The following is a 64373-nucleotide window of genomic DNA, read 5'->3' on the forward strand; positions in this document are numbered from 1 at the left end:
GTCCTAAGCATGCTTTTGAGTTGGGCTCTAAGGCATACATAGTAACATAATAGCTATCTGAGGGGCTCAAAATGGTAGTTGCTTTGACCCATATCCCAGTGGTGTTAATAGCTATTCAGAAACCTCTATAATAAGCAGCTGCAGTAATTTGTTCTTTTTGATGTATGCTTACTAAGCATAGCCCCTATCATTGACCTTGGCATCAGTGAGAGCACAACAGACCCCAGAGGTTTTTGTGCATGTGTTAGTTTATTTGAAATGATTACTGCTATGACCTCTTTTTTCCAATAATGAAGTATACTTGCTGCATGCCATAATAGCACTGAATATTTTACATTGTTATCAGTCATCCTGACCAGTTACTAGCTGTTTTTAAATCTACCATACATTAGAACTATTACTACACAAAAATTCTGCCCAAATTCAATAAAATACTTCATCAAATATGCAAAAGTTACCAACTGAGGAGGTAAGCTTACTGGAAGAGGAGGATGAGAATGAAACATTACCTTGACCAAGAAACTGTCAGAAAAACAAATAAAGAAGAACAAATGCCAGTCCGGTGTCTTGTTGTCCATAAGAGATAGATGCAATCATGCACCCAAATCAGTTAAAAAAAACAAGCAACTACAAGTAGTATGAATACAAAAACAGCGTTCGTAATGGTTGCTTACAAATTGGTCATAAGGAAGTAGTGCCCTCAATAGTTAATAAAGGCCATCATACTGAAAGATAAAAAATTCAATTGTTCGAATCACAGGAAGTAAGCATTCCCAGTGTGTTCTACACAGCACATGTCCCCAGAAGGACATATCTTTCCATTTGGGAATGTTACATTTCCAAAAGATTAGTCCATTGGACTGATCAGAGATGCAGGAAGTTTGGTCAAAGGGGAAACGTGAAAATGTGACTGGTCAAAAGAAAAGAAAGCTACGAGGAAATATGATGAAAAGCTTAAACATCTGGTGGTTAAAAAAAAACAACAACAAAAAAAAACAAACAAAAAACCAAAACCTTTTTCATCAAAATGAATGAAGAAGTATTGTCCAGAATTGCAGTTGTGTGGGTTTATATAAAGCAGCAAGAAAGCCTTCTAATGGGAAAGACAGGTAAGTACCTGAGTGGAGTGTTTAGAGATTATGAAGAACATCCTCTTCTGCAGGTTTTGAGAACTGCCCAGGGATCTGCCAGGAATGGTTTAGATATGGCTTTAGATAGGGGAGGAAATATGACATTTTCTGTTATTTTGAGCAAAATCCTACTTAAAGAAAAGGAAAAGAGTACACAGGATAATACCAATAGTCTACATTAGATAACAAGAGCCATTGTAGAGAATACTCTTTGTTGACATCACTTTTCCAGTAAGCACACTTTATAAGTTTGCTATTTATAGTTTCATATCCAGCACCCATCCCTGTATCTCCAGCACACATTCCCTGATGCTTGTTTAGTTCTGATTCTTTAGCTGAAACCAGCTTGTGATTCTGAAAGCCTGACAGCATTTTTCATGCAGTAGGGCATAGCAACTGTACAGTGTAACCAAGGAATCAAATTGCCATCCAAAATCTTCTCAAAAAGACTTTTCTGGAATTGAACATACTTGAGGTCTAACACAATGTCGCTCTACTCCTGTCAGTCCCATTTCAGTTCATTCTTGCGCTGAGCTGAGGCTGTTTGTGATTCCCCACCTTTGATAACACATTTTGTTCTATTTACTGGAATTCCATGTAGGCTGGAAGGAACTTTTAAGTTCTGCTTGCCTAATGTATCAAAAAGAAGTATGATCACTCAGCTGGAAACAGTACATTTCTCTGCCTTAATAGCATGCAGACAGCTACTGCTTTTGAACTCCTTTTTTTTTTTTTTTTTTGTTCCTCTAATGTGTTTGTCCTCGTGGCAATTTCATTAAAGAAACAAAGCTTCATGCATTTTTTAAACTAAGAAGAAAAATTTTCCCTATTTGCTCAAAACCTTTAGACTATTATTCACTGACACAATTTGACCTCTGTTTCATTCTGCTGGAAATGGCATAATCCAAGCCAGTGAAGTTTTCCCACTCACATTTTACTCAAAACAATGCAGCTTTAATAGATACAAAAAGAAAACAGTGCTTAGCATGAATGCTTGCTTTTCTCTTAGCCACAGGAAATGCATAATGGAAGATCACTTAACTACTCCATATGCTGGGTTTTTTTTTACATTCTTAATGGACCTAGCAGATTGCCCAGTCTGCCTCTTGTCTCTGGCAGGAATTTGAACTGGTGCTTTGGGAAGAAACATAGGAAACACCACACATAGAATTATCCTTCCCTAGCGTGCATTCTACTGTTATTAATTCTATGAGTTATATTTAGAAATACTTGTTTTGAAAATTAGTTGTCAAATATATCCCTTAAAAGAAAATAGTGTAATTACTACAGTGTAGGAGGGAAAAAAAAAAAAAACCATTGCTCCCATGAAAATATTTATCTTTTACATTACCCATTACTGGAAAAGAGAGGATTATTATCTACCTCAAAGCCAAACTTTTCCTAGTCTCATGCTGAGACTAGGAAGAACAAAGGTTTCTTTTTGTTGCTCTTTCAGTCAAGCAGGGGTGTCCAACCCCCAGACCTCTGCCCAAACATGGATCAGCAAATCCCTGAGGACAGAAGAACTGCCATGCCCTACTCCTGAGGCAGGGAAAAAGGCAAGCAGGGGAAGGGGATGGGCACAAAGAGATTCAACCCACATATGAGTTTTGATGTTAAAGGAAACCAAAACTCCCAAGTGCATGGATAAGGCCTAATGACACTGAATCCCAAAGAGCAAGAGCCTAAACAAGTCAGAGCGGCCACCAGGGATAACTGGCAGTTAAATATGCTTTCCTTCCTACTCAGTCTATCTGTGAACACTGTAGCTGCTTGCATTTAATTTCTGCAGCTATGTCCTTTATGCTGTACTTACTATAAACTGGCTTTCAGGCTACTAATTTTTAATTTTCTCAGAGTGGAAGAATTTTGCATTACACAGCCGTACTCTTCAGAGCAGCAACAGGATGTGTAAATTAGCTTAGGAACAAGATGCTGTGTGAGAGAAGGATCTGCCCGCTTAGAGAGCTCCTTGGCACGCAGCAGGAGAGGGATGCACACTTGGGTATTTTGGATCCCTTGGGAATCTGTAACAAAAGCAACAGCAAAATTCTGACTTCACTGAGGAAGCAGCACAAAACAATGCTAGTTGGTTGTTTTTGTGACACTTACAGACAAAAAAAAAACAAAACAAAACAAAAAAAAAACAAAAACAAAAAAAACCCAAACCAAAAAGAAGCATGTGAACAGTTTATAATGAGCAGCACTTGGTGTTACGTAGCAAGATATTGCTGCACATGATTAATGATTCATGGACTCAGAAAATTGTTTGAATAGGAAGGTACCCTTAAAGGCCCTCTTGTCCAACTCCTCCGCAATGAACAGGGACATCTACAGCTAGATCAGGTTGCTCAGAGCCCTGTCCAAGCTGATCTTGAGTATCCACAGGGACAAAAGGCCTGCCACCTCTCTGGGCAACCTGCTCCAGTGCTTCTGATTGAAACACTGACTTCATTTATCTGGACTTCAGTAAGGCCTTTGACACACTCTCTCATAACATCTTCCTTTCTAAATTGGAAAGATATGGATTTGGTGTCTAATGGATGAGGAACTGGTTGTGAGATCATACCCAGAGAGCAGTAATACTGCTTCGTGAAGTGTAGTCATGACATTTCTGAGAGCACTTGGCAGCTACATGGCAAATTATGAACTAAGGAAAGCTTTTAAAACAAAAAAATACCAAAACAACAACAAATGCACAGTGAATGGAGAAGCCATATGGAAATGGATTGATGTATGTTTCTAAAGGTACATCGCGACTGAAGCTGCAGGTGGCTTGAAAGAACAAATGGTACTCAAGAAAAGTCTACTAAACATACTCTGGCCTAGGTTACTGAAATGGCCCTTGGATTTTTCTGCAGGTGTCTGGCTGGTAGGATGAGAAGTGACTGAAATGGAATAATGAGCAGGAACAAGCCAGCTGATTGGGCTTAACCCAGTAATGGGGGCTCTGAAGGGTGATTTAGCATTTAAATGCAAATGCCAGGTAGCACCAGGGTAAGCTGTGTCTCAGCCACATAGACTTTCTTTAGAAACTAACAAAACTATTTGAGCAGGTAGACTGGGTAGGAATAGAATTAAGAATATTTGATTTTTTTTTTTTTATTTATTCTTTTTTTCTCGAGGGGGTAAGGTGTTATATTCCTTGTTCTTTAGGAATGTGTGAGGAAGGTCCAGCAAACATTCAAAAATCTTGAATCACTTTCAGTAGTTTATGCTCGTTGTGGCTTAATCATTGTGCAGTAAGGGATGCTTTGGAGCTGGCAGGGAGACAAATAAAGTCTGCCTGTACTTGCATCTCTACATTAAGTTCCTACATATTTCATGATATTTCAAATGTCTTTGAGTCTTCTCATAGACATTTGTGAAGAGAGGAACTTGAACATTCATGTGACAGCTCATGCAAATTCCCTAAACTTCACTTCGTTAGGAAGACGTGGTAGAAACAAGATAATAACACTTTGTTGAAATAAAAACTACTTAAGAAAACAAAGTATTAATAACATTAAAGCCCCAAGGTTGATGATAAGACACAAATATTTCTCTCCTAATAGCTATGTCACTTTTGGAGGTTTTCTACTGAAGGCATGCTCTCCTTTATCAAAGCAAAAGAATAATCTATTTCATACTGAAATTCGGTGTGATGGTATATCAGTTACTGCACTTCACTTTTTCCTCAATTTTTAAAATAAATGATGTTTTCATAACTTATGAAGATTAATTCATTAAGAATTTTGAATAACTTCAGGATATTCTGAAGGTTAAATGATTTACATTTGATGATTTGCTATAATTTATTAGTCAGAATGAGGAAAGCCACTAGAGATTATTGAATACTTAGGTAGTCAGTGCTACATCCAAAACATGAGTCAAGAAATTCTCAGAAGTATGTGTCTCTCTAATATAATTACTGCAACATCTTTCTCCTAGACACATAACATTGTTGTTATCAGAGACAAAACCCAAATGACATTCAGACTGATCCAGTCCAGCTGTCCTTTTGTTCTCATGTTTCAAGATTTTCAATTCCTAATCAAGCATTTTGAATGCTGAAGGACAGACATCTCAATGAATCATTTGGTGGCCTTTGGCAAAATCTTATTATATTAATTATGTTTCAAAAGTATGAATTGGCAGAGCTAGGTGTAAGATAAAAATCAAGCTTCAAATGCCTAATATTAAAATGTATATTAAAAGAGTGTTTCTCTTTACTAGATACTGGAGTTTCTGGAGTCTTACATGCCTGGAGACATTCAAGGCCAGGCTGGATGTGGGTCTGGGCAGCATGGTCTTGTGTATGGCAACCCTGAACATAGCAGGGGAGTTGAAACTCGATGATCTTTATGGTCCTTTTCAACTCAAGCCATTCTATAATGTATTATTCTATACATGGGAAACTGAAGCACAGAAAAATGCAGAAACTTCCTCTGTCTGACACATATACTACAGACAGAGAGTAACACACCATTTTTTCAGGTTGAGAACCAGATTATATATTTAGCTTCTAAGCTGAAATTTAACTCAGCTTGCCTTCTGAATCCAGATGTCATGAGATAATTTTATTACAATGAGAATATAACCAAATTCCCAACTGTGATCATTACATCTCTACAGGAAAATATGAACTAGATATGACTGTGGTGATTTAAAAAGATCTTTTCAATTTCAGAAAGAGGTCTTTCACTAACTGCTTACAACGTCTTCTAATAAGCATGTGTCACCACAAATTGATCCTGAGGAAAGGATCAAGAGACGCTACTAAAAAATAAGAGTATACATTTAAAAAAAGACAATATTTCCTAATAAATATGCCAAATTCTCTAACATTCAGAAACATCAAAGAGTAAAAAATACATATTTGTATTAAAAATGCATGCATAATTATTAGATAGCTCCACAACCTTGAAACTAAGCAAGTATTTTATATTCCTGAATTCCAGGGATGGGAGAGTTTCAGAATGTGAATAAATGTGAATAATCTGTGAATAACTTTACCATTTTAAAAAGAGATTGCAAAGATCACACAGTTATAGAAGAATGGCTTGAAATACGAAAAAGACTCTACCTAATTATTTTTTAATTTATGATTTACTTTGATCTCATGATCCCATGAGATATAACTTACAAATACTTAACTGCAGGATTTACCAACACTTCTTTTAAGAATGCAATGTGCTTCTTTTACTTTGAAACATGACATTGATTACTATCTTTATTAAAACTAGATTGAGTGCAAAGTACAGTCAAGATGAATAAAGACCAGCAGAACAATGCCATTACAGATGATGCACATCTAAAGAGCCTAATGAATGAGATGCGTTCATTCTTTCAACTCCATTCATCTCAGAGAAAATTACAGCCAGAATGGAGAAATTGTTAATGAAACTTTCTGCCCTTCTAAAAACAGAAATCCCAGCTTGAAAATGAGCCTGTGCTTCTCTAGAGTATAAAGAGAATGAAAATGTAGCTATAAATAAGATTTGGAACAATTTTGCTGCATTAAAATGTTTGTTGATGTTCTGTAAGCCTGTTTTATCCCTTTTGAAAAACTTTCTATACCTTTCTATGGTAAGGAGCTGAACTTTTTAAAAATGAGAAAGAGGGAGAAAGGGAGAGAAAATGGGGAGAACAAGGAGGGAGGAAAGAGTGTCTCTGCTTGAGCAGAGGTTGGGCCAGATGGACCCACAGGTCTCTTCCAGCACCATCATTCTGTGATGTGAGCCCAAGACACACAGTTACCTGCCATTTTCTATCATGGAACACCTCAGTTATGGTGGATCACAGGAGATCTGAGAGGTGAACTCATTTAACTAGCTGATCTTGAAGCAAACCTGCAAAAGCCTCTGACATCAATACAAGAACCTGTATGTACATTCATACACAACATTTTGTAACTTTAAATCAGGCTCTTAATTGATAAGTCAACTGGAAAACAGATATCAATTTGTTCATATCGAAATACGAAACACAGTGTAAAGTAAAAAGCAAAGTACAGCATGGTACTGCTGGTATATGAAGGATTACATGTCTTTATCAGACAGAATCTCTTATATCTTTATTCCAGGCACTATTTTTTTGTGCATTTTAGAAAGCAAAGACTCTCTTTAAGATAAATGAAATATTGATTTTAGGTTCAAGCTAGACTCCATTAAGACGCTCTTTTAAAGTCACATTGTGTCTGCAAAGAGTGAAGTTTTATGAACATAAATCAGTTTTCTAATACACATAAGTGAGCTTTTCATAAGCATCCAATATAATTCACCGAACTTCTCTGTTCATCAATAGAACTTGACTGGCTGCCTTCCTAACCACTTTCAGAAGACCTTCCCTGCATGTCTACTATTGAATGTACCACTGATGAATACGTTATACTAGAGACAGCCAGTTTCATTCTGAATAGAAAAGCAGTAGAAGTAACAGACAATCAATAACTTACAGAAGCCTTTTGTGTGTGTTGAAAGTAGATGGTTTAAAAGCATATTTGAATAAAAGTAAGAACTTCTGGCCAACGTGCCACATGGTTTGGAATACCTATGGATCTACTAGCTCCATCTACACTGACAGATGCAGCTTTAAACTCCAAAAGGTCTTTTAACAGGATCTTAGATTGTTGCTAGAACCATGAAATGGAGGGCAACACAGCTTACATCTCAAAGGGGCACTCCAGCCAGGGCTGCATTGTCCTTCATCTTGTTCTGTTTGGGTGATCATCAGATCTGGAAATCAATCTAATAGAATCAAAAAGTTGATTGCATGATTATCTTACTCTTCAAATAGTCCAATGTTTTCCTGCATCTCTGACATTTCTCTCCGATAGCCTAATCAAGAGAGGGGTAGAGTAAATTACAGGTAGGCAGGTGTTGTGGCTTAATCTATCAGGTGGCTAAGCACCATACAGTCATTTGCTCACTACCTGTCCCAGCTGAAATTAAGGCAGCTGGTCATACCAAGGGAGGCAAAAAGATACACAGAGCCTGGCAACTAGTTCTGTATGTGTGTATGTGACAGCTATCTTGTTATTAAATGTAGTACAACAGAATCTGAAAAGCTAGGTGGCATCAAAGCTGATGTTATACCCCTTCACATTCTTCTGCAATTGTCACTTGTGAGGTCTGTCTATCGAGAAAATTTGGTGCCCAGGAATTAGGATAATTTTTTTATTCTCCTGCTCTGCTGGAGTAAATTCTAACAGCCTCTCTGAAACTGCATGGAAACTTACAGGAACTCAGTTACAAGCATACACAGATGGCTTACTTTTATCTATACTTCAATATCAAATTTACTGTCAAAAACATGAGCATGTTTATAATAACAAGATTAATACACAAATGAAACACACTGAGAGGCAATACCTGAAGAGGAAGCAGAGAAGCATCAGAACACTGAATAAAAAATCTACTTTAAAAATTGCTAATTATTGAAATGCCATCTGTTCCTCCAAACACTCAGAAGCAGAAAGTTTTCCCGTGTAATGGAACAGTTAATTCTTCGTAGTTCAGACAAATGAGTGATTCGTTGTAATTTTTCTCATTCTATCTGGGACTTTTTCCTGGGTGAATCATTGTGAAATTATTTGCCTTGAGAACACCGCATGGGCAGCCTCCCCCCTGGTGCTGTAGTATTTCTGCGTGTAGCATTGTTGTTTGCATCTTGGCCTGGTCCACCCACTGGATGCCAAACACACATTTTTTTAAATCCTGCTGCTCTGCTTCAGTGTAACTGCATTTATCTCTTGTCAGAACCCATTTTGATTTTGGATACAATCAGCAAGGAAATAAAAGAGAAATGGGAGTGATTTCCAAGCCAAGCTGGGTGGAGTAAAGACATCAAGTTAATTCTTCTTTCACAGTGCTTAGCTCTTCTAAAACTTCTTGTGTTATAGTTCGCTATAGATTTCAAATGATGAAAGTTTTTGTGTCTAAATTCAGTTTATTGTATGACACTAGAGGCCACAGAAGAGATTGTTCTGCAGCAATATGATACAACATTTTTAAAATAGCTCTTTCAGTAGTGAACCACTACAAGTCAAGTCCCTAGTTTAGTTCAAGAAACATTAATTTAGTGGCAAGGACATCTATTGTATATTACCAACATTAACTGCTCTTGAAGGACAAGCTATTACGCACCTATGCTGATGATAATGGAAGTCTAGTTCTTCATTTTCTAGAAATGAAAGACTGAGAAATAGTCTATTAAAGACAGAAAGTCGCACTGAATATTTGTTTACTGTAATTTAACGGCAGGATTTTCTCCCCATCTATATAACTTGCCACCGTTGTTTCTTTTGTAGGTAATTTTATGACTGATGATTCAGGTTGACAAGTGCCCTTTCGAATAATTTAAAAGAGACTAAGAGAGACAGAGATTATTTCATTTCTTCATATGCCAATAGTGGCAATATCTAAACTTTAAAAAATACAGGCCGAAGGGCTCTCAAGCCCATCGAGGTCTGTAGCAATGCTGATGAGAGGGGATGTGTGGCAGTAGTAAGGGAGTGTTAGATCTGGAAAGGCCTTTAATTACTAATTACTTGCTGATACACATCTTGCTGGCCGGCTCCAGGAGCCATGTCTGGGCTACAGAGATGGCAGTGGGAACAAACACCAGAATGTCTTTTCTGACCTTTCCTCCAGGGCAGAAAAAATATCCTTCAGGAATAAGAGAACTGAGAGAATGAGAGAACTGGCATTGGTCTGCTTCTGGGTAAAACAATAAGTGGAACACAAGCAGCTGAGGAATTAAGCTTGTCTAGATCTTAATAGGGAAAAATTATCTCTTTTTTTCAGTTTTTCATTCACTTAAACTATTTAAATTGCACATTTTTAATTGCGGTTATGGGAATGGGAATATGTTGTTTCATTAGAAGCAGTTTTTATATTATGTAAAATACATAAACTTCATGAAACCTACAGTAAAAAATTAGTTTCCTGGAAGAGAAAATGATACACAGATACAATTTACGTAAGCTAGAATTGGAAACAGTTGTTCTGTAACAGGATTAGAATTCTAGTTACATTAATTTGTACTTTTTTTATCTACTACGACCATGAGCAATTCCCTGTGAAGAGCACATCACATTTTTAAGGGGATTTGTGACCACAGTATGTATCATAAAGAGATTAACACTACCAATATAACTCCATTTTTTTCAGGCACTGCTGAATCAGTCACCATTAATATAACAAAACAGTGATGAGATGTAAATAATAGGAGACAGAACTTCCCACTCTGTGAGACACCAAGGTCGTCAGTAGTCTTGGAGACAATTTGCTATTTGTACAGAGGAGTGTTTGTACCGGGTGAGACTGTACCACTCTTAGGATAGCTGCAGTGCGTTCAGTCAGGAAGGCCTAACGAACCACAGCAGAAAGAAATATAACATAAGAGATGATTAATTTTTTATTTGTCTAGGAAGAATCGATGTACAACAGTGGAAGAATAGATACACAAAGCACCATACAGTATAATACTCCAGGTAAAAGGCAGTGGCTATCCCAAAGTAGTTAAAATCAGCTTCTCAATATCACATTCATTTTGTCCACGTAGAATCCTAAAGTAGCCATTTTCTCCCCAATACTTTCCCCATGAATTTGCTGCAATCTAAAGAAAAACAAAGAGGAAAAAAAAAATTTATGGTATTTTAAAATGCAAAATGTGAAGTTTAAAGGTGATATTTTTGTCTAATGAAAAAGTTTCTCAGATTCGATGAGAATAAAAATGCATTTTTTCCTTATGTCTACTTGTTTATTCCTTTTTATTTTGATCAAAATTTTAGTTCCAAAGCCAGAGTTAATTATAATGGACTACTATTGCTATTAGACTGTCTGATTTATTGAGGAAGAAACTATTAGGTAATCTAAATATCACCTGGAGGAAGTGGTAATTTAAGCAATATTGGTAAACAGTATTAGTCAAAATTCAAATTAATGTTAACCTATTCATATTAGTTTCTTAACATTAATACGTTAACATATGTTGAAGAGACACAAGATATGAAAAATTGGCTTTTAATAAATCAGGTTTCATTCAGATTGTTATTGACATTTAGTTTTTAATGAATTCAGAAGGGTTTGTGCCTGAGATGTCAGTAGAACCAACAACCACAAGCCCTGCCATCAGGTATATGAATTCCAAATTACCTTCTGCTAAGCATCAGAGTAATGGTATGAGCTGTTAATCTCAACCAAAACGATAAAATCTGACTGACTTTAAATTGATGAAAGGCTAAGTTTAATTTTTTACTGACAGCTGGAAGACATTTTACAATGCTATTTAAATTAATAGCTTGTCTTTTCAGAATATTTTCCCAAATTATATTGACACATATTGTTGAGTTTCATTCTCAGACCTCAAAAAGAAGGACATGTTTATGGAAAAAAACTGAATAAGAGTTGTAGGAGAAAACACAGATATAAGTGTAAGGAGATCAGATGAAGTAGGATTTGAAATTGAGGAAGATCACGCTGTAGTTCAAGGGTCAACAGGATAAAACCTTGGCAGAAAGGGGGTAGAATTGTGCAGGAGACTTAAAGGTGAATGGAAAACAACAACAAAAGCAGATACTAAAAGAGAGAATGAAAGAAAAGAAGGATTTTTTTTAAAATAATTTGTATTTTAGAAATGTCATCTCCTTCTTTGTAACAGAGTACTAAGGACTCACTTACCCAGAACTTCTGTTTTTGTCCGTTTTTGCCAGGTAATGATCCCCACCTGTTACAAGAGATGGTACAAGTGAGGCTTCTAATGCATTTGATCATATTTTGCAGCTTTAAACAAGCAACCAGAATAGAAAAGCTAATGATAGTTATCCTAGTACCAGGGATGAAACAGCTTGACCAAGTGACGCCTCCACCAATGAAAATGAAGGTATTTGTCCTCCTAGCCACAAGTCAAATTGCCAGCAGGGACTAGAAAAACTTCTGAGCACAAGTGTGCCTATAGTGTCTCATTGCAATGATCTAATGTTTTCACTGACAGAATCTCTCCTCTGGAGAGTTTGCCAGCTGAACTAACCCAACTGTGTAGGAGTATTTAAATTAATGTGAACACATTTCAATTCAGCTTAAGAACCACTGAAAATTTTTTGTTAAAGATCTCATCTAACACCTTTACAAATATAGCTGGTAAACTGGGACCGGCTGCTCTCAGCTCAGATTGAATTGCTGACAAACTAATTTGGTTTTCTGCACAGTGAGGGAAATGACATGTAAACCTGATATTTCTCTAACATCTTTCAGGACACGCTAAATGTTGTGGCAATATCCATGAAACCACACAAAGCCTGTCCCCTCCTCTGAGTGACAGATGTTTTGTAGTTGGAGCTGAATTGCTCAGTGCTCTGAGACGATAAACTTCATTTTGCATGGACATTTGGTAGCAGAAGGTCCAAGGCCATCGTCTGGGTGTAGTTCGATCAGTGAATGCTACATTGCATGCCTTAGGTGCATGCGTATGTTTGCACATCTACTGACTGCCTAAGGAACCCTGCTGGCTTTTCTTTAATTTTAAGGTGAATACTTGTTTAGTTGCTGTTCATAGGCCATGATGCTGGTGCCTGCTAAAGGGGACAAATAAAAAGAAAACCAAAGACATGAACATCTATTACAGTTTTTTTTTTCACAGTATAAATTAGTCATAAAATGTACAAAATTATCGCAGCAGAATCCTTGCTAGTATATGACCAAAGTCAAATAATTTGGTGCATTTATGGTGCTCCAATCATTTCGAAAGGCAATGAGCAAAAATACAACAAGAAATCCTATGATGTGGATGGGGAAATCCGGAGTTTCAAGTCATCTTTGCAAAAAACATCCACAGCAGCATCAATTCCCCTGGGTTAACAGCAATGATCTGTGTGGAACAGCTGTACTTCTACTCAAAGGGGGAAACAAAAAAGCAAAAAAGACAAATTTAAAACCCCAGCTTCCAAATCTTTCAGAGTAACAGTTGATATGAAGAGACACTGAGCAGGATAAGCTCACGGTTTTTCACTGTAGTACCATGACTGTGTCTGAAGTGAGAAACCAGGGATCTTTCCAGCCTCATTTAAGCCCAGGACCTCAATGTCCTTCTCCTTGACAGAGATTTTGCAGGAAAGATATCCTGCAGCGTGTAACTGCCTCCTCATCCAGACACATGCTCTGCCTGTTGATATTTGCTGTTTCAATTTCCTTCAAATTTCACTGGTTGTATGACCGCAGGTTAGAGGTAAAATTCCACTGTGGCAAGTCATATTACTGTTTGTTTTCCAGACACTGCCAATCATGGGCTCAATGCTACTAGAAAAAAGTACAGAAGAATTAGATTAAAATGCTCACTTTGGAAGTAAAAGCTTTGTGGCTAGCATAGAGTTGAAGTCTGGATTGCAGTTGTGATCCCAGCCATAGCTACTACTCACTCAGTGCATGAAGTCATAGAAACAATGTTGGTGATAATGACCACTTATTGTAATTGTTGTGTTTAAAAAAAGGTTTCATTACTGTTTTTTCTTTGTACTACCAGGAGAAAGTTTAGGGATTATTAACAATCTTTGCTATTTATTCGCCTAATGTGCTTTTGATACAATTAGTCATGATCATACATTTATTCATTTATATTCATTTATTCATATCAGATTGAGATTTACTTGTGGCCATTTTACTAAAAAATTACATCAGTTGCAGTTTGAAAGTCCACTATTTGCATCAGTCTTATGGATAGATGAAAATTTCCTTGTATTTTATGTTCTTGTATTCCTAATTCAGTACATTATCACTCTCATTTATCAGAGTGGCATGATGACCAGCTCTTGAGATCTCTCATCTTAAATTTCTGCCACTACATTGCTCTCTAACATGTTATTTTCTAAAAAATCCCAAATTTGTTTTTATGTTTTGATAGAAATATACTGATTCTCCGAAATGTTCTAGAAGAAAACTTAGACAATAAAATAGAAACAGGTCCTTTTTTTTCATCTTTGACAATAATGTAGCAATGAGTTTAATTTCCTGGATTTTATTCTATCTAATTGTATACAAAAAGCAATACTTGATATATGCTATCTTACAGTTTAGAAAGAAGAGCTGTTTATTCAGTAATTCATTCCCACGTTGATTCATTTAAATACTCTAAATAAAAATAAAATATATAATAGTCAAGAAAAGGGACTGTTCTCCCTTATTGGAGCAGTCTGTCTAGTTTTGACTTTCACAGACAGGAAAGACATGAACAGACTGGAGCAAAATCAGTAGCAACACCCTGAGCTGTTTGGATCTGGAGCACAAGATGTACAAGGAGAGGCTGAAAAAGCTGGCTCAGGAGAGGTTGCTTGGAGGAGATCTTTTTGTTTTCTCCAGTTTTATAAAATGGCAGCACAGAGAAGACAGACAGACTCTCCTGAGGTATGCACAGCCAATAGACAGAAGTTGACAGTCATGGTTTTCAGCAAGAGTAGTTGCAATTGGACATAAACAAAAGAAAGTATTTTACAGCATGAGTCACTAGTAGAATGAGAAGTTGTGGAATATCTGTCTTCAGATATACTCCAAAATTTTGGGACTTAGAAGCCCCAGGAGCTTGAATGAACTCTGAAACTGGTTCTTTGAGCTGAGGGATTGAAGTGAATGACCTTCAGACATCCTTTCTAGCCTAAACTACTTAATAATCTTAGCAATTGGACCTATGTTGGACTTGCTAATCCGCCATTCCATTAATTTATTTTGTATTTGGTATATAGCTCTTGTGTAACAGCTGTATAGCACAATAGGCTAATAGACTGTGATGAGGCAGGTGATTTTGTCAGTTTTTTAACAGCTGTGGTTAAAGAACAGATGATAATGTTGGTTCATTGTTTACTGCTCAAAACCAGTCTTGAAGTTAATGCACGAAACAGGAGAAGGACATAGCAGGAAAGGCAGAACAGACTGACAGGTCCACAGATGCTCATCTTTAGTGGCAGCAAACGCAGCATGGAGTTCCAGGCCTTTTTGACAAAGCCTTTCCTAAATCTTGGCATGGTTGGTTCAGGCTCATTGTATAGGCTTGCTCAGATTCACCAGTTCTCATTTCTCCCAGGCTAATGTGCTTCTCTCCATCTGAAAAGCATTGAGCTGTAATGTAAACAGCTGTTGTTTTGTGAAATACACTACATATATACTGTTCAGTGTTGCAGCATTTTGGGTCCCGTGCCAGTTTGATTTGACATCTTGCCTCTGGGAATGCATGTCAGCTCCAGCTAAGAGCATTTCTGGAGACTTTCTGGCCCATTCATATTTGTATAGCCTTTAAAGACGAAGCAATTACTTCCAGAAACACCTAAGTGAAATCTATTTCTGCTGTAGTACCTTTAGAAAAGGAGGAAATATTTTCTAACATAGATTTCTCAACTTTCTAAATGAGTCTTCCCAGCAGAAATATTTCATTTAATCTTTTAAATTTCTCCTTTTCTGTTTTCCTGCCTATATTCACGCTTTGGTAGTTTTCATAATTTCAGTCTTACTAATGAAATAAATTCATTCCGTATTGTATCCCTTGGTTCTACCTATCACACCTTATGGCAAGCAAGCACAACTTCCACTTTAAGTTTAATTTAAGTTTAGCTTCCTCATAGAAAAAGAATCCCTAAGTATCCTTTCTGCTGCAAAGTCAAGTGTCTGAGGGTGAAAGATTCATGATATAAATGAATAATAAATTCAGCTTAATTTTAGCTGCTCTTTTACCTGCTGCTGTAAGTACTGCTTCTTGAAGTATGAACAAAAAATAACAGACACATTTGTTAAAAAGAAACACAAAATATTCAGAAATCTGAAAAAAAGTCAGAGGAAATGTGAAACTTGTAAAACTCATAGCCATCCACTGGAATGAATAGAAATTGGATGGTATGTTATTTCAAAAATTCAGAAATCAATCATTTTTCAATAGAGTTTACATTCTATGTGTTGTCATAATTAGACTGAAGTCTGTGTCTTTTACTGTATCTGGTTCGTCACTGAGATGTGACTTCTTTATTTCCTATGTATTTTTAAACATACACTAATTACAAAGGTTTGTTCATCTGCCTAAATGCAGGTGTCTAGGGCCACTTGAGATGCCCTTGGATGCCTGAAACATTTTGATGGCAGATGTGACATAGGACCAACAAGAGATCTGTGTTCTTTCAGAAATGTAATCAGGCAGCAACTTCTTTCCACAGCTGCTAGCACCAAATACCCCTGAGGGTACTAACATATTCACAAGCAGGTGGAGTTGAGTTACCCTCCAGGCTCCGTTGCCTATGTTGACTATAGCACCATCTCTAAGCTGACAGTTTAGAAATCTAGCACGTCATGTCTACCATCAGAAACATAACTTCAGGTACTCGAATCTCAAGCTGAATCTGGACATATGTGCATAGTGAAGTGTGAGCAAAGCAAAGGAAAAGGAAAATATTAGGAAATATGTAATGAATAAAGTGTTGAATGGATATCAACAATCTAATAATGAGCTGTCATAATATAAATACAATTTACAATAATTTTTCATCCTTGTATGTCTTAAATATCTTTTAAAAGAATAAATTAAAAAAAAAAAAAACAACACTCAAAAACCAAACAGTAGTTATGAGAAAAAAACGCTGCCTGCAGAAATCAGATTTTACCTTGGAATTCCTCAAATCATCAAAACAGATTTATTTTTTAAATAAAGATATTCATCCACTGTTTGGAGAAGCTGACTATCAGCTATCACAGTTGTAGTACAAAATTTCAGATTAAATGAAGAGAAGAATTAAGACACTACAGATGGAAGGACATGGATCCTGTAAATCTTAAAATTAGCAGGTATAAATTGAAAAAAAAAAAAACCATTTAAAGGGAGGTAAAATTATCTTAGTAAACAACACAGCAATTGTAACATATATCAGTTTCTCACAACACAGCAAGAATCATAGATAGTACAGTTTGGTTGAAGAAAATTAAGCCAGGAATATTGTGCTAAAAAAGTTGTTAAAACAATTTAGGCTGCATTTTATGTTCCCTCATTGCTTAGAGTATGAGCTGGTTGAGAGACCAACAACACGCTGGAAAGGAAAATGACACTATCTAACTTTTATTGTGTGAGAGCTGTGCCTTGGAGTTTTAAGCATGGAAGTGAACCCCTTTGTGCTGGGCACTGTACGTGAAAAAATTCAGTACAAGAATAAATCATGTTGCTATTATCTTCTTTCTGAAAGTAATTTTTAAAGAAAGAACACAAATAGGAATCTATTCATGAGTCTGAGAGGTATCCATATTTTGACTAGAAGTCCAAATCAGTGGGAACTAACGAATGCTAGTCATTTATTTATAGAAATTATGAGACTTGTTAGAGTGGTTTGCTGATATAATTTCTCTAGTAGAGTCTATATACAGGTTGCTTTTTTCTGGCAGCTTATTCCTGAAATCCAATGGTTCTTTCAAAAGTCATTTTTCCTAAAGTAGGCTTTTGCAAACTCTATGCTCATTGTTAATGAAATCCTGACCCTCCTGAATGATCAGGTACTTCCCAGTACCTCCTCGGAAGCCTAGACCTTGGATGTTGAAGGGAAAATGATGTCACAGTGAGCAATAAATTAAACATGCAATCTGCTTTAGTTACGTTAACATTAGAAAGGAGATGTAAGAAGCTGGGATTAAATATAGGCAAGGTCATGCATGTTTTCAGTGAAGAGCTATACAGTGTGTGACTGGAGTCCTACATTAAATCTGAGAAGTCACTGCTAGGAATAAGAAAAAGAAGTAAATGATTTTTGTGTGAGGAATGGGAAAAAGAAAAAATAAAAATGCACAGAGACTAACAACCTAGATGTGTGTAGAACTCAAACTCCCTGCAGAAAGAGAAAATTCAGTATCAGATATTAGTGTTTAGATAGAACTGTGGGAGAAAGTCAAGGAAATAAAACACCAAGAAAAAAAAATATATCCTACATAATATATATATACATATATAAAGTAATGTATATACCAGAGGAATAGTTCCCTAGGGGAGATGACAGAGACTTTTAAAAGTAACTTAACAGATTTAGAGAGAAATATTACATTTTCTGGAAGATGATCAAAATAATCTAATAGCACTTTTTTTCCTCTCTTGTTCATGTGATTATTTTAGCTGACATTTACTCTAAATTAACAACATGTTAAATGTGAACAGATGTTGGACCTCATTACCCACAGAGACAAGGAATCTATTAGGCTTATTTTTAACAAAGCTTTAGATCACTGATGTCCAATCCTTCAATATTTTTTTGAAAAGCTTTCAATACAGCCCTTTACAAAATTTCCATTTTTACTGAGAACAAGAAGGGATTTCAAGGAGTCATAAAGGAGAAGGTCTGAATGTTACACAAAATTACACAGTAATGAAGTTCTATGTGACAAAACTATTCTGTAAGAAATAGGCTATTTAGTTTTTCCAAACAAAACCTTCACCATCTTCAATGAAAAGTAACCTTGAATAAAAAGAAATAATTTAACCAAATTGCATTCAGTCTTCTTCGGGAGAAAAAATATTTCAGGTTACTCAGGGGAAACCAATTCCAACTTGTCATGAAAACATAATTTATGCATTCTTTTTAGACAAAAGGATGAGCACATCTAAAAAGAAGGTCTTAAGAGTAAAGGAAAATAATACAAGTCTCTCAAGCTATGAATTCATGCAGTTGATTAGAGTAGAGGTCAATGTTTTGCATTAAGCAAAGAGTTAAACTCTTTACAGAAGACAGATGCTCTAGGAACTGGCATTCTGCATCATCTTTCTAACTTCCCACATCCAACAACGTATATCCAGAACAGACTCTTCTGACATACAGACAGTCTCTACCTCACAGTCAAAAATACACGAACAACAAAATGCTATTTTCAACCACTACTTTCATTCTTTTTCAACCGGCTTTAACTCACACTTGCAGTTCACCAGTTACACAGTTTGTAGACTCAAGTTTGGATTCACTGAAGTCAGTGGCAAAGCCTACTATTTTCTAGAATAAAGTCAAGATTTATCTCTGTTGCTGCTGTTTTGTTTTTTTTTGTTGGTTTGTTGTGTTTTTTTGTTTGTTTTCTGGTTGCTGCTTGTTTTCTTCTTTACAATGTCTCCTCTCTGTCATTATAGAATGCTTGTGCATTGAAAATCAGAACATTCAATAATTCTTTGACTAAAAGGAAGCACAGATAGAAGTCTTTAAAAACAGTATACACAGGAAACTCACATCACAGAGTCCTGAGGGAATTGGCTGACATAGTCACCAAGACACTCTTGATGATATTTGAAAAGTCATGGCAGTCAGACAAAGCCCTGATGACTGGAAAAATGGCAGTATAACATTCATTTTCAAGAAGGATAGAAAGGGTGACCTAGGAAACTACTGACCTGTTAGCCTCACTTCAGTGTCAAGCAATATCATGTAGCAGATCCTCCTGGAAGTTATGCTAAGGCATATGAAAGAGAGGGAGGAGATATGAGATAACCAGCATAGTTTCACCAAGAGTGGGTCCTGCCTGACCAAACTTGTCACTTTTTATGATGGTGTAACTGCATTAACAAACAAGGGAAGAGACACTGGTGTCATCCATCTGGATTTCAATAAGGCCTTTGACATGGTCTCTCATAAAGTCCTTCTCTTCAGATTGGGAAGATATGGATTTAATGGGTGAGATGAGGAACTGGTTGCAAGATTGTACCCAGAGAGTGATGGTCAATGGCACAACGTCTGGATGGAGATTGGTGACAAGTGGTGTTTTCCAGGAGTCAATGCACTGATACTCTTTAATATCTTCATCAGTGACATCAACAGTGGGAGTGCACCCCCAGCAAGTTTGCAGATGACACCAAGCTGTGTGGTGCAGCTGTCACACTTGAGGGACAGCATGTCACACACAGAGACCTAGACAGGCTTGAGCAATAGGCCCAGGAGAACCTCACGAGGTTCAACAGCCTGGGTTGTGGCAACTCCTCCTGTCAGTGCAAAATGAGGGATGTAAGGATGGAACACAGCCCTCCCAAAACTGCCTTGAGGGTACTGGTGGATGGTAAGATGGACATGAGCCAGCAGTGTGCTCTTGCAGCCCAGTAAGCCAACCATACCCTGAACTGGATCCAAAGAAGAGTGGCCAGAAAGCCAGGAGTTGATATTTCCACTCTACTCTGCACTGGTAAGGCCTCACCTGGAGTGCTGTTTCCAGATGTGGAGTCCTCAGCACAGGAGAGACATGGACCTGTTGGAGCACATCCAGAGTAGGGCCACACAAGTTATCCAAAGGATGGAACACCTCTCTTACGAGAGCAGGTTGAGAGAGCTGGGGCTGTTTAGCCTGGAGAAGAGAAGGTGCTGCAGAAAACTGAGTGTGGACTTGAAATATCTAAAAGGGGGCTATAGGAAGGAAGGATAAGAAGACATGTTATCAGGGTCTGTGGTGGTAGGACAAGGGGAAATGGTTTCAAATTCAAAGAGGGTAGATTTAGACTGGACATAAGAAGTAAGTATTTTACAATAGAAGTGATAAGGCCTGGGAACAGGTTGTCCAGAGAGGTGGTGGAAGCACAGACATTGGACACATTCAAGGTCAGGCTGGATGAAGCTCTGAGCAACCTGATGTAGCTGTAGATGCCCCTGGTCATTGCAGAAGAGTTGGACTAGATGACCTTTAAAGGTCCCTTCTAGCTCAAACATTTCTATGATTCTATGAAACACTGTACATATTCTGTTTGTAAGGTTGTAGACTTTACTCATATTTTGTTTTGTTGCTTTTTCCTTTTTTTCTTCCTTTTTTTCCCCAGATATTTTCATTTCTAATAGCTTCTGCATTCACAAAGATCTTCAGGTCAAATGGGGCAACTAGAAAACCTTTTATAACCTCCAGTGCAATATAAATCCTGTGATTTCTGAAGTTATATATGTAAATAAATATCTCTGGCCCTTTCTATCCCTGAAAAAATTATTCGTGATCAAACATGACTTCATGTAGTCCAAATTCATCACATCCAATTTATGGGAAATGTGGTATTTAGATTAGGAAAAAAGACTCTGCAATCAAGACAGAGGTAAAACTTTTGAAGATATATCCTACCCAAATGCTGAACCCAGACAATGTTAATAAAATAGACTAATTTTTCTCCTTAATCCTAAGTCTTCAATCTAGGCTTTGCTATTTTAGTGTCATCATTTTGATCAAAAAGTAACCTATGAAATTTCTTTAACAAAAAAGACTGCCTTCCCATAGACTAGACCTACAGAGCAGAAGGATACAAAGGTTACTCAGTCCCTCTAATCTATTTTAATACAAAAGCTTTTATTTCATAAGATTCTCACAGTACCTCCTTCTACAGATAAAAAGACAGTGGGCCACAAATACATGCAGTCTGAAACTTTTCATCTAACTCTCCTCCTTGGCCTTGGTCATATAACTGCCATGATACAGTTATATGCAGCAGGCACAATAAAAAGATTCACTGACTAGCGTTCTCTGCCAGAAAAAGTTTTTCAGAAAAGGATTACTGGAACTCAAAACTATGATTTTACACAGACTTCTTAGAACAAGAGCTAAGTGAAATTATCGGTATGTCAGTGGTTAAATTATTCTAAAAATACTACATTAACTAATAGTATGGGAGAAAAACTCATGGATTTAACTGCATAAATCTCCAAATAAAGTTTATCTTTTCCTGATGATCTTGTAATGTATTTTTCTTTGCTGTAAAATATTTTTGAGTATTATTTATTTTTAAAACTATAATGTATTATGTCAATTGTCTGAAATGAAAAGAAAGAAATGAAATGAAAGAAGAAGAAAGGAAATGAACTTATTTCCTATGAAAGAAAGAGGGAACTCATCCCAAGGTTTCTTTAGCTGAAAAGAAAATGTGGCTATTGATGGCCTAAAAAGATCTTCTTTGTTGTCATTGATAATCTGAGATGGAGTGACGACAAGTGATAAAGAAAATTGAGAGAAAAAATATATCTGCAAGGTCAAAAACAAAGGTGTCACTAACAGTAGTCGCTGGCATCTCTTTTAAGCCTCTGGACTTTGCACTGTGAGTCATTTAAATGTATATTAAAGTGCTGTTACACTGCCTGAATGTCTCCTCAACACTAAAACACATGTTTTTGCTTCACGTGTCAATTTTAGAGTGACTGTGCTAAAAAACAATGAATTCAACTCATGCTTTTTCAGGACGTTCATGTTTCAATTTCATTTATTCTCCTGCAATATTGAATTTAAATCTTCCAGTAGATAAAAATAGAAGGGACATCTCTCAGTATCCTCTTAATAAAGTTCTTTTCCATTCTAAGCATCTTCTAAATATCTGAAAACCTGTACTGGTCATGAATCAGTACCTAAGGCTTTAAATAAAACTATACTTGTTCCATACAAGCTTTAAGGTGACAGTATATCTGATTGCAGGCAAAGACTTGGGCTTTTTGAAACCCTTCTGAATTCTTCATTCTCAACGGAGAAGCAGATACAATTCTTTGAATGGAAATACACATCAGATATTGTAGCCTATCACGAATGTTGAACTGATAAAGATGAATAAGGATGAGAGACAATCTGTCTGAACAGGTTGGAAACATTAGTGATGGATATTTACTTGGTTATACCTGACTTTGAAGAAAGATATATTTGACTGAGGCAGAGCTGCTTAAGCCAACATTCTTCCTCCAAAGTAAATAGATTTTGCCATCCTTACACCATATCCAAATCTGCTTCACTGTTTTCTTTTTCTATAAACACCCCATTTCTCTTCTTTTTCTCAGTGAGATTTAGAAAGCCAAAGGTGTAAAAGAATAAGAATAAGAATAAGAATAAGAATAAGAATAAGAATAAGAATAAGAATAATAAGGAGTAAGAAGTGCACCAGTTTTATAAAGAATATGCTATAGACTGGACTTTGGCAACTCAACTCTAACACAAAAGTATAGATCTGGGAGGCAAATCTGCTACCAAATTCATTTTGATGTGAATTAAGTCTGTTTTTATTAAGATATCTTGAGGTAAGTGTTCAGTTCCATATGTCTTTAGTCACTGATCCTAGTAATTTCAATCATTATTCTATTTAAAATGTGAGTGCAGAAAAAAAATGTGAAAATTGCCAAATTCTGAACAATTTGTCTTCATTAGCTCTTTGTAGTTCTGTTGTGCCTTTTCAGGTAGTTTTCATTCTGGTTTGATTTTGAGTTGAAATTTAATGCGTATATACACATAAATCCATATACCTGTGTGTGTACATAGACACGAACAAGCATATGACATTTTGAGGATATTATCTTACCATAAATATTATGGACCATTGGTCAGTGAGTTTGTTGCACAAGCTGGCGTTACTTTATGATGTTTTTATAGTGGGATTCATCTAGTCTACCTTAGACATTTTAATGTTAGCTCTGCAAGTCTGACATTATCCTCAGGGGTTCCTTTACAAGTAACTAACAGAAGTTAAAAAAAAAAACAATAGCAATTAAACGCACTTAAGGACAGACAGAAAGAGCAGCACAACAGCAATGGATAATAAAGGAAACCACGACTGCCTAGCAGAGATGTAACTTCTAAATTCTACTCATCAAAACTTAAACGTTATGAATTCCAGTCTCTGTTACTCATTTTTTCTACTTACCTCACTGACTGCAGACAAGACACAGAAACTTGAGACATCATACTTTGTCTGTCAGCATGTCAGTCTTGACTTCAGTCCATTGGAAACTTATTTCACTGTCCACAGAGACCATCTTTACACTCAAACCATCTGCAACCTGCAACACCCTCTGCCTGGCTGCTCCATATTTTTCTTTCTTGTTTCCTCACAGTTCTTTTCCCATGCTCTCCTTGAGCCTGAGGTCATACACTACATACTGGAGATAGATTTTTTTTAGACTTAGAGCTGATTTTATGAAGTAGAAACCTCAAAATGATAGAAAATAGTTAGCAGCTTCAACTTGCATAGTGACAGAATTCAATCAGTGTATTCAGTTAGACATTTATATGAGCCTATCTGTTTGTGTTAAAAATGGTTTCGCTAAAATTTATATCTATTTTATAACACTCTGTAGCTTTATACATAATTGCAAGCATGAGGAGCTTATGGCCCTTTCAAAAGTGTTTTTGAGAGATTGCATATATCAGTTCATTGTGGTCATCCATTACTATAACTGCCTTTTACAAACATTAACTCATTTTTAGGAGTTATAAATTTAAAAATCAGATCACAATGAATATCAGCCCGCATAAAACTGCATATTTTTATCCTACTGCATCAAGTCTCTGCCCCTTTTTCTCTCAAAAAAATTCTGTGATGCAAAATGAAAATAATCATCACAATTTTTAATTCCAGTTCAGCATTCATGAGATTCTCATGAATCATTCTTTTTTTTTTCTATGGAAAAGATTTTGCATTATCTTTTGCTCAAAACCAACAACAAAACAATGTGCACACAAAACAAACAAACAAGAACAGAATAAGCTGTTGTAGATCGCAGAGAGCTTGTGTCTGGGCTATGCATTTTACATTCAAATTAGTTCAAAGAGTTGATATGAATGATATGAAAAAGTGACAGCTTCATTCTGAAAGTGTTTGAATCTTTACAAAGCAGTGTTTTAGACCTCATAGTGCTAAGTCACATTTAATCACTGGATTCATCATTGCTAGTAAAATGGTGCCCAGAGAGGTGGTAAATGGGGCTCTGAGTGATCTGATCGAGCTGCAGATGTCCTTGTTTATTACAGGGGAGTTAGAATCATAGAATAATAGAATCACCAAGGTTGGAAAATACCACTAAGAACATCCAGTCCAACCATCTACCTACCACCTACCACCAGTATTTCTTGCAAAACCATGTCCCACAGTATAACATCTAAAAGTTTCTTGAACAACTCCAGGGTCAGTGACTCCACCACCCTGGGCAGCCCATTCCAGTATCTGACCACACTCTTGGAGAAAAAGTATTTTCTAATGCTCATCCTGAACCTCCCCTGGTGCAACTTGAGGCCATTCCGGCTACTCCTTGTATTGGTTATATGGGAGAAGAGGCTGACCCCCACCTCACTGCAACCTCTGTTCATATATTTGTAGAGAGCAATAAAGTCTCCCTGAGTCTCCTCTTATCCAGACTAAACAATCCCAGCTCTCTCAGATGCTCCTCATAAGGCTTGTGCTCCAGACCTCTCTTCAGTTGGACCAGATGACCTTCAAATGTCCTTTCCAACTTAAATGATTCTCTGATTCCCTGATAAGTTTAAGTACACCTGGTCTTGGGCTCAAACAATCTTCAACTTGTCAAAATTGGATCCAATTTTACAATTAAACAACTCTGCAAATATTTCACGTGGCATAGTCCCAGCAGTCAGAACACATACATTAGATGGTGAAAAAAAAGGGACATTCGTTACAGTTTTGGATCCATTAGATCAGTTCAGCAATCTTCAACAAAAATTAGAAAGTAAATGTATTTCCCACATATTAAACTCCTAATCAGTCTGATGTTTCTTTGCCTTCTTTTTCTTCTTTTTCATTCACTTTTTTCTCATGTCCTTTGGCATAAAAAAACACTTTCTTCCTACTCAGTGTTTTGCACAGACTGGTCCATACAATCCTCTGAGGCTACTGCAGGTCTAAGATGTCCTATTTTTTGCTTATAAATGGCTCCTTGACTGTTTCTTTTTCTGCGACCATCCTAATGGTTATCATTTAAATCAGCAGCTACTTCAGCACATTAATAGTCCTTGTCCCTTGCTCCTCAGCTATCATGTTGTTCCCCTGTGCAATTCTGGTCTAATCACTTTCCCCTGTGATGAGATTCACTAGGTTAGACAACATATTTTTATTTGAGGGAATAGTTATTACCACCCTACACTTGTGCCAAACACAGGAATCCCAACATCTGCACTTACAGCCCCATAGAGGTTCATCCCTGAAGTTCCAATTTTCCTGTTTATCAATTTCTCTTCCAGATATACCTTAAATACAATACATATATATATACCAAACATACAGGATTTCCTTCATAAATCTATTTTCCTAATGCAGACTGTTTTCCAAAGTCCCTGCCAGTTTCTCTCTTTCATATCTTTGCAATGCTCTCTTCAGGAGCTTTTCCTCTGTTAGTCTTTGAGTCAGGACTTTTTGCAACTCTATAGGCTCGAGGCTGATCCTGCTTAAGTCTGCTGCTTCTGTCTAGCACTAGCAGACACACTCTTGTAATTCCTTGTCAGCAGTTTCCACAACCATTATAATTTCCATACCCTTTGCAAGGGTATCTATATCACAGATACAATAGGCAATTTATTTCACTACACTTTCTTCTTGAAGAATCATGTCGGAGATACTCTCAGCAATCTTTCTCCAACAAGACTGAATCATTATTTGTTTGATATTCTACATCACCTACAAAATATTTGTTTGAGACTTATCTTCAGCCATTTGTCTAACTATTCCTTCAGCGATTTATTAAGTGCAACCTTGCATATTCCCTCCATGTTAGAGTAAAAAGCACTCTGATGCATTCCGTAACTCAAGTGCATGCACTGTTAGACACTTGTCACCTGTTGGCACTGTTCAGCATTTGAGGGGAAATCAACTGATGTATTATTCATATTCTTCTGCAACAGTTTCAGACTGGGTGTGTTCTTCTTATGCACCCCAGATAAAACCAGCAGCACACCTGCAGCAGCTGATTTCTGTTTGGGGTGTGGAGAGCTCAGACTGCTGTGTAAATACAACTGTGCTGGCTAGTTAGGAGGCCACCAGCAACGTTTACATTTCAGCTTGGATTCTGCTTGGTGACTTGTTCATTTCAGTTCAGGCCACAGCTTCTATCTTTGAAGTCTTAGAACATATGTCAGAGTGGATTAAAAGGCTGTGGGACTACAGCTCATTCCAACGACTTCTAAAATTCTCAGATATACAAAAATGAAACAAACAGAATCTTTCACTGGGAGGTAACAGCGCTACATCTCTGACAACAAAACCATAAGATTCTAAACTGAGCAGTAATATTTCCTTGCTTTCATGATTAGCATGGAAAAAAGGGTAAAAGAATACTCACCCAAGGAGTTTCACTGAGTGAGTTTTCCATTTGGACCCCTCTTTGTAGGAGTGTCTATAGATTCCTTCTTTGTAAAGGAAAAAATCCTCATAGACTTTCATAATAGCTAAAAAAAAAAAAAAAAAAAAAAAGAAAAGAAAATGGTAGGAAAAATCAGCACAGTCAGCAAATATTGCTTGTACTCTAGATTGCTCCTTTAATTTTAGCTGTCAGGTTTTGTGTCATACTGCATGAGTGTTCTTTGTAATTACAATAAATTCACTAATTACTCAGAAGTTGCCTCCTTTGAGTAAACCAAGGGAAATATTCCAACACACCTCTCAAAAGTCTCCTGCCAAATTAGTTGGCTTTCCCTGTCCTGGAAACTCCCTATGACAGATCTATTTCAATTAAAAAAAAAAAAAAAAAAAAAAAAGAAGAAGAAATATCTCCTCTTATGGGCTTATGCAGGTTTTCTAAGTTCTGTACAAATCCAGTCCAATAAGACAAATCTCTTCAGGGTTCATGCATAAAATCCTCAGTTCTGAGAAGCATATGCATAGTCCAGAGAAGTATTTAACTGCCAATGTATATGCATGTATGTAACATCCTATGAAATATGGCAGTGACAAACATTTGCAATTTTTTTTTTTTTTTTAATTTAAACAGAGTTCATTGGGTAGACTGGAATCTCCTTATGGAAAAATAGATTTTCTATGCCTTTGTTCATTATGACTTTCAAATGAAAGTATTGTAAAACTGTGGATCAAAATACAGTTTGTTAATAACAATGTAAGGCCAACAAGCTGACGAACTGTAAATTTAGTGCAAGAGAATGAATATTACTATCTGCACTTTACATCTTTTCAGAGGATTATCACTTGCTTCAATTTTAAGGAAAACATTTTGAGGTTTTTTTCCAATTCATTCTGCTATGTTAGTTCCATTTGTTTTGTTACTTGCTGGGCTACAAGATCTAGAGAAAATATTTTCCAGCTTACATTACATAAATAGAAGTGTGAATACAGGCTTAATTTCAGTCTGCGTTTAGCTTATGATTTTAGCACACTTATATTTGCCTAGAACAGCTCCCCTTTGAAGAAAGGTTGAGCGTACTGGGTCTGTTCAGCCTTGAGAAAACAAAACTGAGAGAGCATCTGATTAATGTTTATAAGTATCTTAAGTGTGGGAGTCAAATGGATGTGGCCAACTTCTTTTCAGCAGTCTGTGGGGACAGGACCAGGGGAACGTCCATAAACTGGAGTATAGGAAGTTCCTATAGGAAACCCATAGGGAGCCTGCTTTGCAGGGGCTTAGACTCCGTGGTCTCTTGAGGTCCCTTCCAGCCCCTACAATTCTGTAATTATGTGAAATTGCCACACTGCCTGGAACGTGAGAATTAATGAAACTCAGTTTCTTAAAGTCTTGTGCCTCAGGAATCCTATAACGTACATGTCTCAATGACAATTTTAGTGTGGTTGGACTATTAAAACATATGTGCCTTGTATAGATCTGCACTATCCATTGAGTAAGGCAAGCTCATGATGCATTTTTTTATTCATCTGGCATGTTTTCAGATTAATTTCCACTACGTGAATATTGTCAAAAAATTGAAGGAAATTGTCTTTATGACCTCTTGGTCTCTATCAAATTGGCTTGAAACAGAAAGCATTCTCAAATTTTAGGAGACAGTAAGATGGGAGGAAAAAAACCAGCTCAAAACATGGTCATTTATATAGGTTTCCTTTACCCAGGAAACCCAGCTGAAAATATGCATTGTTAATAATGTCTGTCATGTCCCAAATTTATGCAGATAGAAACACACAGAGAATAAGCAACCATGATGGTAAGTGGCAAGAAATGGGAAGAGTTTTATCAGTTAAATAAGAAAAATAAATTTAACGAATAATGCCAGAGCTTCTGCCAGAGCTGTCTGCAGAATGAGAGCTCACAGTTATTGATAGCAACAGTCCAAGTGGAAAATAGCATAAACTTTGCCCTTGTCTTCTAGCTGCAAGGTCAGGACTCAACAAAATTTCCCTGCAAAGGTTTACCCCTTCCTATCGCAGGTTCTCCAGTGTATAAATCTGGGAATTCCTGTGATTATCCCTGTATCAGTAATATCAAGGTCCATTTGTTCAATTTCAGTGAACAATTTATTCTGTATCAGCACCTCTAAATCAAAAGTATGTTCTTGGCTCTTTGAAGAACTATCATATCTATCATACTGAAATGAAATACAACATTTGAAATATATTTGCAAAGTAACTTCAACCTATATGAGAAAATTTCAGCTGGTTGTGTATTACATGGACATACGTGGAATATGTATATATTCTGTATATGTAGATCTGTATATAATTGTATATATATTTGCATATATGCATATATATTTATTCATACCTAGTTAAAAAGCCTGCATATTAATCAGGAGCTGTGTTCATTAAGTGTAGAGTAGATAGAAAGGTGATAATTCAAAGTCAAGCACTGAGATATTTTTATTTTTGCAGAGACCTTGTCCTGATATGGACTGTGACTTGGAAGGGATCTCACTTTTCCAGCCAGCTGTGTGCCATCCCACTTCAAAGCAACCATGCTTCAAAATGAAAGAATTAATGATTAATGAATTGGAAGAGGCAGTAATTTTTGTGCCTCACTGTAGCTTATGCATAAACTACCTTAGTCATGCTGAGCTGTCAGATCCTTGCATGAACACAGCAGATTCATTCTACTATGGATTCATCCTACTATGGATTCCACTGAATACAATTCTTAAATTAGAATCCATGTATCTTAAACATATAAAGATACAAAACCCAAAAATGTAGTAGCTATCAGAGAAAAAAAAGTGTAGCACAGTACATTAATGCAGGTTAGTGCTTTGTCCAAATTTGTGGCAGTATATGTAATGTTCCTTTATTTCCAAGATCATGATAAGTAAAATTACAAATTTCTTGTATTGCCAATGTGTTTTTAGCTTTGATTTTGGCTGAGAGCAGCCAACATTACAGAAGAGATTCTTATCCTATGTCAGCACTGTATAGGAGTATGTCATAAAATCCATTAAATAAAAATTATGCACAGTATTTGATTGTCTACTGGAAAATTTTCAAAGCATTAGTAAAACTACACAACGTTTATTTCAAAGTTAATTTTAAAAGAAACTAGAATTCCATCATCTGCACTTCAAACTGCTAATTGTTCTGCTCACCACATAAAACAGTGATGTTTGCCAGAGAGAAGCTGTCATTCAAACTTGAAAGCTGTATAGGAGAAAGTTTTTAACTATATTACTACACCCACTTTTTTCAGAATTGTTAAGAATATATGTATCCTTCACCTTCATAATATTGAATGTGCACAAAGAAAACAAAATTATTAATCGTTAAACAAGATGATTTTCATCATCTTGGAAGGTTTTTGAAAATTATCCAGCTATTAAATATTACTCATTACATTAGATAAGATTGGTCATAAGTACTTTGTAAGATCTTGAGGAATGACAAGTGAAGGAAAATGGAAAATCATTTTCAGTAGCTGAAGATCACTTTCAGGATGTTCTGAAAAAAAAATGCATGATATCGTTTTAAAGTTAGAATCATATCCTGATTGCATTTGTATTATGGGAAGATAGAATAAGAACAGTGACAAACTATTAGATCGTAACAGATACTCATTTAAGGATCTCATATAACACGAAGGAAGAATGGACAGGAATCACACTCAGTTGTAGAAGCTCTCAGGTACATGCTCTTTTAAGATCTAGATTTTATTTTTCACATACAATATTACCTTGAGACTGAAAACACACTGACATTCCAAAAATGATATGAATCATTGTGTGATTAAAACTTAACAAACATCTGAATCTAGATAATTTTATGTGGAAGATTTAGTACAGATAGATTAAAATAGCAAACTATGTGTATATAGCAGGGGAAGGCAGTATTAGAGAGCAGTCTGAAATTCTGTTTTCGGGATTTGAACTGTTTCCTTATCTCAAAATAAGTAGAAACACTGTGTTCACTTCTAGACAAAATTCAATGTGGGAAAGAATGTTTCCCTTGAGCAAACAAAGTTGGGCAGAAGAAGACTAACAGTACTGATTTTGTCAAAGTTGAGCTTCAAATTGCAGCTGCTCATATAGAAATTTAAGAAGTAATTTCAACATCACAGTACACTGAAATGAATTATATCCAATCCTGTATTTTTCAGTAATGAAATGGAGGCCATGATAATTCATTATATAACTCAAGTCAATTGAAATAAGAAAGTCTCCTGGTTTTGCATTGGTTGTCCATCCAGATCAGATGGATATCCAGCACAACGCCCTTTCCCCATCCCCAGATGCTGTCAGCACCATCTGCAGCTGCAACCAGTCAGGCTAAACAACTCTTTTCCATTCCCCCACATCCTGCTGAAGTATCTTTATTTCCCTAGAAGATCTGAGCCCTTGCACACCAGAAGTTACATCAATGCTGGATACCCTGGGTGAATTACTGCACATACATCTCTTTTATTCACCATGGAAAGCAATTTATGATTTCTAATATTTAGCTACAAGATCGTTGTACATTAATTACTTCAATAACAGTATTAACGTATTTCAAACTTACCATACCTTGCACAGGTCCTTTGGCCATGATTTCTTCCATTATATCAGTTTCCTGAGAGAAAGGAAGAGCAGCAGCAGAGAAGGCAAGGGAAGAAAATACATTATGTTAAATAACATAAATTCAATACCATACCAACATAAAAACATACCGATTTATTACCATATGCATATATTGTATATATATATATGTATAACAGGTTATATATAACATATGTGACAGGTTACCCAGAGAAGTTGTGAATGCCTCCTCCCTGGAAGCATTCAAGGCCAGGCTGGATGGGGCTCTGAGCAACCTGGTCTACAGGGAGGTGCTCCTGCCTATAGCAGGGAGGTTTTAACTAGGTGGTCTCAAAGATCCCTTCCAACCCAAACCATTCTATGTTGTATGTATATGGCATAAAATATACCACTTGTATTTCTGCTAAAGCATATTTGGTTTACCAAATGAGAAAAACTATCAAGAATATGATTAAGAAGAAATAATTTATGGCATTTATGACTGCATAATTTCATTTCTATCTTTAATTTCTAAAGAACCACAGCAGCATAACTTTGAAGAGATAAACTGAGAAACTACAAAGAATATAATATCTCAAGTGCAATTAAAAAAAAACTCTCCTTAAAAGTGTTCAAGCAAAGTGCAAATATTTCCATCTACCAAATTATTTTCAAGCCCCAAAGGACAAAATGAAAATGACAGGATGTGTGCACAGCATGAACTTACTTTTGAGGAGACCCTGTAGTGAGAGCCGCAGCGATATAACCGATTGGAATCTTCTAAAGCATTGGGACAGGGCCCATTTGTATGATTTTTTCCATGTTCACTGGACACATAACAGTGATTTTCACTTGGTGAATCCAGATGATGCTTCCAAAATGATGGATAGCAGGCATAGGATACGACCCTGATCAATTAAAAATAGATGTAATAAGATTTTTTTAACTTTTATTCCAAGTTCATAATTATTTTACCACTGTAAGTTTATGGAGGCATTCATTCTTCAAACATATGAACATTTGATAAACCACAAAGTCTACATTCATCAAAAATGGCTTGTGAAATGTGCATCTTTGCATCAAAAACTTTTAAGTGAAATTATTTTCTAGCTTTATCTATATTTTCTGAAGGAATGCTGCTGAAAAGCTACAGGCCTCTTTATTTCTTTCAGCTAAAATGTGTCTGACCTCATATTTTTCTCACATATAATGTGAAAATTTGCTCACTTTTCTTTGTAAACTTTACTGACAGAAGGATTCTCTGTAACTTTTTTTAAAGGTCTGGGTAAAAATAATTGGTTTGCTGACAAACGAGTGAATTTGATGGTTCTTCCAAAGAGAGGCACGATGCTTAGCAATTAATACTAGCAGCTTATTTCACACTAACAAAAGCCTTCTGGAAGAAATGCACTTCCTTAAAAGATAAACAAGTGGGAAGTACAAGTGAGAGCACAGAACTGAGTTAATGAGCGCTCCAGCTGCAGAGACATACTAGGAAAGGCATTTAGACATGGCCTGGTGACTGGGTTGATTATCTTGATTCATGGGAAAAATAAAAATCTCTGTAGTGATGCTGGCAGGAGGGACTTTTCTGTAACAAAATACGTAACAGAGAAAGGGTAAAACTCAACAGGCTTCAGTGGTGGAATTTATAATTGTACTGTTTTGCAATAACTTTCAGGAACTTATGCTTACAAAGAAGATGAGAATACGGTTAAGGAATTGCTTTGTCTGTAGGATTGGTTTTCCCATCACGTGAGAAATTTCATCTTGGCAGGTTCAAACTCAGGCTGAACTCAGAAAGTATACTTTGATATAAAGTTAGGAAGCAGAGAAGGACAGGGCATTGCCTAGAAGAGAATGTGTACCAAAAGAATAAACAGAGGTAGACTTAAAGGCTGGTGAATATGTGTCATCTAATATTCAGAAAAGGTTGGTGACAATCCTAGGGGGAGTAGGCCACAGGGCTTCTTCTGTAGGACCCTCGTTGTTGACAGCAGGATCCTTCCTGCTAAATGTCACTAAAATGACAGACATGCCGTAATAGTGTTACATGTCTGGTCTATGCAGATCCTGAAGACCATCCTCACTATTTCTTAGAAACATTTCTCAAAAGCTTTTCCAAATGCAGAGGATTTGCAGTCACAAATACAGTAAGTAAATTTTTTGCACCGCCATTAGAAATCTGCATCAATGGTTTTGCTTTCAGGGTTTCAGAGTATATTTACAGAAATTAAGACTCCTTTTGAACGATTTAAATGAAATTATATATTCTACCAAGATTGTGTTTTGAAAATACTAAGACCAGTCATCGCTGGGCAGCTTTTATTGTAATAAAGATTTCAAAATAATTAAAATTAGTAGATTGCAAGAATCGTGGAGGAAATATTCAATAGAAAATACATGAAATTAATTGATTGTTCATAAGTAATCAAAGATAAATCTTTGAATTGCAAAGAGAGCTTCTTCTGGATGATTCTTCTCTAGCCTAAGGCTTCATAGACTCAAAGGAATTTAGCACTGATTCTGTCAGAGGAGTGATTGCAGAGGTGCTGCAGTAAATCACCTGAGATTTAAACTCATGCTAATTTTGGATGTAAAAGTCTCCAAAGTGCTAAATCAAAGTAGCTTTGAAGAACAGGTTAAGAGCCATCCTTACATCCAAGTATAGAGAAGGATAATAAAAAAAAGAAGTCTTTTCAAAAAATGGTAAGGAGAGGTTTTAATTCTTTACCTTGGCAATACATCAAAACCCTAATTACAATGAACTGCTTCCTCATACAGTAAGCTTCTTTATTTTAAATTGCTTTTTCTGAATTGTTCAAGCATTTTGACTGTTTGGCTAACTGAACATCCTTTTTCCTTCAATAAATTGAAGCAAGCAAGCTTAAAATGCCCTTGCTATCAATTTGAAATATTCAAGTAAAGGCACACAGAATCTTCCACTAATTATTTTATAATTTTCATACTCTAGGTCTTTCTAGTTTTCCATATTACAATGCTAGATGTTTCTAAAACAATACACACATTTCTGTGATGATATCATGAACACATATCAGAAGGCCTCTTCTAAAGACTGAATTCAGAGAGCACAATAACACTATCTGGCAGAGCAAATTCTCAGCCACAAAGCAGTACTTTTTAAACAGAATCATCACTACTAGCTGTGCATTTTCAACAGCGATGAACAAGAGCCCACATTCCATGCTTGTAAAGATCTGCACCAGTGGAAGTGACGCACTGTTATTGGCACCACTGCTGAAACACACCATCCACCTTCTCGCTGTGCTCACATCCACTGTTTAATCTCCATAAACATTCAGCAAACATCAGTGAACATCAGTGGGAGCAACTTTTTCTGCATGGAGGAATTTGATGACACATCATTGCTTCATACACACTTCCATTTTGGATAGCATTGTGTCAGACTGCCCCTTTCCTGCTATCTGTTGCACAGCAACAAAATGGAACAGAATACTGGTGAGCAGTTCAACCTTTACTGCAGTATTACCAGCATCTGCCTCTGACACTGTGGACAACACAATAAAATGGGAGGCATTAAATTCAGAGCAGCCCTCATATTTTAGTAGGTCACCGGATATACTCAACTTGCTGAATCTGAAAAAGGACAAACTATATTCACACAGATTGAAGGATAATTAGATTTGCTTGTGTTTACTTATCCATCAGGATTTTTACAAGATTAGTACATGTGTGCTTCAACTACTCTTGGTATTTTCCCTTTAAGCTTTTGATGGTAGAACAATTGACCACGAGGAAAAAGTCTTTTTTCTTAGCAAATTTCTTGCTCCCAAAGTAGACCAACATGCCCAGAAACTGCAAGAAGCAGTAACTCTGTCTACATGAAAAGTAAATGTCCATCTAAGTATAATTAGGCTGATATCATTTAGATCTTCAATTTACTCACAGTGTGAGTAAATCTTTTCAATCCTTTCCAAAATATCTGAAGACAGTCTGTATTCCCAGCTTTCAATTCAGTAATGATAGGCATTTAAGCCACATGTATATGGGCTGTTATTGCTTGTTACACAATTGATCACCCTTCATTTCTATGGCTGTGTAGAAATAACAGCTTGTTTTGTGTTCACGTGCATATATTTATATAAATTGTAATTTCCAGCACCACATTCAAAAAAAGATATTTTCAAACCAAACTGATTCCTCACAATTTGTGACTTGCTTTTGAGATTTTTAAAATTAAGAATAATTGGAATTAGAATAAAGATATATTCTTTAATTAATGGAGAAAGACAGAGAGAAAAGGAGAGTTAAACAGCCATTTGGCTACTCATCTAGCAGTTTTCACTGTTAACTGTGTGCTCAGTTTTTATGAAAGTTCTCCTTATCAAGCTTTATGGAAATCTTCCACTGACTTCACTGGGATAGTTTAGACTAGCACTCTTTTTTCATGAAAATCTATCAAAAATTGGAGATAAGCACACTTCAGAAATCAGAAAACCAGGAACTCTAATACATCATTGAACATCTGCTGTGAAAATTTACAGCTCCACATAGAAAATCAATGTGCTTTCTACCTATTGCAGGCTATGGAGATAATAAAAAAAAAAAAATTGATTGCCATATACAGGCTCATAAAATAAAAGTTACCTGAAAGTGTGAGGAAGCAAGCACCCTTTCTCAGGACTTATTCAAAAGACACTTCAGACTTTTACCCCATACATTTCCAATTTTTCATAGTGAAAATAAAGTATTGTGAGCATTAGAAAGAAAAATGACTTAGTGATCCACATTAGTGAACCATTACTTTTGCTTAAGCTTTTAGATGAATGTGTTATCCTTTGCTCTTGGGGCTAGAAAGACCTTTGCTCAGACTCTGTATAGCCATTCTTGTGTTCCTCCATTATCTGTCCTCACTCTTTGGCTTTTATTTTAAGGTGGAATTCTGATGGATCTTTTGAACTTGAAGAACACAAATCAGGATTTAGAACTGTTTATAAAAATGGGAAGTAGAAATATTTTCAAGTTTGGTACTTTAATAGTGAATCAATAATGGGGGATAAATACAGGTGGCAGGCAAACATCTGTAAGAGTGCAGTGATGCTGTATGTGTAGGAGGTGGCTCAGGAGCAACACAAATGATGTGTGATGGACTGAGAAGATGGCTGTGGACTGTAGAGATGTGTCAGATGTCTGGAGAACTTGCCCTCCAAACTGGTTACTCAGACAGTCAGCTGAAAAGTCTCTGGTGAATACATTGAGATGTCAAGAAAAGGAGTAACAGTGAACATCCTTTGAAATCTGAAGTATAGATATAGCTGAGTAAATAAAGTGCTTCATACATTTTCAGCACAACTTCTTTTTTTTATTAGTTAGAAGGAACTAACTGTTGTATGCCTAAACTGCCTCTGGAGAATGCTGTGTCAGTAACCACACTTCTTTAGGTTAAAAAATAAATAGCTTCTTGCTATATGAAGAAATTCATTATTATGGGGTCATGGTGGATATATCCATACTGAGCTAATAGACAGGGAGAACAGAAACCCAGAAAATCTATCCTATTTCTGCATTCCTTAGGCTATTTTCTTTAAAAACAACTATCTTCAACAGCTGTGGAGATAATACTGATCAAAATGAATCTTATTTACATTGGAAAATCTTGTGCTCCTATCCTTAGCATGGTAGATAAACAACTCTAGCAAGAGTTATATTTACTCTGTTAAGAGTTATATTTACTCTGTTAAGAGCATGAGCTACAGATTAGAAGGACCGTATTCAATTTCTTAGAATGTAAAGCCATAACTAATTTCTTTACTTCATCTTCACTTAAATGAGATGGTGAGGCTTTTACCAAGGTGAAGTCCCTTGGTTCCTGTTGTATTCACTTAGCTGGAGGGTCTTCCACTCAAAAAATGTCAAAACTAGTTCAATGTTTAAGCCCTGGAATCCTCATCTGATCTGATAAAAAATAGATCACCTTTCTGGTACACTTGAGGACAAGCAGAATTATTGCTTTATATGCTCAATGTCTGTTTGAACGACAGTGCTTTGGTCTTCACCTGCATCCCCTGGCTACCATGACAACTATGACGTATGATGCAGCACATCTGACATTCTCCTGATCTGTTCATGGATTGTTTGCTTTTTCATAAGCTAAAATTAAAAGTTGACAGACAGCAGACCTGAGATCTCTCTGCCAATGAATACGAGGTTTGTGAAAGAAAGATTAAGGGATGGGAGTGCATGAAAGTGAGGGGAAGCAGATTATTGTATGGAGCAGAAAGCCCAAAAATAAGTTTTACATTGTGAGAAACAGCTGAAGTATAGAGTATATAAAATCAAGTTATTGCAAATCCTCCTAGAAGCTGTTTCCAGGCACATAAAGGTCAAGGACTTGATTGGAAACAGCACAGATTCACCAGGGCAAATCATGTGTCCCCATGATGAGGTGGCCAGATGAAGTAATCTGGTTATAATGACATGACTAGCTTCACCGTGAATCAGAAAAGCATAGGATGCAATTTACCTTGACTTTAGCAACACTTTCAGCAATTTCTACAGCAGCCTGTGAGAGAGTGGGGCTGGGTAAGTCAGTTACAAAGCCAAAAACTGAAATAGACTGTCCTGTGACTAATGACTAGTGGCTCTTTACTAGTGACATTCCCTACCTTAAGACTGTGTCATTTATTAAGAACCTTGACAGTGGAAGATAAAACATGCTCAGTAAATCTGTGGAGGATGCCAGACTGTTGGTGAGTAGTCAGTATGGTGGAGGGCAGGGCTGTTATTCATAGGGACACTGAGAAGATGGAGAAAGAAGGTGACAGAAATTTCATGAAGTTTAACAAAGACACGTATCCTACTGGAGAGACAAAACTGCCCATGCAGCAGTGCTGTGTACAAACCAGTTTAACAGGAAAGTGTCTGCAGCATCAGGTTGAATGTGTGGTAGCAGTGGGCCCTCTCAACAAAAGTGGATCCACAATACCGGTTTGTGTTAGCAAGAGCATAGCCACGGCATTGTGAAAAATGGTTATTTCCCTCAAACTGTCACTTGTGGGCTTACATCTGGAACGCCGTGTTCAGGCATGGGATCCAAGATAATGACAATGACAAGCTGGGCAAGTAAAGTGCCATAAAGATGCTAAAGGCACTGAAGACGTGATATACAAAAAGAAACTGAGGGATATTAATATTTTTGGTCTGGACAAGGCTAAACAGAGTTCTAACTACTGTCTTCAACTACATAAGAAGAGATCACAGAGGAGACAGAATAAGACTCTTCTTTGAGATGTACATCTGAAAGGTACTGTTGGCAAGTTTTGCCAAGAAAGACACTAATTAGATAAAATAAATTTTAAATAAGTTCTTTGCTGCAAGAATGATTGAACATTGCAAGAAAGGCTATGGAACCCCCATCCCTGGAGATTCTCAAAACATGACAGGGGACATGATCATAAGAAATCTTGTCTAATTTTGAAACTACTCATACTTTGAGCAGGTGATCCAAAATAAATAATAATAGTAATAAAACATTCATTCCAAACTAAGCAATTCTGTGTTTCTATAGAGTATTACTTGCCATTTCAACAGACTTCTAACTGTCCACTTTGGGTTTGTGGATTGTTAATTTTGAGAAGTTCAGCTTGAAGGAAGAAAGAGTAAGGTACAGTCCTTGCTACTGTGTTGCATTTTGGAACAATCTTGAGATAACATGATTACAATTTGTTTTATTTGAAGACAGAGTTCGAACAGTTGGAATATTTAAAATACTGTATTACGCAACTGGTTGCTTTCTCAAGGCTGTTTAACATCAAGAGCATGTATCCCAAACATAATATACAAGTTCTGACTGCATTTATGATATTTTCCTAGACACAAAAAGAAAGACTTTTCTTGTGTTTCTTATAGATGGAGAGGTTACCATAATGAAAAAAACGAGATATAATGAGGCTTGGAGAAAGGGAGCTAGATAGTTGAATAGTTTACGCAGCAAGAGCCCTTAGCTATCTTGTTCAAAATAGGCTTTACTTACTTTTTTGGGAATGCTTCCTAGTTCCTGGACTTTACTATGGTATTTTGAAGAAGGTGTACATTAGAATGTGATTGTCCTGATGAGACGAATATGGGTCTAAGATCTTAGATCTCTGATCTAAGAGAGAGCTAAATCTTTTCATCACAAAAGATCAGAAATCATCATTATAACACACGTAACTTATTCAAGTTAAGATAAACTGAAACATAAATAAAATACTTACCCATGCGTTTTCAAATATCTCCAAGCACTTTCAATATTGCCACCACCACATCCATGTTGATTCCTGGTATCACAAGAGATCAGGTTCTGCACAGAAAGGTTGTCTGTGATTTGGCCATCAGAATGAATTGTTATTCTATCTGCTGCAACACCTGTTTTGAAAGAAATTGTGTTATCAAAACCAAATAATTACTCAGAACTTCTCAGTGGTTGTTTTGAAAGAGTGACTGAAATACATCAACACTTTCTGTCTGGGGACATATTTTTACAAGACAATTGGGATATTATATATAATAGGATATCATTATGGATATACAGGATATACGTTAGGAAATCCTACTTTTCTGAAAGAGTGGTCAGGCACTGGAATGGGCTGCCCAGGGGGGTGGTGGAGTCACTAACCCTGGAGGTGTTCAAGGAACGTTTGGATTTTGTGTTGAGGGACATGGTTTAGTGAGTACTATTGGTGATAGGTGGATGGTTGGACTGGATGATCTTGAAGGTCTTTCCCAGCGTTGGTGACTCTGTGATCCTGTGATTATATAATATATGTATACTATATAATATATATAATATACAGTATTATATATATATCTGTATATATAAAATATAATATGATATTGTATAACAATTTTAAGAGTGGTAAAAATGTAAAGTACCATAAGCAACTTATTAGTAGATATACTAGTATATATTTAAATATCAAACTAGATATTTACATAATTTCATATAATAATCTCTATATTTGTACTTGCATATTCATCTATAGTTAAATTCAGCAGAAGATATGAGGGCTGCTCTGAAAGTAATGCCTCCCATTTTATTATATGGATCCAGAACATTAGAGGTGGATGTTGGCAGCATGGCTGTAGAGGCTGAATCTTCCCACCAATATTCGATTACATCTTGTTGCTGTGTGACAGATGGCAGCAGAGGGGCAACCTGACACAATGTCATCTGACGTGGAAGTGCATATGAAGCAGTGGTGTAGCATTTAATTCCTCCATGTGGAAAAAATTGCACCCATTGATGTTCAGTGATGTTTGCTGAATGTTTATGGAAACCAAACAGTGGATGTGAGCACAGCGAGGCAGTGGGTGGTGCATTACAGCAGTGACAACAGTAAAATGAAAGATAAGCCACGTTCTGGATGGCCATGCACAAGAGTCACACCACAAAATGAAGAGTGCCTCCATCAGCTCATCTGCACAGATCGACTAGTGGTGGTGCATTGCATTGAAAAATAGTGCTTTGTAGCTGACAATCTGCTCTAGCAAATAGTGTTACTGTGATCTTTATATCTGTTGTAGTTTCCAATGGAAATAAATAGGAAACATTACTTTTGGAGCAAACTACATACAAATATTTCCCAACTCTCTGCAGCTGAATTTCTGAAGCTCTTTTCTTTCTTTTCTATATCCATTCCTTTATATGAGGAGGAGAGAAAAACAAAATAGAAAGAAAATATTAATTGGAAGTAAGTAGATGCTTAAGTGGAAAAAATATGTGGAATTACTCATATTAAGGTGTAATGTGGGATTCACATAAAATTATCTTTCTGAGAAAGTCTGAACCACAGATGTCTGAACTAGATCAGATAGTCATGATTCTAAGTTCTTACATATTTATTCATGGCTTAAAGACAGACAGATTAACTAAATTGTAAGTGAAATTAAGACACCTCCTTATGCTGTGATTTGAAGAACCAGAAACCTGCATCAATCAGGACCTGTTGTTCAGATCAAGTCAAAGTTTGACTGCATAATTTTTTCCTCTATCTGTAGATATCTTAATATGTACTGAGATTTACTGCTACATAGAAAAATTAACCGAACTGATCACTATAATTTCATTGAAAAAGTGACACAAACACACATGTCCACTTTTCATAAAACTAGAGGTTTTATCACATGATGTTGAATTGCATTACTGACATTGGTTTATTTACAGAATTAGAAAATAGGTTTTTTTTCGACAAACACCTGAGAAATTTCAGAGTCTTCCCCAAATCACTGAAAAGTTTACACTTCATTAGTTGAATTTCAAGGATTAGACAATGGCAAATGCACAGATATATATGTGTATATGTATATATAAAATGACATCTACTTGTTTTAAAACATTCAAGTCAAGCAAAGAATGCAGATGAGTAAGAGTCACTTCATTCTTAATGATAAACTACACCAGTGGGTTTATTCCTACATCCTGTCACAAAGGAAGTCTCCATATGATACAAAAACTTATGAAAAGCAAAGGAAAATCTCTACAGCTTAAATTGGGACATCTTAGAATGAAAAGTGTAGCAATTTCAATTTTTACATATTACAATAATTTACAATTAATTTTTGCTAATAAAAACTGAGCAGAAAGTTCAAATTACTTGATTACTAATCAACATAAGTTTTCATTATACATTTAATATACATAATATTTTTGAAAGGAGGAAAAAAAAAAGAAAGAAAGATTATTACTTGCGGTTGAAAATGCCCAGGATGCTCCACAGTTTCGTTGGTCCAAAGGATCATGAATCCAATCAGGCCATGCATAAGTGGCTGCAAAAAACTCAGGAAATTTTTCTTCCAGAAGGGAGCTTCCCTAAAACAAAATGCAGTAGATGTATATCTGCTTCATTTCCTAACTTTATCTTCAAAATGATCCCATTTTTGTTTTAAATATTCATAATGTTTGAATTGAGGAAGCCTCAAGCATTGGCAGCTGTGACTTGCCAAGCATTTATGTGGTGGTTGCCCTGTGCCTGGGTGCTGTGGGTGCCCTGAGAGCTGAAGGCTTTCTGGCACTCCAGTAGCTGTGCTGAAAAGCTGAGCTGTACAGCTGCCAATCTGAGTAAACTGTCCAGTTTTTATCTGATTTTTATCTCAAGCAACATTTCCCTATGAAACACGTCAATTATGACCCAGCTGACATTTTTGGAAGGAAAAGCATTCTGCTGCAAACAGTAATGAAGTTAGGAACGTGTTACCCTATTCATCTTGACATGCTTTCCACTTGGCTGGAAATAGGAAATTCTAGTTACCAGTGGGGAATCAGCAGAGGGTAAATTCATTGATTCATCTTTTACACAGAGGTTTTTCAATTTCCAGCACTTATTCTCATTCCAGAATGAAAACCACTGATTTTCTTTCTACTTTGCAATCTGATGTTGAGTTGATATGAATTCATGGGCTGTTCAGAAAAAATGTTTTGAACAGTCATTTTTTGCATACTTTTCTCTCTGTCTTAATTTATGTCCTGTAAGAATTGCACAAATACCCACATATGCAGGAGCCATCTGGTACAGCTGCTAATAATCTGCCCTATGTTTGACATAACAAAAACACTAAACAATTAAAAACAATGAAATAACTTTATGGACAGTGCTTATACTGCACAAGAAAAAAAGGAATGGCCACACAGCCACCCTGGACACCCAGCCTATAAATTTGTCTCAAACAATTGCTCAGAGCAACTATTCCAGATGAAAACACAATATACAGAATATGAGATCCTGCTCCCAAACAAAACACTCCCTGATAATTATTTGTTACTAGCAAGATCACACGTGGAAACAAAGGCTTCTATCCTATTAAAAAATCTTTTATTTTACTTTGGTTTACTTATCCTTGTTCTTCTGATTCTGAATATCCTTGCTGGACAATTATTCTAAATTGCCTGTGTGGCTTACAAGACCAGATGCCTATTCCTTAGACAATTTAAATATTTGAGCCCAGTTCTTACAAGCTCTTTTAGGACTGCTTGGGAAATCAAACTTTACAACTTTGGCTGTGTCCAGATGATTTTCTGGCATGTGCTGGGAAACAGTAACATCTTCATCCAGTTTGCATATGCTGATTTTCTTCCCGCAGAAAAATCAACAGTTGAGAAGAAGTGGGTGAGGGAAAAATAAGCTTGTGTCTCAGGTCTTTATCAGCTATGAAACTGGAATCAGTCACAGCAGATGGATTGATACCATCTCTGCATGCCCCAGACCTAGTGATTCTGAAGCATTTGAGATTTATGAAGTTTACGTACAGCCTGAGAGTCCAAAATACCACTACTCACTTTTAAAGTATATTGCCAATGCTTAATTCATTTATATTCATCTGAAAGTTATACTTTCACATGTAACAAATCAGTAATATTAATCTTGCTAAGATATTAATATTTTCATTAATTACAATCAGAATTCTGCTTTCTTCAAAATTTTGAAGAAATATGGGACTTGCAGCCACAAATGACATACACAAAAAGTCTGCAAAGTTAAATATCTTGCTTAATCTCGCTTAATTAATAATGATCTTTCCAGGTAGACATCAAAGCAAACAAAATCACAGCTCTAAAGTTTCCAGCAACAGAAAGCTGCATTTAAGAGATCCAACCCCTGCAGAAGTGTCTGGTGTTTTATGTGTGGATGGATGAAACTGCAACCATGGAGTCACTGCAGTCTCTTTTGCAGGATGGTTTCCTGAAGTCAGAGGGAGTTGTACTGACCCAAGACAATGGCATGGAGCTTCACCAGGGGAGATCGGGTTGGGTGTTAGGAAAAGGTCCTTCACCAGAGGAGAACAGGTTCCCTCCGGGCAGCGGGCACAGCCCCAGGATGCTGAAGATCAAGGAGAATTTGACAACACCCTCAGACATAAGGTTTGATTTCTGAGTGCTCCTCTGTGGAGCCAGGAGCCAGACTCAACGACCTTTGTGGGTTACTTCCAACTCGAGTCATTCTGTGATTCTGATTCAGGAGCAAGCACAAGCACAAGGTTGACTTTAAAGAATAATTGTACTGACAAAATCCCAGATTAACAATGTTTCATATCAAGAATAAATAAGCAAAATTTGGCAAATGTTGTTAAGCACACCATCTTGAGCAATGACCGCTTACATTCTGAATAAGGTAGATGAGAAAAAGAAAATTCATAATAGATCTTTAGTCTGAGCCAGTGTGTTAACTTACATATCTCTTAAGCTACTGCCAATGTATTTAATAGCCTCAAATTGTAAATCCTAGAACAAATCCCTCATTAGCCTTCAGCCCTGCCATTATGAAATGCAGGACTGACCTGTAGCCAGAAACATTAGCTTTTTGTCTGAGTAATTGCTACCCTAATATTGAGAAGCTAATATTGTTGTTCTGTGACAAATGGTGAGTCCAGACAATTGTTTCTCAACGTATTCTCCATAATCCACCATTACACAGCACAATGGAATCAGGAAAATGACCGGCAAACTCTTTTAAACTTTCACATGTTTTCTGTGCAGTGAATACGTGTGAAGGTTTAAAAGAGTTTGCCAGTCTGGGCAAAAGAGGAAAGTTAGGAGTTTTAAAGGAATACCTAGACTTCACCTACAACTTCAGAGGAGTTAGATGGTCCATCAGAGAAAAAAAGGCTGAAGATAACTGAATTTGCAAATTTGGGAATAATGAAATAACTTTGTTTTTTTTTTTGTTTTCTCCAAGAGAAAGCAATATTTTTTCTTCCTCTCTTTCTTTCTTTCTTTTCTTTTTTTTTTAAACACAGTATTCTATTTATTCTTTGGTGTTGAAAAGAAAAATAGGAGTTTTCAAGACATCACAAGCCTTTGTAAAGGCAATAGTAGAGTTTTTAAAAGCCCTATATGTAACTGCAAAAAGCTTCTGTTTTCCCTAAGAGGAAATGTACCTCTGTCACTCAGTAATGTTGTGAAAGCAGATTTGCAGTTGGATATGTCAGTCAATGAAACAACAGAAAAACCTATACTCTACAAACAAATACTGCTAAGAACTAAAACTCTGCTCTGGATATGAAATGATTAACACAGAAGTACTTTACAACCTGGAATCTTTTTTCCCCTGACACAAATGAGCAAAGAGTCCTTTCTATACAAAAACCTGTTTCTCTCAAGCACCCTGAAGACACAATGGAAAACAGCAACCTCTTAGTTACCAGGTGCTGTCATTTATTTCTGAGACAGTAGCATGCTGAAGAAATGGTTTTTATTTCAAATCAGAAAGTGTGGCATTTAATGAATGGAGAACTATAGTTTTCTTTCTCCATTGGCAAAGCTAGCAGCTTTTAATCAGATCAGCACTGACTAGAGCCAAAAGCTCTCAAACGCTAATTGTGACATTTTTATCAGCTATGTATGTGACTTCGGGCAAATGACTCTCAGTTTTCTCACCTGCAAAATGGGAAAGACAGTAATAATCCCAGACAACACAAAAAACATTTAATTAGCCCTTTTTTATGTACAGTAAGTAAGCAGTTCCCCGGCCTGCAGGTAAATTAGTACTCAACAAGGTCACTTGAAGGCCAAACCATTAAGGTTTGAAGACAGTCTCGGAAAATAGATTTTTAAAAAACATTCATTCCTGTATTTCTCATCATTGATGCCTTTTTACTCTCTTCTCAGCTGTCACCTGGATACAAAAGATTAATAGAAACACTTTAGTAAAGCTTACCTGGTTTTTATTACTTGGGTCTTTTTAAAAGTATTGGTATACTTCACAAAATATCAGAAAAAAAATCATGGAAGGGGAAGCAGAAGTTGATCCTATGACTGCTGTTGGTCTGTCAATTGAAAGAAATTACTTCTACCCCTGGTGAGCCTGATCCACACTATGAACTTGCTGGATCATGTTGTGACAATGGATATTGGGACAGCTATGAAGAGATGCTTTACCACATCTTCACTCAGTAAATATTTAAATCCTGATAACTGCCATTTCACATGGAATTATCTACTGATGAAATTTTTGCTTACATGAGTGGAGGTATTTTTTCTTACATTTATGGAAAGTATTAAAATGTGTCAGACAGAAAATTTCCTGAGACAGAACAAAGACACTAAAGAGGTGATGTTCTAGAAAACTACAGAATAGGACACAATTAGAGAGTTTTGAAGCTTCACAGGAAGTTTCAGAGAAAAATATTTTTACATCAAAACAATCCAAGACAGAAACCCTAGGGTATGAATAAGAAAGTTTTGATACTTCTGAAGAGAAATCATAGGTTGGAGATGGGCTTCTGTATAATTCAGACTGATTTTCTGTATGTTCAGAGCTCTGGAGAAACTGGAAAAGTCATGAAGGTGTTATTACTTTGTATTTTTAGCAGTGAGGAAGATTTTTCAGGCTCCTGTGCAAAGCATGTGCCTCTAGCAACTTCCAGGACTTCTTGAGGGTTAAATGGATAAATGCATGGAGTTGGATTTCAGAGAATACATTCAAGCTCCTGGAAGTTTCTGGAAGGGCCAAAAATAGTTGAGTTAGGGCTTTCAGATTTTGTAAGAAGGTAGCATTGGAGAGCATGTGCCTGAGAAATGCGCCTGTGGAAACAAGGCCATAAGTAGTGCACCAGCCAAAGAAGCTACAGGAAACTTAACAGCAAAGAATTAATGGGCTGTTTATAATGAAAGAGCACTGTGTGAGCAGCTAATTCAAAATGAATAGAAGAGAGGAAATATGGAAAATATCTTATTTTACCCTTCCTTTTCTTGTTTCCCTAGATGTTATTTGTCTAACGTGGGAATAGGCGGAAGTCAGTGTAAATGTCAATCTATGAGCTAGGTGCAATATACCCACTTTTTGTTCCTGCCATACAAGCCTTACACTCTATTTCTCAAGAATAAAAGTAAACAACAGTAAAAATTAACTCAAATTTTCTTGAATCTCAATGTTGAACAACAGCAATTTGCACCAATTCCCCCACACAGTAAATATTGCACTGAAATCTGTTATGCCATTTTCTTTCTTTTCTTTTTTTTTTTTTTTTTTTTTTTTTTTTTTTCTTTTTGACAGAACATTTTCAAATGAAATCAATCCTTCTTTGGCTGAGAAGAGTAGTCTAGCAGAGTGCATGAGGCAGATTGCCAAAGCCCAATTTCTGTCAACTTCTGGCTCTGACAATCCTCTTTGGTATAATTTCCAGCAAACCAGTCTTTTGCTTCAAGAAAAAGAGTTAAGGTTGTGAAAATTATTGCACATGATCCTCTCCCTCTCTCCCATATTCCTTGCCAATTGTTAGCTAAGCACTGCTGTCCCTGCAACTCCTCCCATTTGGAAACCCATCTACTTTATCGATATAAAACAATCAATGACAACTGACTTCCAACAGATATTCCAATGGCATCATTTGCCTGAACTATGTAAAAACCGAAGGCCAAAATGTGTTATAGTTACTGCATTTTGCAGATCTTTGATCTATCTACTTACTCCTTAGTTTCAAACTAAAAGAAGGGAGATTTAGATTCATTATTAGGAGGAAATTCTTTCAACAGAGAATGGTGAGGCACTGGAACAGGTTGTCCAGAAAAGCTCTGGATTCCCATCCCTAGAGGTTTCAAGGCAAGGCTGGATATGGCTTTGAGCAACCAGGTCTAATGAAAAGTCTCCCTGCCCACAGCAGGTGGCGGTTGGAACTAGATGATCTTTAAGGTCCCTTCTAACCCAAATCATTCTATGATTCTAACACTGATAAGTGAATATTAGTGCACAGTTTCCCAATGTATAGCACTTGCTTTTACTCCTCCTTGTTTGATACTGATGAATATAGCCACACTTTCTATGGATAGGAAAACTATTCTAGGACTTTCACATGCAACGTGGAGGCACTTAGTCCTTAATACCTTAATCATAATCTTATAATTGTCCACATTGTTTTCCAAAAAATTAAGTTATTAAAAATAAATAAATCAATAGCATATAATACATACTGGAATTGCTTTCATATTCAGCAAGGAATGAGATGGAGGTAGTGTGCCCAAGCGCTTTCTGAAACCTTCTTCCAGTGTCATGCCCCAGAACTGAGTATAGTTGTCAGCTTTCCATCTTCCTCACAGACAGAAAACAAGCAAACAAAGAAAGGTTAGAGACACTGTTCATAATATCTTCTCTTCTACTCCTTCTTTAGAAGAGCACCACTAAAAATAACATCCAGAAATAAATGTTTCAAATTATGTTTCAAGACATTCTGTTAGATACGAATGAGACTATTCCTCTGTGGGTAAATGTAGGCTGGAAGAACACGATATGAAAACTGGTGATTTGAGGTCAGCATCATATCAGCCTTCAGCAGATGAGTGTGCAGTGCTTCAGAGAAATACTAGAAAATAAGGTGCTCGATCAAAGCAATTAAAGTTGTCTTGAAGTTGTGCTCATATAATGCTTCAAACCAGGTGACAACAGCTTCACACGGTGGGTTACATTGCCTTCAAATGCTGAAACGCCAGCAGTAGTTATGAGACACTGCTGACGCAGCAGAAAGCCCAGCTGTTCTGCCTGTTCTGCACCAAAATTCACAGAAAGAGCTGTCTTTAAGTACTCCCTCCCTACTCTATCTGAGGAAGGTAGGCCAAACTCAGAACCTAGCATTAACCCCTTCAAAACATATACACAACAAAAAAGAACTCACATTTATACACATTTGGAGCAAACTAAAATTGTGTGCATTACTGGAGAAGGCCTGAGTCAAGGGGAGGGTGCTCTCTTTACCCATTTATTTCTTGCTTGCTTGTGTATGTGGAAGACAGGTAGAATTCACACTCCCTAAAGGAGAAGCCTTGTTACTCAGCCTGCCTGTAGTCACTGAGAATATAAACACCTGCAGAATCTAGTCTCTCAGGTGGCCTTAACTACCTTGTGGCTGCTGGTGCCCAACTCAATTGTCTATCCTACCTCCCTTAGTTTAAATCTCTCCCATCAAGTACAGTCTGTTTCAGCACAGTCACGGTTTGAAACCTGAGCACTTCCATAGACTTCATTAGTGAATTTAGCTCCTCAACTTCTAGGCTGGCAATCTTCCAAGGCACTGCTCTCCATTGCAAGGAATAAAAACTGGTAGCAAGAAAACCACTGATATCTCACAAAGTTCTGATATCTTGATCCCTTTGGCCTATTCTCCCTTCTTCCAATACTACCTGGTATGGTTCTGGTATGTAGAATGACCTTCTGGAAAATGGGCAAGAAATAAATAAATATATGAATGTTTCTCCTAACTATTAAAGTGAAGAATAAGGAAGATGTTCTGAAGAGCATTTTGTGAGCAAAAGAATTATAATAATTTGGAGAATATTTTAGATAGGTATTTCCAATATTGACTCTTACCAGGATGAGATTTTCAGTATCTTTCTATTTTAAAATCTATATTTTGCTACAGTTTTAGAAGTTTCACAGATGTACATTTACTATTGCATAGTACATAGGATGTAATTGGGGAGGGGAGGGGCAGAGAGAGCCACGTAACTTGCAATTTGCACTTACATGCTATGAGCTTTCAAGTGGATCACAACACTTTGGCATTTTTTCTATTAAAAAGCTTTACTATTACAGCACTATAATACTTTTACTTAAAATAGAAGTATTCTCACCCGTAATCTCCAGAATTGATGTGGTGAATCAAGTCTGGGCGAACAAGGCATACATCATTTGAACACTTCCAGTTACTTTGGATGCATTTGCTGAAAGGGCAAGAATATAATTGAGCAGAAAATGAATCGTACTTTTACAGTAGAATGAAGAATGGGGAAGAGGAAAAGCCTAAACTACAAATGTCACAGTAAAAACAAAATCATGCGTAGTGCCACTTCACTACCTAATGAATCCTAATTGGAATGAGGTGGTAAGGTTACAGCTTGTGGAAAATCTCATCTTTGACAAAATTTGCTTCCATTTCTGTGAGGTCAAGCCAGGGAGAAAAGAACGATGTACTGAAAATAAGTTTTTTTGCTGAAGTTCCACTTTGTAGAACCAGAAAGGAGCTCCATGGCTGTAGACACTTTTCTCCAGGTATCTTGAGACAAGTTCAGGGCAGATGGAGCACAAGCCCTATTTGGATGTTCCTGGAGCACATTGGACTGTCCTGATTTTGGAGGTGCAGGGGACCACCTGCTGAATGCCAGGGATGGCAACAGAGCATCCCTGCTGCTCCATCTGATGTCCCAGGACAGGGAATGGGGCGTTCAAACAGTTCATCTATTTTCTACATAAGTTAAATTCTCCCCTTTTAAAATAAAATTAGAGATGATCACTTTTGCCAAAGTAATGGAGGAAGCTGCTATAAAAATATTCCTCCAGATTTTAATAACACCGGTTTTCTCTGTATTCAGGTAAGTTTACAGACCTGTGATGAAACCATTTCAACTCAGAGCCAGTATACTGAACAGGAACAGAACTTAGGTCACTGAGGGGGAGACATTAATACTCATGTTTTCATGTCTTGATTAGGAAGTCCATCCTCCTTCACCATTCTTTTATGTTGGCTGTAGAACAATTCTATGATTGCTTAATACTGTATTACTCTTCCAACCATTGATTAAGTTAAATATGAATTTAGGGATGCTAAGCAAATTAATTCCTATTTCATGATATATGCTAAAATAATTTCAATTTTGTGTTCTCTGAAACATTACCAGGAATTGCAGTTGTCTTTAATTATTGCTCCTTCTCCGTAATATCGGCCATCTTTATAACAACCTGCCAACATAACATATAGACGTGTGAAAAAAAAATTGTTCTTGAAGTCAGTTAACTCAAAACTCTTGCTACTATTGAATTAATTGGTTTTATGCATTGTATGTGATATTATGCAAGTAATGTGTACATTACTTAAGCGAAAGACAGTATTTTTCATGCTTCCTCTACAGATACTAGTAAGCCTAAAGGTACAAATGAAGATCTCCTTCATTGACATGAGAGAAATATTCACCTCTAAGCCATAATTAATTTTATACCACAGTGCAGAAGTGGACTAGAGATGATGAATTAATTATAAATGCCTATTTCACCCTGTTAATCATGCAGCAGACTGCATGAACTAGCACAGACATAGGTGAGATATATCTCACCCAAGCACTGTGAGGCCTGAAGTTTCTGCTCTAATTCAATTTCTGCTAGCAGCAGAGACATTTCTCAGAAAATACCCAATGCAAATTACTCAGGTGTCATGACTTGCCATAGAGTGCCCCAGTGCCAGGATCAGACAGTAGGTGGAAGTAGGCATCAAGCAAGATATTTCATTTACAGCCAGGGAAGGAAGTATTAAAGTGTTGTATCAGCGGCAGGAGGAAGCCCCTCTGGAGCTCTGCTGGCAGCCCTCCCACCCACACTCAAGAAAAAATGCAAACCTGAACAAGTACAAAAGAAACTTTCTACTAATGTATGCCTGGGGAATTGAAGATTAAGAACAGAGTTCCTTAGCCTAGCAAAATTAGGACTTGAAGGGTCAGGAGTACTTACTGCCTCTAAATGTGTCTAAAGCATCAGCGTCAAAAAGTAGAGATATCAAAGCTGAAAGACATCAGCTGCATAAGAAAAAGGGCAGATTGTCCAGCCATCAAGGTATTAGACTGGAATATTAATATTCTGGGAGATATAGTGAGAAATAAGTGGGAAATTATTTCATTTTCAGGTGCATCCTGATGACTTATATGAAGATTGTGCTTGGAAGGAAGTGGACTTAATAAATCAGGACCTGCCTCTTGGTTCAATCTTCCCAAATTCCTGTAATTCTCACCTAATCTGCCCCAACATCTGTGTAATTAGTTTTGTAACTCAAATGTCTCCAGACATATATACTCTGTAGGCCAGAGTCGGACTGCAGTGTGAAATCACAATCTGTGTCTCTTTTGTAACATCACCACTGTGAGATCTAGCGTGTTGGCTCAGATAAAGCTTTTAGTACCATCAGAGTAAGTGAAACAGAAAGATCAAAAAAATAAGTGCATTCTATAAATAAAACTCTAACAGTTCTCCTAATAATAACACCACCACCAAATCCAGACTTTCTGTCCAGTGTCTAAGACGTACATAACAGGACTGTGTGCACATCTTCTCCTGAAACGATACAGGGAAGCCATTGCAGCACACTGAATGCTGGGTTCGTAAAGACAAAGTCAAAGCAGTTTCACAAAGTTATCCTTGCAGTGGCCCCCAGCCTGGTGCACACGAATGCTTAGGGTGCACACAATAGCTTACTGTGCCGTGCACCGCAGCAGTGGATAAATTGGGATTCAGAAAAGCAGCATTGTGCCCTTTTATTGATATTCCTTCTATCCCATGCAAAGCACTGAAGTTTATTGGTTTGTTTAAAGCAGCATGTGTCGGAAAGCACTGAGAGCTAAACCATAGGCAATAAGAAGATCAAAATCTTCCAGGTGTATGTGGTCTGGTAGTGCCTTAACAATTCTTGGCCAAAGGCAGCAGCACAGTCTCGGTTAGTAAAAGTTAGCCAATACACTTGCAGTGTTTCTAAAAATGCTTCGTTGTTTGCTTCATCTTCTGACATTCAGTCTTTTTTTCTCCATTTCTTCTTTCCAATTTCATTCTCTGTTCCCTATTCCTCAGACACTTCAGTTCTAGAACATTCCTTCTGAGTTTTATTTTCTCCTGCTGTATTTTGCCTGCTTTGGTGCTCTCCTTTAATCCTTTAGGTTGTTTGTATAGCAAGTATCCAATAAAAAGACTTCAGAAAGCTTAAGATTTTCCATCAACAAAGAAACAAAGCAGGACCAGAAAAACAACAGCTTGTTTTGAAGCAAGATATAAATTAAATATGACAATACCTCACCTACAGAGCAAATAAAGGTGCTCAAATAGGTAAAATATCATTATTATCTATGACAGGCATGTACAACAGTTACATAACAGTGAAAAGAGAAGTAAAAGTTGAATTGAAAAAGGCAATAAAAATATTTCACCTCACCAATTCCCTTATCTAAACCTCCTGTTACATTTTTACCTGTTAGAGGTACACCTGTCCCGGGACCCACACGGCAAACTACCACAGATTCTGTAGTGATTTCCTTCCATGAGCAGCCTGCAAAACTAGACCCCAAGGCTCTCAGCTCTGGAGCAGAAATAGTGCTTAGAGCGTAAGCAGAGCTCATGAGAGCAACTCCCAGTTTGCTGGAAATAATACACAACAGTGCAGCCTACATAAATACAAAAGAAATGTCTTTATTTACACAAATTGGACAACGTTCTTTGAGAAGATTAGAAGCACTTTGGAAAATCAAGTGTGTTTTGCAGCCTTTAGCATTTTTGGTGCTGTCACTTATCAGATATGGCTGTGTGCCTGGCTTAAGAGCACAGCCTCCTGAAGAGCCTGTGATCTGACTGCAGGACTGCAAGCAGCAGAGATGCCTCGAAGAAAGAGTTAATTTTTAAAGCTCACAGTGTTATCGTTTCAGTTTTAGGCTGTTGAAAGTTTGGTACAATCTCTATATTTTCAGCCAGATTTATCGTGGTAAGAAACTGCCTAGGTTTAAAATTCACAATTCTAGACATGTAGCACCAGCTAACTTCTAGCACCCTCTGCAGGAACCAAGTGAGGACCAGATGTTTGTAGGTCCATTCTGTAATCTTTAGTTACAAAACCAAAAGACTGAGATTAGAGTACTCCTGGGGGAACTTCCACTACAAGCTGAGTAATAAAACACTAAAAAAGAACAAAATGTTGGCCAGAAATCCTGTCTATTCACATCCCTTCATCTACTTCTGCACTGAACTGCTGTAAGAGCGGTTCTGTCCAACAGTTCGGATCTAGCCAACTCTAAAAATACATCCTAGAGACAAAGAAATAGCAGCAAACATAATTATTACTCTGATTTCATATTCAGTGCCTTTGTCCACTGTATCTGTAGGCACATTTTTAGGATGCATACACTCTAAAGATTAATTGGTAGTTTTACTTCCAAGCATATTTTTGTCATGATGCACTAATGCCATCTGAGCCTTTTCTCCATACCCACCTGATGCTGAAGGTGGCCAAGGCTCATCAGACCTGGTGGGCTCAATGGTGTTCTCACAAGTATCCCAGTAGTCAGCGCAGCAGTCTATGGGGCCAGGAGGACCTGAGGCACAGAACTGGTCACAGTAACATATAGCTGCTCTGGAAGCAATGTTAAAGCTGCAGTCATCATTCCTTCCTGTGCAGCAGCCTCGTATCCTGCAGGACTTGCCCTGATATAGACTCCTTTTCAGCCTGTTCCACTTTGCAGAACCACTGTCTTCAAGAGAATAAAGTTCCTTGGTCAAATTTCTTCTAGCATCAAGCTGCTTTGCCGTCCAAACTTCACTTGCAATGCAATATAAGAGCAAGATCTGACTTTTGAGCCACATTCTTCTGACTCTAGCCACCTTTTTAAGACTCACTGTTCTTCAGTAACAGTCCATTTACTGTAGATATAATAGCTCCAGTTACCGGTCACAAATCTGAAAAGAAACCTGCAGACTACGGCTTTATTACGAGGACTCTGTATGTGTTAATCATTACTCAGACCTGTTATAAACAGATTTATTTGCCCAAGCTAAAAAAAAAAAAAAGAAGACACAGACTGGAAATCGAGCTATAGCAATGTATCCATAATTATTAAATGTTGGATGCATTCTTTGGCAAGTGGGAAATTTTCTGGTAAAGGTTTATTATGCAGAATATACATGGCCCAATATTTTAAACGTCTTGTTTTAAATATCTAAAATGAAAACAATGTGAGGAATGAGCACATGGTGTCAAAGGAAGATCTCTTTCCTTCTGGCTTCATTTACCTTCCATGTGATTGGAAACTGTACCAAACTTACATTGCATTTCACCTGCACTTGCCTATCTGATATGCAAGGCTATACATCACTGACTGTCACTACAGTAAATATACCCTGTGTGCCCCATTTCAATCTCATTTCCATTGATCTGGCTTTCCTTTACAAGCTTGATTTTACAGTTTTACCATGGGAAAGCTTAAAAAGTCAGGTGATATTCAGTATAAGCTATCATCCAAATCTATTATTTTAATATTCACATTTCTTTAGTCAAAATGAACATAGTAGTATCAGTAACTATAGTAATAAATGCCCACCAATGAGTGTTCATTCTGATTTAAAGTGGAAATTGCTGGAATAATAAAACCACAAAGAAAAGCTGAGCAGATATGAAAAGATACGTGTAACAACCGTTGATCCATCAGCTCCAGGCTTTCGGACCACATTCCTGAAGAAATCTGCATGGTCCTATTGCCAAACCTTAAAATATTCAGGGGGGAAAAAAAAAAAAGGAGCAGCAGAGTATTTTGAAGGTGCTAGGGGTGATAACACATAAGGCTAAATTGCATAAAAATAACATAGTTTGAAAAATAAACAGTTACAAGACAATTTAAGTCTTCAAAGCTATGAAAGCAGAGGTAAAAAATAGTCATTCTTCCTTCTCTATTTGGTAGTGAATGAGAAGACCATGAAGAAGTCAACAGCAGGGAGTGGAGGGAGTCTTTCCCTCTGTGATTACAGCTGGGCTATTCGGTGATGCAGAAGGTCACAGAATCAAAAGGCAGCGACTCTTGAGAGCACAGCTGGCAATACAGCTGTCTGGATGCATAGCTGGGAATGGCAGAGACCTCCAGGGGGAATATGTGCGTGTTTATGTGTACAAGCTTGTAATCCAAAATCAGTTCTTTAATATGATTTCAGTCAGCACTGTTTTCATTGGGCATGCCCCCCACACTGTCTCTGTCAGAGATAAAGAACTGTGGCTGAGGGAAAATTACATCAGACTACCTGATTTTTATTTTGATTTTTGAAAGCAATTTTCTGAATGGAAGTCAATAGAAAAGGCGAGGTCAGCAGCATGCAGAAATTGTACATCACATAAATCGTAACCTTCGGAGTTGTTGTGTGCTTTTTAATTTAGTTTTGCTTAGGAGGCAAAAATCTGGGCAAAGTTAAGTCTGTCACTGAGTATTATAATGCATCACATAAAAGATAAGGAAAGTTCATCCACGTGTGCTCATGGAAATTCAAATAAATCACTTACTAGAACTGATAATCCTTTTCCTTATGTCTACATGCCTTCTTTCTTCTGTGTGGTTCTAAGCAAATGATTCTTTTGATTTGCACTGCCACTAGCAAAATGAAAATCTTTGCAATAACAGATCTTTGGAAATAATTTTACAAGTGTATGTCTGGTTAAGCAGAGGAAACAAAGAAGGCTACCATATGTCCATCCCTTGGCATCTGTTCGAGCCTTTTGAGAAAAATCTGTTTTGGTTCAGCAAATATTTCAATTTCAGTAGTTTCGTTTGTAAGAAAAGTAGTTCTCTGTAAACAGTAGGAGATCACATGCTGACTTATCTGTAACTATTTAGGAACAGTTAAATGTAATCCTCATTCTCTATTGAAGATTAACCTATTCCAAGCATACCAGCTCTGCCAAGCTCTTCAATTAGGATCATAGCTGTAATTCTTGTCCTCACAGTTAGGTACAAAAATATCTGAGTCGTATCTCTCTCAGCACTCCCCACTGTCTAGCCTTGAGTTAAAAAATACACACCACACACTTGTCAGGAATCCAGAAGTTATTAATGTCACTGTACACTTGGCAAAGCACCAAAATGAAAGGCAGTTTAAAGTGTCCAGGAATCTCTTCCACATCCTTCTTTTAAAATTCTCTCTGTTCTATTTGAATGAGCCCACTGGACACCTTAAAATCCCATTCCTAATCACTTTTAGAGCAGTGGTGAAAGCACTGGACAGGCAGATTCTGGGTACTGAGGGTCAATCCCAGCTCAGGTCACTGAGCACACCCCACCAGAGAACTATGCTGCCTTTCCTTTGCCTGACTCTCAGCCAGGGCACCAATCCTCAGCTATCTCATTTGCCAGTAGACACAACTCACTGTATCGAAGAGAACATGCAATTGCTTATCGTGAGTTCAAATTCTGCACAGATATAGACCATCTCTTTCTTTGAACTCAATGGCAACTTAGCTAGTGACACCTTGCACAAAACGCAGCATTGATGTATATACTAGCTGCTATAGATTACATTTACTACTTCTTAGTATTAATGGCTGCAATGAGGAAAAAATTTTTAAGCCAACCATGTCACCAGACGTATTATCTCACAGTTTTCTTTCTCCCATGTACTGGTGGATGAATAGGATTAACCCTTCCAAATAGTATACTACATAGTGTTAAAGCAGAGAAAAGCTGCATTAAAATGTTTTTCTCACTAGGTACCCTATTTAGCAACTGCCTGGCACCTCACTGCTGTGAGTTGTTATCACAGTACCAAGCAGTGCCACTTTTAATTAAAACCTTTCAGGACTACCTATCTCAGTTCTCACCATGATACCTGGATGGTTACATGCAACTCAGAATTGAGGTCACTGAGATGACAAATAGTATCAGTAGAGTCCTCCCACAGGGCACTTTCCTACGTGCAAACTCTGGGACCAGTGTGTTAAAGTCAAAGCTAGAAAAAGAGAAACTGACCCCAATTTCCCATGCCAAAGAAAACTGGTTCTTCACACACATACAAATGCTCAAGAAGAGCTAAGGTCCACAGGTGAAAGACTATTTAGAAGGTACCAAGTGGTTACTACAGCCTCATAGCCTTGTCTCTCATTGCACCTGTCACGTCGTGCCCATGAGGGGAGGGAGAGGTGACCAGGTTCACAAATATCCTAGTTAGATTAAGATGAAAAAATACTCAAGATCTGTACATAAGAGGAAAAAAAACTTTATAACAGATTTCTATAAAACAGTTATCCTATATGCATCAGCCCCCTCACAACTATATCTGCCTAAGCTGTGGAGTTTTGTAGGAAGTTCAAGTAAGCCTTACATTACATAACAACTTTAACAGAAAGAGAGGGAAAAAAGAGATAAAAAGGAGGAAAGAGATCACCAGTCCTGGATCAAGCGCCAAGCCTGCCGATGGAGAGCTTCACATCGCATAGAGCGAAGAAGGGAAGCAGCAGCAGTGAGAAGCTGGGCTAGCAGCAGAGGAGAAAAAGGGCCAGGCTGGCATCTCCTATCCCCTATTTATAGTATCAAAGAAAAAAATTGAAGGGACGTTCCCCTCTAGCCCCTATTTATAGTTGTTGGCTCCAATTCGAGGATTGGTTGAGACACCAGACACAAGCCAAAACAAAGGTGACAGCAGGCCCCCTCCTGTGACCTGGCCATTTCTTGGACATTGTTCTGTACTCTTCCAGGAGGGGCTGAGACATAAAATTAAGAGATCCTTCTTTGACAACTGTCTCTCAAAGCATTGTTTGGGCTTGCCCCTTACACCACCACAGCGATTCATTATGCATGCTTCCCACCTCAGCTGCACCCCACAGCCAACCTCCCAGCCCCAAATGATGCCATCTCATGCTCGTTGTTGGCCATGCTCCTAAGGCCATAGTTAGCCCACTCTGGATTCAGTCAAGTAAATACATGTAAAGAATGGACCAAACTGAATGTGCACAAACCAGGACAGTGTCAGTGCCTTCCTCAACAGTGCTTCTCTAGGGTTTGACAAGTGTGGGAAAAGCAGTCCTTTGTTATGTAAAAAAGCAGGCTTGTGTTTGTATATGAATCTCTCAAAAAACACAGCTGAGGATGGAAATCTTGGTCCCACCATTTGATAGGTCACATGCCACCTTGGTTATGCTTTTATTGAGAGTGTTGTGGACAGATGAGAGTGTGCACGTAGCTCAGAGAGGTGATGCCTGCAGTGAGTTTGCCAGTCCCAGTTTGAGTTCTCACCAGCTGGTTAGAGATGATAGAGAAGGGGAAAGTAACATCTTTCACAGGGAGTATGGATTCTCAAAGGATGTTGTGTCACTATTGCATGACAGATGTATACTCACTCATGTTCATTTCAAATATGAGGCCATTTCTGATCCTGCCAGTGACTGCTGGTACCTTAAGCCTAAATCTTCTGTGACTGTAGAATTATAGAATCATTGAGGTTGGAAAAGACCTCCAACATCATCTAGTCCAACTGACCACCAACCACCAATATTGCTCACTAAGCCACATCCCCATGTCCCACATCTACACGTTTGTGGAACACCTTCAGTGACAGTAACTCCACCACCTCCTTGGACAGCCTGTTCCAGCACATGACCACCCTTTCAGAGAAGCAGATTACAAGGGCAGAAGTAGAGGTGGCTCTCCCAGACTGAACAAATCATCCATGTTTCTTGCATCCAAGCAGGCTCAGAGGTGTTTGGGATACAGGCAAGTGTTAAGTTTGATATCATTGCAGTGTGAGAGTAACCAGTCCTCTTCCAAAGGAGCCAGCCCAGAGCACTCTTTTCTGTTCATGTTTAAGGTACTCCATGCCATTGCTTTGTGGTGAATGACTGGTGTAGAAGTAGAATCACAGAATCATAGAATCCTTAGAGTTAGAAGGGACCTTTAAAGATCATCTAGTCCAAATCCCCTGCAGTGAACAGGGACATCTAAAGCTAGGTCAGGTTGCCCAGGGCCAACCTTGCCTTGAAGGTCTCCAGGAGTGGGGCATCAACCACATCTCTGGATCTAACCTAAACCTACCCTCTTTATGCTTGAAATCATTTCCCCTTGTTCTATTACCACAGACACTGTGCAAGAGTCAGTCCCCTTCTTTCCTGTAGCTTGCCTTCAGATACTGAAAGGTCACCTCAGAGCCTTCCCTTCTCCAAGAGCCTTCCTTCTCTGACCAGCCCCAGCTCTCCCAGCCTGTCCTCATAGGAGAGGTATTCCATCTCTTTGATCATTTTTGTGGCTCTGGACTCACTCCATCAGGCCCATGTCTCTCCTGTACTGAGGACTCCACATCTGGATGCAGTACTCCAGGTGAGGTCTCACCAGTGCAGTGCTTCCCTGTGACTGCTGGTCACACTGCTTTTGATGCAGCCTGGGATATGGTTGGCCTTCTGAACAGCGAGAGCACATTGCTGGCTCATGTCCAGCTTCCCATCCACCAGTATCCCTAGATCTTTTTCGTCAGGGCTACACTCAATGCTTTCATCCCTCAGCTTGTATTGGTAATGGATGTTGCCTTGACCCAGTGCAAGACCTTGCCTAGGAACACCCTGTATATTGCTAGATGGCACTCCTTGAATCAATGACAGCAGTCTTGCATAGTCACCAGATCATTTTTGATCAGACACCTTTTAAGATGTGCAAAGTGATTGCAAGAATGATATAGAATAAGTTTCTTATGAAGCAGTTATGCCTTGGCTAATGAGAACTACAACTAATGAGATACTATTAATGTGCTCACCAACCCTGATAAGATGCTGGTGAACATGCTGGGCATACAAGATCAGTTAAGCGGGAATTGTGCATCCTGGTTCTCAGAACAGGCTGATCCTCTGTGTTGCTGAGTTACCACTTTCTGATTCTCTGCTTTTAAGGGTGTTTTTTTTTATCCCTCAAGGCATGGAGTTTTTACTTCTCAATCCTTGAGGTGCTTCTATTACCTTTTCAACCATGCTTTCTGTAATTTTACTCATTTTGCATAGCTTCAGCTGGTGAACTTTCTGATCTTTAAGCATATTCTCATTAAAACTGAGTCAAGACCACAGAAGTGTGCCAGAACAAACCAGGCTTAGGATCCCAGACAGCTGAAGCCTGCAGCCAAGGGCTGCACATAGTCTGATGCAGCAAATCATTTTTTCTCACATAGTGAACTATGAACCTTCTATTCATAGCCTGCATATATCACCCAGATATACACTTTGTGATTGCCAAATTTCACTTCTGATCATTTGAACCAACCTTAATGTTTTTGTTTTGTTAGTTTGCCAGATTGGACTGTAGCACGTGACAACAATAGAAATACCAGAAGCAACCAGAGGATGTGATGAATACTGTGTATGTTAGCCTGCGAAAGAAGATAAGAGAAAGAAAAGGAAAATACAAGCTTTCACTAACATATGCAGTTATTGGTATCCTAATGGGAATTTGTAGTTTACCAGGAAAAGAATGACTAAAGGCAGAGTAAAGGCATCCAAATCTGAGCTAAATATATTACACTATTGAATAAGCAGCATACATTAATTTTATAGTGCTGTTGAAAAAGCAATCAATTTTTTCATGACAACTTTTGCTCTTTGTAATCTCCCCTTCAAGGATTTTTCTCTGAATTCTTTTCCCATTAGTCTCTGAGGAGCAGACTCCCTAGGCTGTAATTGCTGACACACTCTCCTTTTTCATTCACAGGCAGAAGCCATTTGAACAGATAGGGATGTGTTTGTGAAATATGTACAGATGAAGAAACTCACCAAACCAGAGGTAAAGAAGGGGGTCCTTCCTTTGTCTTTCCTACAGTTCCAATAGTTCTTTCTTCTGTTCCTTCTACCCTGGGCCTTGATCTGCTACCTGGACTAATTTAGGGCTAAAATGTACCAAACTTTTCTACGATTCAGTGATTCTATTTTTTCATTTCCATTTCCACAGTTCTGCAGTTAAGCAGCTTAAATGCAGGTCCTGTAATATAAGAGGCTGAGTACCCTTAGGACTATTCCATTTAAACTGACTTTAATGTAAACGTTTTAATTGATGATTTTATAAATTAGTTCATCATTTTAATTTTAATGGAAGCAGCAGAACATCTCATTACAATTATTAATCCTAACCTCAACATGTACCAGTGTGTGAGGAGGTGAAGTGCTCCCACACAGCAGGCTGTGATGCAGAAGTCCCTGGTGTGCTTGTACCTGTAGGCTGATGTATAAGTTCAAAGGATCGAAGGAGCAGGGAGAAGCCAGTGACTCACACAGGCACAGACAAACAGCGTCCTTGGACTTTCACAATCCGTTTTGAAAGAAAATTATTTAAGATTCAGGCTCAGACAAGATCCAGTCTGTGGAAGCAACACAGGGTCAAAACGAGAACAGTGTAAAGTGTAGAGGATAGTGGTGGTTCGTCGAAGTTTGCTAGGTAGAGCTTATAGCTCTGTCTGCCCTCGCCAGCTGGCACTTCCAGGCCTGCAGGGCTATGAGCATCTCATGGCAGGAAAGAGCCTGTAGGTGCTGAATAATTCTATGAGTATTTCACAGAACATAAGCATCTGCGTGACAGCAAAACGTGACCAAGGCGAAGAGTGTGGGAGCAATCCTTTCCAATGGGGCTGACATCCAGACTCAGCTGCTTGAAGTACAAGGAGACACATTTACAGAAATGAAAATAAGAACCACAACAAAGACTTTGCAACAAAAATACACCTTTATTGAATTTTGACATTTATATTATTTCTAAATAAAATATGCTGTGTTATTTTAGGCATCTTTTAAACTGGCAAGCACTTCAATAGGTGGTATATAAATATGGCACATTTGTATGTGTACCTCAGGGGTTAATTATGCTAGTACATAGAATTATCTTTTGAAATAATATTAGCAATTAGCATGCTGGAAGCATTTTTTTTTAATGGTGCTTCAGATAACACGTGTATTGTAGATTCCTTCTCAGCAGAGAAAAAGGCCCAAAAATACTCTGTGGTTTTATCTCTCAATCCTAATTTGAGGCTGTAAAAGAAGAGTTTCCAAATGAACAAAAATAGCTAAAAATGGTAAAACTGAGATTTGCAAACAGTGTAAATCAGATAAGCTGGCTAATAAATTTCACTCCTATTTTCACAGGAAAAAAAAAAAAAAAAAAAAAAAAGCATGAAGAAAAATTCAGACACTTCTCTTGTTTTAAGGTTTGGGACAAAGCGCAGCTGGTACCAGTCCTGCCTTATGAGATTATTCTCATCTTTGCAGTAGCCTCAGAAAGTCTGTTGGAGCACTGCATTCCCATGTAGCTGCAGCTGTCCTAATTCTGCGTTATGTCCCTCATCCTGAAATTTAGGTCCATTTCTTTCCCTCTCACTCTCAGGGAGGTTGGAGAAGTGACTAATACTCCTTTACAATGATGCATTATGAGGAGATGCAACCAGATGTGGCTCTGCTCTCTTTTTTTCCCTATGTGAAGAAACCGAAAGCTTTAAATCTTCTCTAAATCTGCCATTCATTTTCCACAGCATCAGTCTCTCTTTCTAATAGTGCTCAGGATGGAACATAACACTGCAACTTGTTCTTCACTAACACTGAACAGAAATGAGGATTTCCTTCCATTATACTGTAAGCACTCCCTTCAGCATTTCCTTTGAATGGCATTTTTTTGTAGCAGCATTGCTTCCCCAACTCAGATTCAGTTTGTGGTCTCCTGTTATCTTCAGATTCTTTCCTATGTTATTATTGTCATCCCACTTCTATCTGTGCTTTTCTGTCCCTTGTCATTGTCTTCAGTCCCAAGTGGGGATTATCTGTAAATCTGATTAATGTACTGTCCATTCAGCCGAGCAACTAGTTAATGTTGTACAGAGCCAGAAGAAAGCATTGTGGAAGTCTCTGTGAGGTGTTTTCCCATTTTAGCAACAAATGATTGTTCTCAAAGCTCAGCTTTCCTATCAGTTGCACATCTACCTTGTGTGTATTTAATTTAGTCCATATCTGTTCTGCTTGCTTATGTATGTCATGTGGGTCTGCATCAAAGAACTATATCAATCATATCCCTTATATCTGTTTTGCTGTCAAAGAAGGAAATGAGATCAAGTTGATAGGACTTGTTTCTGACCCGTCCCTGTGCAAGTTCCCTTATGTGCTTACTATCTCTGGGTGCCTACAA

The 64373-nt window shown here is 37.4% G+C and overlaps 1 protein-coding gene across 1 annotated transcript; it reads right to left on the reverse strand.

The window, feature by feature from the left end:
* Positions 1-10619: 10619 nt before the first annotated feature.
* Positions 10620-55071, reverse strand: TINAG (tubulointerstitial nephritis antigen; the record flags this gene model as incomplete). The annotated part of the gene is made up of 11 exons (XM_079550762.1): positions 10620-10730; positions 11795-11840; positions 27154-27259; positions 31754-31799; positions 32472-32652; positions 39982-40132; positions 42452-42575; positions 48669-48783; positions 50322-50411; positions 51363-51426; positions 54702-55071. 11 exons carry the CDS (start codon positions 55069-55071, stop codon positions 10620-10622), a joined length of 1404 nt encoding a protein of 467 aa, XP_079406888.1.
* Between the last annotated feature and the right edge of the window lie 9302 nt (positions 55072-64373).

This window comes from Tetrao urogallus, assembly GCF_951394365.1.
Source record: "Tetrao urogallus genome assembly, chromosome: 2".
NCBI classification, from domain to species: domain Eukaryota; kingdom Metazoa; phylum Chordata; class Aves; order Galliformes; family Phasianidae; genus Tetrao; species Tetrao urogallus.